The sequence below is a fragment of the Arachis hypogaea genome, chromosome 1 (genome assembly GCF_003086295.3).
Source record: "Arachis hypogaea cultivar Tifrunner chromosome 1, arahy.Tifrunner.gnm2.J5K5, whole genome shotgun sequence".
NCBI classification, from domain to species: domain Eukaryota; kingdom Viridiplantae; phylum Streptophyta; class Magnoliopsida; order Fabales; family Fabaceae; genus Arachis; species Arachis hypogaea.
Genome location: NC_092036.1, coordinates 13702039 through 13774127, shown reverse-complemented (window position 1 = coordinate 13774127; position 72089 = coordinate 13702039). Strand labels below are relative to the sequence as shown.

Genomic DNA, 72089 nt, shown 5'->3' with positions numbered 1-72089 from the left:
CGTGACCTGCAAAATCAATGTAAAGGAGTGTTTGGGCAGAGAGTTGTGCTGGCTTGGGGCTGGAAGCGTGCTAGAGGCACAAGTTTACTCACGCGTACGCGTCCCTGACGCGAGCGCGTCATTTGCAAAAATGGTCGGACGCGCACGCCTCATATGAAATTTTTGGTTCCTAAGCCACGTGAACAGAAAGTTGTGCATGCGCGCGGCTGGCTTTGCGCGTATCGCACAAAACCCATGGCACGCGGACGCGTGCCTGACGCTAATACGTCATTAAGAAAATTCGTGATCCACGCGTACGCGTCGCCTTCGCCGCACAGTTTTCACTTTTCTTTCTCTCTCTCCCAATCCTAAATTCTCTCTTGTTCTTTTATCTTTATATTCTTCTTTCCTCTCACTATTTATTTTTATTTTCAGTTCTTCTTTACCTGAGGACAAACAAACTTTTAAGTTTGGTGTTGACGCTTCGCTTAAGGGTTTTCTGTTTATTCCCATGGCACTAAAACGGAGGCGAATCATCTTCACTGAGAAGGACAATCTGAAGAATAAAGCAACCACTAGGATAACTGAGGTGGTTGAGTTCTTTTCATTTTTTTATTCCTCCCCTCTTTTTCTATGTTATGTTCCGGCTTTCTGCTATTTTGCTTTGTTTGTTGCATGATCCTTTATTAGTTAGAATCCTAGGACTAGTTTAGTTTTCTTTTAATTGCTTTAATGTTGAAAAGATGTTTCATGTACCACTCACTGAACTTGAATCTAAAAAGAAAAGAAAAAGAAGTGATGTATTGCATGAGAAATTGAGTTAATTTTAAGAATAGTCTGATTTACTTAAATGTGGTGGTATTTTCTGTGATTTCTGAATGCATGATATGAACAATGCATATTTGAATTTGAATCAAGGGATGTTAATGTATAAGGAATAGGAATTTAGAGAATTATTATGACTTCTCTGAAATTTAGAAAAATTTAATCCTTGAAGCAAAAGAAACAGCAAAAGATTTATATTTCAAAAAAAATAAAAATAAAAAAATAATAAATAAATAAATAATAATAAAAGCAAGGTCCAAGGCTCTGAGCATCAATGACTAGGGAGGTCAGACATGATTAAAAGCTCAAAGAGTTGTTTCCCTAGTCATATGCTTGTGGTGTGATTGTGTCAAGTAATCCTTAATACAGAACACTTAGAGTCGAGACCAAGTGCGTTTAACAAAGTATGCCAAAGGCTTTGAGTACCACTATCTAGGAGTAACTAAAAAAAATCAGGACTCAAAGAGAGTCCCCCAATTAAGTGCTTGTGGTGTTTCTGTGTCAAGTAATCCTTGAGACAAAACATTTAAAGTCACGGCTAGGCTCAAGGTGCAAAACACCAAAGAAAATAAATAAATAAATAAATAAATAAATTAAAGTTAATTTTGCTGTGTTCAAGGATTAAACTGAAATGTAAAGATCAGAGAATTCATAATATTATCCGGATTCTAATTCCGAATGACAATGACATCCTCCTGATTCAAAAGAGAGTGAGATGCCAAACCTATCCATGATTACAGTTATAAACCCCACTATAAGAAGAGACATGGGCTTAACCGAACTCTCATTCTCATGCAAATTCACATCCTAAGCTTATATTAGTTTTGGTTGCTTGAGGACAAGCAACAGTTTAAGTTTGGTGTTGTGATGCGTGAGCATCTTTTCTATCTTTTTCTAGTAAATTTGCACTTAAATTGTTGAGTTTGATCAAGAATTAATTATATTTTAGCCACTATGGATGCTATTTTGAGTTTTGTGCAATACTGTTTATTTTAGGTAGCATTCGGCGGAATTTGATGGAGTTTCTACAGCACAAGAATCAAAGGAGATGGCTGCGAGGAGCGACGTGCACGCATGCCTGACGCGTGCGCGTGATCTGGAAGTATTCATGGCGACGCGTATGCGTGACTGACGCGTACGCGTGAATTGAAGATTTGCTCAGGGCTTGACATGCCGCGAATCCTCTTGAAAGAGAGGGGTGCCTTCGGGAACGCGGACACAGGTGGTGCATGGCTGTCGTCAGCTCATGCCGTAAGGTGTTGGGTTAAGTCCCGCAACAAGCGCACAACACATACAAAGAGACCTGCCAATATAAAAAAAAAAGATTAGTGAACTTTTGAGAGATTTTTATATTGAGTTTCTTTCTATTCTATCTCCCATTCATCCTGGTCATAGATAGATCACCCAGGTTCGGGTCCATAAGCAGTGACAATTGCCCTATGAAGACTCGCTTTCGCTACTGCTCCGGTGGTTTCCACGTGACCGATGCGTCCGCGTGACTTGTGAAAAAGACCGTCGGCGCGTACGCGTGACATGCGCCACGTGCAGAAAAACGCAGAAAAACGCTAGGGGCGATTTTTGGAACTGTTTTGGCCCAGTTTCTAGCCCAGAAAACACAGATTAGAAGCTGCAGAATGGACAAATCAAGTGGTCCCCATCCACCAGCTGAAGACTTGTTAATTAATTCGAATTTAAATTCAAATCTTATTTTTAGGAAAAGATATTATTTTTAATTTTAGATAATTAGATTTTTAATTTATTAGGATTAGTTATAAAAAGGGATCTGATGCCATCAGATTGGAAGACAGTACATTTTTACTAGAACCCTTATTTTTTTTCTCTGAACCATGAGCAACTAATCCTCCATTGTTAAGATTAGGAGTTCTGTCTATTTGTATGGATTTATTTGTTTGATCTTTCTAATTTAATCCATGTTTAGATTTATAATTCAATAATTGTTTTCGCTCTTTATTTTATGAATATGGGTGGAACGGAAGTATGACCCATGTTCTAATTGAGTTCTTGTAAAATTTGAAAAAGCTCTTTACTTGAACAACAGCTTGAAAACATATTATACTTAATTTCTAATTGTTTGTATTTAACGAGATACGTGACATATAATCCCCTTATTTTTGGATAATTATGATTCTTTTGGCATATAAGCTAGAAATTGATCATCACCCTCTAATTAGAATTAATTGACCAATGAATTGGCAATTGATGAATTTTAGAGGAGATTAAGAAGGTTTAAGGAATTAGGGTCTAGTCACATATAATTTGCCATGAATTAAATCTTGCATGATTAAATTAGTTAGTAATAAAAATCAATCCGGAAAAATAGATAACTCTGAAACCTTAACTATCTTCTCCATATTTTATTCCCAACTTATTTATCTGCCTGTCTTTAATATTCTTAATTTACTATTTAATGCTCTTTGAACTTCCAAACACTATTTTCTGCTTGCCTAACTAATCCTATCAAACGCTATTGTTGCTTGATCCATCAATTCTCGTGGGATCGACCCTTACTCACGTAAGATATTACTTTGTACGACCCGGTGCACTTGCCGGTAAATTTGTGGGTTGTAAAATACCGCACCAGGAGGTATTGGGATGAGCTCTATAAATAGACTTATTCTACAACATATCTTGATGCAGAGACATCTACACCATAATACGCATATCCTGGGTGCTAAAACCCTAATTATATCCTTAACTACATCTCGAATGCTGAGGGGATATTAAAAAGCTGCGTTTATCTCGGATGCTGAGACCTCATTAAATGCGCATATCTCAGATGCTCAGTATCCAATATCAGCGCATGTTCGTATTCCGGGTGCACCCTAAATGTGACTCACGGTCACTCTATTATAAAACAGGGTCTATGTATTCGAAATACGCCCATTTTTAAAAAATCCTCTCAACGTCCAAGATGTGACCGAGCATGCATTGTTTGTAATTACCTCACCGTTTATTCATTTTCAAAAATACTATATTTATTTAATTTAAATAAAAAAAATCCTCATGAGTGACATGTTGTTTTGGACTTCTTTTTCTTCGGGCCCAAAAGCCCGTGACTACCTTAATGAAGCCCAAATGGCTAAACCCTAGAGCCCAACATCCAACCGCGGCTGCTACCTATGCTCCTTCCCGTCGCGTTTGCCGTCTGGTGGTGCTCCGCCATTCGCCTCTTCTCCTACTCGTCTTTCACCGTCGTTCTGCTTTTCCCGTATCTCCTCCATTAGTCGTCGGTGGTGCTTCGTCTTCGCCTCTACTTCTTCTCCGCCGTGCCTTCTCCTTCCTCTCTCCCCTTCAGATTCAGGTACATCTTCATTCTCCATCTCCATCACATCTATTTCAAAATTAGAAACAGAATTTCTTTAATTGTTAGTGTGTTACCTGTTAGTTTGTTATTCTGTTAGTGTTAGAAATTTGATCATTGATACTCTGTTATTTTATTATGGCAGTTACTTATTCTGTTGATTAGGGAGGGTTGTGGCTGTTCAATGATTCTGATTTTGTTGGAGTGTTATACATTTTTTTCAGGAATCAAGCTGTCTGAGAATGTTGATTAGGAATCATGCTATGCTTTGTTTGTATGTTTGTGTGTGTTAAATTGTTATATTAGAATCAGAACGTAGAGTGCTTAAGCATGAATTGTTATTGCATAATTGTGAAGGATCTTCATGCACTATAGCACTAGAAAACTTTTATTTTTGATTTACCATGTGCTTTATGGTGGAATTGTGAACTTAGAATGCTCATATTTGAGCAAATTTTCTGTAAGATATATATTTTTTGTATTATGATGATTTTGTTTATATGGAACAAAAAAAAAAAATCGCAGTAGGTAAACTCTTACGAGTTGAGTCTAGGTAAGCTGCATGGTGTCTTGCTCTTCTGTTGTGTCTCAACTATGCAGTCTCGGGTCTGCTCTGCTGTCATGTCTCCGGCATGGTGTCTCATCACTGTTCCGCCTTTGTCGTGAGTTTGAGTCTGTTTTCTTGCTTTCTTTTGCCATTGTTCTGCCATTGAAGAGAATAACCCAAATTAGGCATTGGTTTTTGAATTTGTTTTCATGCTTCGTGATTGTTCTGCCATTGTTGTTTGTTATGCTCTTTGTGTAATGTCAGTGTGTTGTTAACTTGTTTTAAGCTAGATGATTAGGGATACAGTTTATTTAGTTACAATACATAGTTGAAAACCAACTTTGCCTGCAGAAGGTATTTAGTTCAAGGCATGCATGTAACATGTATTTGTTATGATAACTATAACTTGTAAAATCATGATAACATTAACATAACAACCTCATACAAAGCTTTTCTTTTTTCACGCATTTCCGTCTTCCAAATTCTGAATGGAAATGGCTGATTATTTAAACAAAAGGTTAAAGAGAATGAATCTAACCATTATATCTCTTTTGTTTGAACAGCTGCATAACTACGATAACTGCTTCGGTACTGATTTCTCTAAAATATGACATGATCCAATCAACAAATTCTCCAAACAGGGTGCATTAATAGAACATTTAAGTAGTGTAATCATCAAAATGCAAACTTTGTAGAATTTTCGGAAGTAGTTTTCTATTGTTGCAACTTCTCAAACACGGTCAACACAGACCTTGAAGTTCCATCCAAGCTTGCTAGCACTGACAACAATAAGTGCACCATGGTTGAGAGCTATATTAAAAGAATAGAATCGATATATTTCAAAGTAAGAAGCTTAGTATGCAAGACTTAAATGGAATGGATCTAGCCTAGTCAAAAATGAAATGAATGGCAACATAGACATGCATATAGCTCCACAGGATAACAAAAAGTACACTCTTCATTGATGGTGTAGTCATATTCCTTGTGGCCAAGGAATCATAACATTCTTCTTTCTCTTGTGTTGCAGAGGAGAACGCATATGAATTGAAGCCATTTGGAAGACAAAAAGGGGGTCAAATGTCAGCCAATGAAACTGGCCAAGTGTTCACTCCTGTTCTGTTTGTGTTAGACCTTAGGCGTGTTAGGAAGAGAAATAGAAGATTCAAATGAGAATTTAGAACCTATTTCAACAGCAACGCTCCATATTAATGAGGGTATGGCCACTACGCTCACAAAGAGCATTTTCATTCTTACCATCTCCACCAACACAAACCTCAATCACATTACAAGCATGCTCATCTTCCAAATCTCTCACCAAAGCAAAACAGATTCACCAGCAAATCATCATCAATGGCACACACCGCAACCCTTTCTTTGCGACGAAACTAATCCAGCTTTACATTGATTGCGATGACATATCTTCTGCATTGTTCTTGCTCCATCACCTGCACCCACCTAATGTGTTCGCCTTCACCTCCATCTTGCGGTTCTACTCCAGACATGGGCAAATGCGCCAATGCATAAGAACCTATGTTGATTTGAGGGTAATGGGTGTTGTCCCAGATGGTTACGTGTTTCCCAAGGTTTTAAAGGCATGTGCTCAATCTCAGTGGTTTGAAACCGGTGTTGCGGTGCACAAGGATGTCATCACTTTTGGGTCGGAGTCCAACTTGCAAGCTTGCAATGCTGTGCTGGATATGTACTCAAAATGCGCAGATGTTCAGAGTGCTCAAAAGGTGTTCAATGAAATGTCTGAACGAGATGTTTTTTCATGGAATTCAATGATGTCTGGGTATGTGTCTAATGGGTTGTTCGAGGAGGCTGTGCGACTGTTGGGATTGATGAGAGCAAGTGGGGATTGCGAACCGGATGTTGTGACATGGAACACTATGATGGATGCTTATTGTAAGATGGGGCGTTGCAGTGAGGCCTTAAGGGTCTTTCATCAAATTAAGGATCCTAATGTTATTTCATGGACAACATTAATTTCAGGTTATGCTGGTGTTAGGAGACATGATCTTGCTTTGGGAACTTTTAGGGATATGGTTAATTTTGGGATGGTTTTGCCTGATGTGGATTCTCTTTCTGGTATCCTTGTATCATGCAGGTTTTTGGGGTCCTTAACTAGTGGGAATGAAGTGCACTGTTATGGTGTCAAAGTCATTTCCGGGGATGCGTTTTACAAGTCTGCTGGTGCTGCTTTATTGACTTTATATGCCAATTGTGGAAGGCTAAATGATGCTGAAAATGTATTTGATAGAATGGACAAATCTGATGTTGTTACTTGGAATGCCATGATTTATGGGCTCATTGATATGGGGCTAGCAAACGAGGCAGTTCAATGTTTCAAGGAAATGCAAGCAAGCAATGTAAAAGTTGATCAGACAACTGTATCTACTCTATTGCTTGCGTGTGACTTGAGACGTGGAAAAGAGATGCACGCATATGTCTTAAAACACCGTTACAATTGGGTAATTCCTGTTTGTAATGCACTAATTCATACATACTCGAAATGTGGATGCATTGCATATGCATATTCTGTGTTTTCCACCATGGCTGTGAGGGACTTGGTTTCATGGAACACAATTATCAGCGGATTTGGAATGCATGGCCTTGGCCAAACTGTTCTAAAGCTTTTGCAAGAAATGAGGGATGCAGGCATTAGCCCGGATTCGGTAACATTTTCATCTGCCCTCTCGGCTTGCAGTCATTCAGGACTTGTGAATGAAGGGATTGAACTCTTCTACAGAATGATAGAGGAATTCAGCTTAAACCCAGCAAAGGAACACTTCTCTTGTGTTGTTGACATGCTAGCTCGCGCTGGCAGGCTTGAAGATGCTTTTCATTTCATTAACAAGATGCCACTGGAACCAGATAAACATGTTTGGGGAGCTTTACTTGCAGCATGCCAAGAGCACCAAAATGTTAGCGTCGGCAAACTGGCTGCTGAAAAATTGATCGATTTAGAACCTCAAGAAGCTGGTCATTATGTGACATTGTCCAATATATATTCAAAAGCTGGAAGATGGAATGATGCTGCAAGAATAAGGAGGATGATGGAATGCCGAGGATCGTTGAAGCTATCAGGACATAGTTTAGTTGGCACTCAAAGTTAGTGATGAAGACAACTCAATCAAATCAAAATTTTGATCTTTCATCAGAAAAGCATTACAAAGCATTACAACGTAGTTTTCAGTTGTTCGCTAAGAAAATGTTGTAAGGAGCATTTAGGTGTTAGATGATGAAAATTACACCCCTAATTTTTTCATTGCCACTTTGGAGTAAAACAACACAGAATTGGACAAGTGCAGGATCTAGAACATTGTGGAGGTCCAGACAGTTTGATTGATGGTAGCTGAGTTGCGTTTAAATTGATCAAATAATTATTTATGCTGACAAATGCTGTTGATATCTCATGCCTTTTGTATGTATCATTCTTGTAGTAGGAATTTTGGAATTACCTGTATAACAACCCCTTTTTGATTTATAGAAGTCACCAGCTGCTAGGAGCTTATGGACTTGCATTCAAACAAATTGTAGCTTCTTATTTTCTTTTATTCTAATAGAAAGTTTAGCCTATGGCCGCTAAAGCTTTACTTCTGCTTCTAAACACACAGCTCTTAATTTATTTGTGTATAAATGTTTTTTGAATCCCTTTTCTTGTTTACATCCAACTTTTTTTTTCCTCCTTCAGTTTTTTTTTTTCAGTTATTTATTTTCACTTCAGACATTTCTCTTTATTGGCTGTCTACACCAAAATGGGATTCAAATATTATCTAATCTTCCTAACATATCTTAGGTCTCATGTTGCTGCACCCCTGATTAACACTTTTATTAGTTTGGGGCTATCAGTTTGTTATCTTGATGATCATTACCAAACCAATTGAATGCCAGTAATGGTGTTAATATATATATGATATATCCATTAATTTGAATTTCATTCATGCTGATATATGAAATTGTTATTCAATTACATTGCCTATATATTCACATTATGTGCGCATTAATTCCTTTCTCAACATAATCTCTACCGCTTCTTTGTGGTTTTCTCTTTCTCCATTTCTCCCTTTGAAATTGATATGTCTATTTTGTCCTACACTCTTATCCTGTTGGTTGATATATCTGTTCTGATTTATTCTACCTCTTTGTTGAAATGGCTCCCAAGTTTGAAATGCTTAGTGAGTTTCTCCTCCTCCTATTCATGGATCTTTTTCTGTTCATGTTAGCTTTTTCTATCATCCTATAGTTTTGTTCATCAAATGTAGCTAACTAAATGAGTTCATAGTCATGATTTCTTTTTCTATTTTTTCAAAGGCTATACCTTTATACTATTAAGTTTTCAGTTTTAGTTATGCCTCCAAATTATTTGATAAAATGTCATATCTATGCTGACAAGGGAACAAAAACTTCACATGACTGACATTTGTTCTCTTTTGTAGTTGTGTCTGATATCATATTCCCTGATAATTGAATGAGTGGGTAATTGAATGGATTTTATTCACCTATAATTTGGAAATGAATAAGTGGGTTTTCAGCAGTTGAATCCTTACAAGATGCCTTGAAGCAATTATTTCTTATTGATGATACCATAGATGAAAATGGTGCAATTACAATTTCTAAAAAAAATGGCCAGTAGTTATTTTCTTATTTTTTTGCATTCTATTATAATTCGGATATTTTATTTAAATAAATTAAATAAATGTAATAATTACTGAATTAAATAATTTTAAAAGTTATTACCGAAATCCGTCAGCCTCTCTTATCTCCTTTACACTGTAAACGAGATAATTTTACACGTGACACATGTATATCTTGTTTATAGTGTAAACAAGATAAGACTGGGGGACGGCTATAAATATATGTCGTTGACAATGTTTGACTGGCTCCAATTTAAACTTTTCAACCACTTTCTCCTCTCTTTTATGTCTTTCTAACCATATTATCAATAAATACGATGATGCCATGCGCAGCTGGTAACGATGGAGACATCAACAGGTTGAACGAGACTTCGCATTACATCGGAACAGCCGACTTTGCGGTTAGTTCTGTTGTGTTGAATTTTATACAATCCCGTAGAGATATATATGTGTATATGTAGCCATCGTTAGAGTAGTTGCCAAGAACTAGAATATAGTTTGTATCGTTAAGAATAGGTCACTGGTAGAAATTTGGAACTCTATTTTGTTTCACTTGTGTTAGGTTGTTACTACATAATTATTAGTTTGGAACTCTATTTTATTTCTTATAGTTGCGTCAAATTTATAATTATATTTTTATATTTTTTTAATTTAGTTATTATACTACTTTTAATTTTATAATTAGATTTTTTTATATCAAATATATTAAAATTAACAGAATAATATTTTTTTTCAAAAATATGTAATTAAAGATCTAATTATGTTATTAATTATACATATCTTTAATTTACAAAAAATATTTATTTAACTTTAATATTTTTTATACTAAAAATATCTAATTACAAAACTAAAAATAATGTAAGAAATTAATAAAAAAATATAGAAACCTAATTAAAAATTTAGTGATATTATAAGGACCACTAAACTTCAAAGAACCAATAAAAAATTTAAAATTATTTCTTGATAATTGTGAATATATATTTTTCCTTCAAAGGCCTCGCGTTCTACTGCCCCGACGAGTGAGTCGTACCCTTTCTCCACCCGACGCCATCGTTCCGTATCTGAGGGAGGCTGGATTTGGAGATACGGTGCCTTTCAAGGATTTCACATTCGACAATTCCCTAATTACGACATTCGTGGAGCGATGGCGTCCGGAGACCCACACATTCCATCTCCCGTGGAGTAAGGCCACTATCACCCTGCAGGACATGGCGTACCACCTAAAACTACGCACACACCGGAACCCAGTTGGGGTACTTTTGTGACTTCAGTAGGTGGTATCACACGGAGACGTGGGAGTTGGTGGAGCGGTTGCTGGGTGCCAGGCCTCTGGTGGCTCCACAGCAAGCGGCTCAGAGGAAGGAGTCATTCACGCTGAATCTCGTATGGTTGCGGGATCGTGTCTGCCAGATGCCCCTGACGGACGATCCAGAGACTCTCTGATAGTACGCTAGGTGCTACATCATGTTACTAATCGGAGGCTATATGATGACGGAAATTTCGAACAACTTGGTCTACCTGCGTTAGCTCCCACTTCTTTGTTCTTCTCAATGGCTGCTATCAGCCTCTGGGAGAAGCGGTTTCCAGCAGCCAGCTGTGACTGCGCCTCCCTACTCTTTGTGACGAACAACTTCTGTAACCGTTCGTACGTGATGCGCACGATGGTAGAAATTGGCAAGTATCGTGTACCGTTGAGAACTGCATTGATGCATTCCAACAGATTTGTTGTCATGTGACTAAATCGCCGACCACTGTCGCAGTGTTGCAGTCATATCTCTTTGTTGAAATGAGCAGCCCAGTCTGCCATTCCTAGGGACACTCCTCTCAAGGCATCCATGTACCACTCATACCCAGCCTTGCTTGGATTGTAAGCGACATTTATAAGATATCTCTTGCCCTTGGCTGACTTAAAATGAGTCATGAAGTTGGTGGTCATGTGTCTAATACAGTAAGCGTGGAACGCTATAAGAGAATGCCAACTACTATCATTGATACTTATTACAGCCTTAATCGCATGCGATCTATTGGAGATAACCAGCAGGTCTTTTTGTGGGTTGACATAGCGTCTCAGATTAGTAAGAAAGAACGACCATGATTCGATACTCTCAGACTCCACAATGGCAAAAGCAATAGGCTGGATATTGCTGTTGCCGTCTTGTGTCACCGCAATAAGTAACACCCCACCGTATCTGCCATGCAGATGCGTGCCATCGACGGAAACAAATGACTTGCAATGCTTGAAAGCCTCAACACAGAATGGAAAAGGACAAAATACTTTATCGAACATGCTACAGTCGTGGACCAGAAGGTGTCCGTCGTAGTACGGTACAACCTGTAGCTCACAAATAGTTCCTAGGAAATAACTCTGCAGCACCTGAAGTTGTTTCAGCACCTTGTTGTATGACCCCTCCCAATCTTTGTAGATCTGAGCAATTGTCTTCTACTTCGCCATCCACACCTTTCTGTAGGAGGGTTTGAAGTGATAGCTCTGTCAGACTGCACCTTGCAGGACAGAGATGCTGACGGAGGGGTTGGACTGTATCAACGGCAAGATGACCTTTCAGATGAGACTACTATCCAACTGTTGATGGTTCTGGACATGGTGGGTGTTAAACAAGTGTACGCTCCGCCAACCCTCTGGACCTCCCTGCCGAAATAAAATAGCCATGGTTCAAAACTACTTAATATATGGCAACCATAACTAAGTAAGTATAGTTCAATTAAACTTAACTCACCAGTATCCGTGGTTCTATCGAAGAGCAACATGAAGACTCCATGAACATTCCGTTTACAGCTTGACGGTATTGCACATGGTACTTTAATCGGTCCGATTAGATCACCCGGTACTCAGTACTCCTACGAATACTGTAATTCTTCACACCCTGCATCACTGCATCTCAGTATTTGAATCTGTGACCGACCCGAAACTCTATCCCACCGTCTAGGTTGTAATCCTCTTCGCCCGTGATGGAAAACAGAGTTCTCTCATGCATGGCGTCCAAATCCAATGTATGATAGTGACTTGGTACATTTGATAGCGTCGGAATTGGGTTAGGAGGGAGGCAAAACATAGCATACCACTGTCTCGGCGGGGGTCTCTGATACAAACTCCTCCTCATCACCCCCTTCAGAATAATCACTATCGGCACTATTGGCAACGTACTCTTCGTCCGAGTTTTTCTCACCCACCTCTATGTCCTCCACTGGAATAGCGACATGAATGGGTGGTGGTGTGAGATGTCAATCGTCCTGTACATAGGTTGAGTATACAGAACCACCACCACCAACATCTCCAACCTCGGCAGAAAGCTCCATCACTTGTTTCGCCATGATTCTCCCATGGATGTCGAACATGAGTCGCACATGCTCGTCCCCTATAAGTCGAAATAGTTGAAACCAAAAAACACCATTACCCAACGGTGCCAGCAACCTATACCACATCCTCCCAACCTCCCTCATTTCTGTGCCACCAATGTTACTCAATATCAAACTCTTCAACTCAGACAACGAATTCACACGCTGAGTGCGTAACAGTATTGAATTCTCGCACTCAAATATCACTCCATTGTCACTATTTCTCATACGACAATTGGGGTAAACACACACAACTATGTATACGCTATTACTGGCCATTGTTGCCTTTTTTTGTGAGAAAAACGGGACAGAAAAAGATATAAAATGTATGTAAAGAATGTCAAGGGTTATACATCTTTTATAGCTGCTAAAAAATTGTCTCACTGTATCTCGTTTATACTGTAAACAAGATACATTTGTACGTATCTCGTTTACACTATAAACGAGATAAGAGAGGTTGACGAATTTCGATAATAACTTTTAAAATTATTTAATTCAGTAAATTATACTTATTTAATTTATTTAAATAGAAAATCCATTATAATTCAGAGGATGTGTTTTGAATTGATTAGAAAAGATCTCTATCTCAGTATATCCTATGTAATGCTACTTAGTCATTTTCTTATATCTTATCCTATGTAAACATCTAAGGATGTCAATATTTCCTAAAGACGGAGAATAGTGCTTGCAGGGACGGGATAGGATAGGAAGCAAAGTTCTCCTAAGGCATGTTCAAAGAAACGAGCCGGAATCCCCATCCAATTTTCAAAAATTCCTGAAATAAATTAAATAGGGTAAAAGTTGGCTGATTTTTTTTTTATATGGAAGAGATATTGGTGTTTTTTTGGGAAATGGGATTATTTGGTGTAATTACAGATAGGTGGATTTTGTAGGTAAAAAGTCAACACGTGGGGGGCGTGGTGCAACACGTGGGGGGCGTGGTGGACACGTGGCAGCATTCTGACCAACACGTGGGGGGCGTGGTGGACACGTGGCAGCGTATTGTGCAACACGTGGGGGGCGTGGTGCAACACATGGGGGGCGTGTTGGACGAGTTCCACAATACTGTAATACACTTCAAATATCAATATTCAACCAAAACACCATCTTCCTTTCCATATTAAAAATAATTTCTAGTAAAAATTCAATCCAAACTCTTCCATTTTAATGAAGGACAACGCGATACTTTACACCAAAAAAAAAATACTTTGGCTCCTAATATTATTATTTTAGAACAATAAAATTTTTCTGTTAAAAAATTTATTAAATAGTAACAAAAATTAATTTTACAACTGTATTAATATTTACCCCATGCAGGGCACGCACTAGTTTCTCTTATGCATATTATGTACATCCTTTCGCTTAATATATGGATGAATGTAGCTTCAAAGACGACTAATAATTTCTCCTCAATGTTACGGCTTCATAACCAAACAGTTTGATGATTTATGATTACTGTTTGTGAGCGTAGAAGTGGGGGAAGGGAGCAACTATATATTAAGATTTGAGGCATACAATGTTCATTCTCAAGTGATGAGAAAATTAAAAGCACACTAAACTTGATTACAGGTGCATTATGCAGGAATGGTTGTTCATTTTTCTTGTTTTACAAGGCACCCGTATTCTTAAGACCAAGAACAATCCCAACACCAATGATGTGGCCAACAGTTCCACAAGCCAAGGTATCAGCAAGGGTGAAACCAGCTGGGTCACCAGTCTGTAAGCCTGAGTCCCTCACCTCGAGCTTCAGCCCTGCAGTCGCTTTCCTGTTTGCGGACGGAGCCAATCCAAACCTTCCGGCAAACAGCATCAGTGTTGTAGAAGCCACCATAATCTGCAATAACATTCCAAACTCAATCATATCTTACATAAAAATTGCTATGTAGACACAAAATTAATAATAGCTAGAAGTGACTTGGTTAGTGTTACAAGAAAGTGCAAGCACATATAACAAGCTTACATACTAAATAATGATAGTTCAAATTATTTATTAATAAATACATGCGTTGTTTTACTAAATATTACCTATATTTTTGGTATATAGGTAATATGGTTGATGATAGTTATGCGAAATTGTGAATCATTAGTATGAGATGTTCATTTTCCAATATGCACTCACCAATTCACAGGATTGCTGTGCTTTTAAAGTAGTATAATTGTGTAAACTAAAATATTCCATTAAAACTCATTATTTACTGCTTTCATGAATTTATTTCTTATGTTTATTAAAATCAGATGAAACAAACAACAACAAAAAAAAAAAAAAAGGGAAGAATGGAATTAGATATAACTCCTAAGATCCTACCAGATTGGTTTCTGAACCAATGAAATCACAGCGAGTTCCTAGAGCACCCTTCGCCTTACGCCTCATGGGTTGGACAGCAACCTACACAATGAAGCATACAGCAACGTTAAGCAAAACTCAATAATAATAATAATAATAATAATAATAATAATAATAAACAAGTGGTGCTGACCAAGTTCTGCACAGGGGATGCTGAGAATTTGGGTCTAAGACCATTGAACTGAGGGAGAGTGGTCATCATTGTGGTTGCCATTACTTGAATCTCTAAGCTCTCCCTATTTTTTTTTTTTTTTCTTTGAAAGAATTCTGGTGTGGTTGATTTCGTTCGTTTGTTAAGGGGTCTATGAAATGATGTAACATGAAAGTGTGTGTGATGATAGCCACATAAGCAATTTGTGGCTTCAGAAGACCAATTTCAGATTCGCATAATACTTGGTTTCTGACGTGGCATTATCTCATTTGATTTGCTTTTGGAGTAATGGATAATGTCTTAGCTGCCTGCATTGTTGCTACTTGCTAGATATCGGATATCTCATGTCTTGGTGGATAAAGTACTCTGGAATTATGAGTTTTGTTTAGTTATTTTGTCTAAAATTTTGAATGGCTTAACATTTTCATTTGGTAATAATTTATGAGTTTAATTTTAATATATAAATAATGTAAAATATTTTGCACCAAATGTCTAATCACGTCTAATTTGTTGATTAATTATTCACATAGTCAATATAAAATATAATTATTTTTACTAGTATAAGATTAATTAGATACATGTATAAAATTATGTTATATTAATAGTACACCAAAATTAAATTTGTAAATTATTACAATTTATTATAGCTTTAAATTTAGTTTCAGCTATGCTAATCCTAAGTGAATCTTATTGTGAAAGGAAGATAAATAAAAAGTAAAAAAAAAATCAGCATTGATTCCAATAAGATGATCACAGCCAAACCGCTGTTACTCTAGGAACACCGAGTTTGAATGTTTGATGCTTAAGCAGTCTTACAGTTTGATTTTTCTTTTCAAGTGGAAAAATTTGTAAAATGATAATATAGAAAGTAATCTATATTTAATGAAACCTATTTATTTAATAACAATTAATATCTTATTCTATCACTTTATAAGTTTCTTTATTTTAATGTAAAATTCATTATATATGAAACTTAGCTTTTATTCTATACGGAGAGCACTATAATTTCATAAAAAAATATAAAAATCGCACATTTGAAATATCTTATATATAGAAAAGCAAAAAGATAGAGTCTAATATCACAATGTTTAATATAAGAACAGGATTAAGTCTCAAAAAGTGGTTCTTAAAATTTTAATGAGACTTAAAGTGATTTTTGAAGTTAATAATTATCCATTTTTATTTTTAAAGTTGTACGCCAAAATTCAAAGTCGTCCTTCTAGCACTTTCTGTCTACAAAGCGCCACTAAAAAGTTGATTTGGACTAACTTCTAACACGCCAGCAAAGATTAAACGATGTAGTATTTCTTGTGGCGCGTAAATAATGTAAAACGTCGCCATTTCATTTGAAAAGTGTTTTTGAAGAATCCTCCTCAATGTTAAACGAACGTATTCTCTCTCCCTCTCAAAATATAATAGAGATCTTTTCTTCTCCCCTTAACTCTTTAATGGTGTTGGTGTGATTGTTGTAACTGAAGCGATCTCCTTTGAAAACGACTGCTGTCGAGGGTCGAAATCATCATCTTTATCAGACAGAGAGTATACTAAAGACTGATTTCTCTTAAAGAGATAAGCAAAAAAAAATTAAATGATAATAAGAGAACTCTATTTTTTGTTAATGTTGTTAATTTAATATTTTCAATAGTTAAATAGAATTACTTCTAGTGTAATGTGTGGTGTTCTGCACTAATGTTAGGGTTTGATCAAAATTAGATTTCTTAGTGGTTAAGGTAAAAATTTTGACTGATTCAGGATTATTTGTTATGGTTGAGACCTGTTTTTTAGTGGTTAAGGTTTACTGCATTCATAGTTGAAACCAGGGTTTTATGTTTTAGTTGTGGATTTGCCGATTTGGTAATGTGGTTGAAGATAATGAGTCTTATCATTCAATTTTTTTTATAATAACAAATGAATGGTCCTTTTATTACCATCATATATCACCATGGAGGATATTTATCACAGAGCATGATGGAAGTGTGTCTTACAAAGGTGGACAAATTTTTGAGTTGTCGAAAATTGATGTAGACACACTAGATATCTTCTCCGTCCGAGACTATCCCAAGCATATTGGGTATGACAAGGTGACTCAATGTTGGTGGCTAGTGCCTAATAGACCTCTAAAAACTGGTCTCTGAATTATCACACATGATAAGGAGCTCATAGAGCTGTGTTACCATGCTCAGAGGAACAAGAAAATTGTCTATGTGTACTATGAGCATGGAGTCTTTGAATCTGTATTTAATGAAGCAGAACCAAATATCCAAAGGCAAGGAATTGATGGTGGTAGAAGGCCTTATTCCCAACCCAAACCTTACTACGAATGTCAGAACCAAAATAATTCCCACCACATTACCATTAACTCCAATTTTCAGAACTAAGTCACACCACTAGCCCCACCCCAAACTTAGTTAATTCTGAAGATGCTATTCCTACTCCAAAACAATCCCCACAACAAAAGCCTTCTAGTAAATTCAGTTCAGGACCAACATCAAAGACCCAACCCACTGCAATTTCTATTAGTAAGCCTAATCCACTGCAATTTCTAATACTAAGTCCAACCCATCACAAAAAATAATGGTCCAACCCACTGCAAAACTTATAACTAGGTCCAAATTAAAAGAAACCAAGAAGTTAGATCTACTAAAGAGAGACTCTTAAAGACTAAAAAAGGTAACACCATATGCAAGGAGGCCTTTAATAAAAACAACTACTACTAGAACTGTGAAAAGATCATCTGCTAATGAAAAAGAGCTCCAAACTGTGTTTGTGACATTGTCTAGTTTTGATGAATTTTGAGATAGTCATGACAATTGTGATAGTGTAGAGGATAAACCATAAAGGCCGGTGGTGATAAGGTCTCTAATAAGGAAGAAGAAGTGGTTGTAAAGAGATCACTAAAAAATAAGAGTGATGTTAAACTGAAGACCACAACAGATAAAAAACTAGTTAAATAAAAGATAGCTATCATAGTTGAGGATGATGGTCTTATGTGTGTAGATTCAGGGTCTGAAGATGACGAACTATTTTTTGGACCTATTCCTAAGGTTGGTAATATAGAACCATATTATGATGCTCAAGATGGAGCTTATGATGAATCTGATGGTGGAGAGTCACGACACTCAAAAGAAATGAAGACTCCTCTGAACACTGAGGATGAGTTGGAGAAGGTTGATTCAGACGAGGTCTTCCCTGTGTTCAAAGAAGGGGGAAGGTTTGGAGAGTTTAAACTTGAGGTTGAAATTAAATTTAATACAAAGATGGAGTTCAAAAAGACTGTGCATGAGTACGGTATTCAGGAGAAAAGGCAAATCTAGTTTAAGAAGAATGACAGTGTAAGGAGGAGAGATGTGTGTAAGAGCGAGGATTGTGGTTGGCTTGTATATGCTTCCTGAGATAGTGAAAAAAATTGTTGGCAGATCAAGACCTTTATGGATGATCACACTTGTCCAAGAGAGACTAAGAATAGACTGGCTAACTGTTGAGTTAAGAAATTAACTAAATTAATTAGTGATGACAAACATTATTTTTGGACAAAATGAATAATTAGTGTTGATTAATTATAATTTCATATTACTAATTATTTATAAAATATTACAGGCCAAAATGTGAATTACAGCCCAAATAGAATGAGAAATAAAACAAGGCTGACGGGCCAACAATGTAAACGAAGCCCATAAGGAAACAAAAATGAAGAAATTAGAACGGGCCAAGCATATCATTACCCGATCCAAGACCGATTTTACTTCAGCAAGCAATTCCCTCCATCTTACTCTTACCAAAGCAACGTTCCTCTCTTTTTTGTCTCAGTCAAATCAAAGTTTCAGAAAAGTAAGAAAGAGAAAGAGAAAGAGCTTCTTCCACACGCCATTCACAAAAGAAGAAAGAAAGAGAAAGATCAAGCTTGAGAGGTCGAAGTCTAATCATCCAGTTCAAACCAAATCAAGTTTAGGTCAAGATTAAAGGTAAACTGTTTCCTCTTCCATGTCAGATCTTCTTCTCTTCTTCCCAACTCTCTGCAAGTCCGAAAATGGCATACAAGGGAAAGTTGCCTTCAGCCCCAATCTGCTGTGTATCCACGGTCTCAAACTTGTCTTGGGGACCAAGTTGGTTTTCAAGGGTCCAGATTAAGTTGACCACTAGAAGGCTTTTGTGATTGCTGCTTTATGGCTTTTGGCCAAGATAAAGGAGTCAGAAGAAAAAAGTTTCTACTCTAAGGTTTAATGAGAAAAAGTGAATCTGTGGGTTGGTGAAGCTCAAGGCTCAAGGTGTTGACCTTGGAAGAAGAACCAAGTAACATGCAAGGAGATAAAAGAAGTTTGGTGTTCAATTCAGAAACCAATGAGAGAAAACCAGAGTTTGTGAGTTGTGTTCTGAAGAAAAGTTCCTCTACTTGGATAATGCTTTCTTTCAAAGAAGCATTTGACCAATACTGAAGAACTTAATCTGAGGTTTGCGAATCTAGTTATGCACATAGCTAAGAGGCTGTTGATGAAGTCAATCTCCTTCATGTTTTACAGATTGTGATGTACTTTTCTATGTTTATCTTTCTGTAATTTCCTGTGAGAAAAGGCATTGTGAGAAAGCTCAAGTAAAAGCCATGAGTGAAAAAAGGTTGAGTGATTGGTATGTGAAATTGTGATCACTACTTTTCACAACTCAATTAATCCCCGGTGATGAACCCAAAAACTTGGTGTTCAATACCATGGCATAAACACAACTTCGCACAACTAACCAGCAAGTGTACTGGGTCGTCCAAGTAATAAACCTTACGCGAGTAAGGGTCGATCCCACAGAGATTGTTGGTATGAAGCAAGCTATGGTCACCTTGTAAATCTTAGTCAGGCAAACTCAAATGGATATGGGTGATATACGAATAAAACATAAAGATAAAGATAGAGATACTTATGTAATTCATTGGTGGGAATTTCAGATAAGCGTATGAAGATGCTTGGTCCCTTCCGTCTCTCTGCTTTCCTACTGTCTTCATCCAATCCTTCTTACTCCTTTCCATGGCAAGCTTATGCAAGGGTTTCACCGTTGTCAGTGGCTACCTCCCATCCTCTCAGTGGAAATGTTCAACGCACCCTGTCACGGCACGGCTATCCATCTGTCGGTTCTCAATCAGGCTGGAATAGAATCCAGTGATTCTTTTGCGTCTGTCACTAACGCCCCGCCCTCAGGAGTTTGAAGCTCGTCACAGTCATTCAATCATTGAATCCTACTCAGAATACCACAGACAAGGTTAGACCTTCCGGATTCTCTTGAATGCCGCCATCAGTTCTAGCCTATACCACGAAGACTCTGATCTCACGGAATGGCTGGCTCAGTTGTCAGGCGAGCGCTCGGTTGTCAGTCGATCAACCATGCATCGTGTATCAGGAATCCAAGAGATATTCACCCAATCGAAGGTAGAACGGAGGTGGTTGTCAGTCACACGTTCATAGGTGAGAATGAAGATGAGTATCACGGATCATCACATTCATCAAGTTGAAGAACAAGTGATATCTTAGAACAAGAACAAGCGGAATTGAATAGAAGAACAATAGTAATTGCATTAATACTCGAGGTACAGCAAAGCTCCACACCTTAATCTATGGTGTGTAGAAACTCCACCGTTGAAAATACATAAGAACAAGGTCTAAGCATGGCCGAATGGCCAGCCTCCCAATGATCTAAGATAGCATCAGAACAAAGATAACTACCCCGATGTCTTAATACAATAGTAAAAGGTCCTACTTATAGAGAACTAGTAGCCTAGGGTTTACAGAGATGAGTAAATGACATAAAAATCCACTTCCGGGCCCACTTGGTGTGTGCTTGGGCTGAGCATTGAAGCATTTTCGTGTAGAGACTCTTCTTGGAGTTAAACGCCAGCTTTTATGCCAGTTTGAGCGTTTAACTCCCATCCTTGTGCCAGTTCCGGCGTTTAATGCTGGGTATTCTGAGGGTGACTTTGAACGCCGGTTTGGGCCATCAAATCTTGGGAAAAGTATGGACTATCATATATTTCTGGAAAGCCCAGGATGTCTACTTTCCAACGCCGTTGAGATCGCGCCAATTGGGTTTCTGTAGCTCCAGAAAATCCACTTCGAGTGCAGGGAGGTCAGAATCCAACAGCATCTGCAGTCCTTTTTAGTCTCTGAATCAGATTTTTGCTCAGGTCTCTCAATTTCAGCCAGAAAATACCTGAAATCACAGAAAAACACACAAACTCATAGTAAAGTCCAGAAAAGTGAATTTTAACTAAAAACTAATAAAAATATACTAAAAACTAACTAGATCATACTAAAAACATACTAAAAACAATGCCAAAAAGCGTACAAATTATCCGCTCATCACAACACCAAACTTAAATTGTTGCTTGTCCTCAAGCAACTGAAAATCAAATAAGATAAAAAGAAGAGAATATGCAATGAATTCCAAAAACATCTATGAAGATCAGTATTAATTAGATGAGCGGGGCTTTTAGCTTTTTGCCTCTGAATAGTTTTGGCATCTCACTCTATCCTTTGAAATTCAGAATGATTGGCTTCTTTAGGAACTCAGAATCCAGATAGTGTCATTGATTCTCCTAGTTAAGTATGATGATTCTTGAACACAGCTACTTATTGAGTCTTGGCCGTGGCCCAAAGCACTATGTCTTCCAGTATTACCACCGGATACATACATGCCACAGACACATAATTGGGTGAACCTTTTCAGATTGTGACTCAGCTTTGCTAGAGTCCCCAATTAGAGGTGTCCAGGGTTCTTAAGCACACTCTTTTTTGCCTTGGATCACAACTTTATTTCTTTCTTTTTCTCTCTCTTTTTTTTTCGTTTTTTTTTACTCACTGCTTTTTCTTGCTTCAAGAATCATTTTTTTATGATTTTTTAGATCCTCAATAACATGTCTCCTTTTTCATCATTCTTTCAAGAGCCAACATTCATGAACCACAAATTCAAAAAACATATGCACTGTTCAAGCATACATTCAGAAAACAAAAGTATTGCCACCACATCAAAATAATTAAACTGTTATAAAATTCAAAATTCATGCAATTCTTCTCTTTTTCAATTAAGAACATTTTTCATTCAAGAAAGGTGATGGATTCATAGGACATTCATAACTTTAAGGCATAGACACTAAGACACTAATGATCACAAGACACAAACATAGATAAACATAAGTACTAAAATTCGAAAAACAGGAAATTAATGAACAAGGAAATTAAAGAACGGGTCCACCTTAGTGATGGCGGCTTGTTCTTCCTCTTGAAGATCCTATGGAGTGCTTGAGCTCCTCAATGTCTCTTCCTTGTCTTTGTTGCTCCTCTCTCATGATTCTTTGATCTTCTCTAATTTCATGGAGGAGGATAGAATGTTCTTGGTGCTCCACCCTTAGTTGTCCCATGTTGGAACTCAATTCTCCTAGGGAGGTGTTTAGTTGCTCCCAATAGTTTTGTGGAGGAAAGTGCATCCCTTGAGGAATCTCATGGATCTCATGATGAGTGGGATCTCTTGTGTGCTCCATCCTTTTCTTAGTGATGGGCTTGTCCTCATCAAGGGGGATGTCTCCCTCTATGTCAACTCCAACTGAATAACAGAGGTGACAAATGAGATGAGGGAAGGCTAACCTTGCCAAGGTAGAGGACTTGTCCGCCACCTTATAAAGTTCTTGGGATATAACCTCATGAACTTCTATTTCTTCTCCAATCATGATTCTATGAATCATGATAGCCCGGTCTATAGTAACTTCAGACCGGTTGCTAGTGGGAATGATTGAGCGTTGGATAAACTCTAACCATCCTCTAGCCACGGGTTTGAGGTCATGCCTTCTCAATTGAACCGGCTTTCCTCTTGAATCTCTCTTCCATTGGGCGCCCTCTTCACAAATGTCTGTGAGGACTTGGTCCAACCTTTGATCAAAGTTGACCCTTCTAGTGTAAGGATGTTCATCTCCTTGCATCATGGGCAAGTTGAATGCCAACCTTACATTTTCCGGACTAGAATCCAAGTATTTCCCCCGAACCATAGTAAGCCAATTCTTTGGGTCCGGGTTCACACTTTGGTCATGGTTCTTGGTGATCCATGCATTGGCATAGAACTCTTGAACCATTAAGATTCCGACTTGTTGAATGGGGTTGGTAAGAACTTCCCAACCTCTTCTTCGGATCTCATGTCAGATCTCCGGATATTCACCCTTTTTGAGTTTGAAAGGGACCTCGGGGATCACCTTCTTCAAGGCCACAACTTCATAGAAGTGGTCTTGATGCACCCTTGAGATGAATCTCTCCATCTCCCATGACTCGGAGGTGGAAGCTCTTGCCTTCCCTTTCCTCTTTCTAGAGGTTTCTCCGGCCTTGGATGCCATAAATGGTTATGAAAAAACAAAAAGCAATGCTTTTACCACACCAAACTTAAAAGGTTTGCTCGTCCTCGAGCAAAAGAAGAAAGATGAGAGTAGAAGAAGAAGAAATGAGAAAGAAGGGAATGGCTTTGTGTTCGGCCAAAAAGGGAAGAAGAGGTATTTAGGTTGTGTGAAAATGAAGGAGTGAAGGTGGGTTTGGGTGGGAAAGTGGTTTGAATTTGAATGGTGGGGTAGGTGGGGTTTTATGAAGGATGGATGTTAGTGGTGAAGAGAAAGATGGGATTTGATAGGTGAAGGGTTTTTTGGGGAAGAGGTGTTGAGGTGATTGGTGAATGGGTGAAGAAGAGAGAGAGTGTAGGGTAAGTGGGGATCCTGTGGGGTCCACAGATCCTGAGGTGTCAAGGAAAAGTCATCCCTGCACCAAATGGCACGCAAAAATGCGTTTTTAGCCAATTCTGGCGTTAAACGCCGGGCTGGTGCCCATTTCTGGCGTTTAACGCCAAGTGCTTGCCCTTTTCTGGCGTTTAACGCCAGTCTGGTGCCCTTTTCTGGCGTTAAACACCCAGAATGGTGCCAGACTGGGCGTTAAACGCCCATCTGCTAGCCTTACTGGCGTTTAAACGCCAGCAGGATCTTCCTCCAGGGTGTGCTATTTTTCTTTCTGTTTTTTCTTTTTCAATTGATTTTGTGACTTCTCATGATCATCAACCTACAGAAAACATAAAATAACAAAGGAAAAATAGATAAAATATAACATTGGGTTGCCTCCCAATAATCGCTTCTTTAATGTCAGTAGCTTGACACTGGGCTCTCATGGAGCCTCAGAAATGCTCAGAGCAATGTTGGAACCTCCCAACACCAAACTTAGAGTTTGAATGTGGGGGTTCAACACCAAACTTAGAAGTTGGTTGTGGCCTCCCAACACCAAACTTAGAGTTTGACTGTGGGGGCTCTGTTTGGCTCTGTTTTGAGAGAAGCTCTTCATGCTTCCTCTCCATGGTGACAGAGGGATATCCTTGAGCCTTAAACACAAAGGATTCTTCATTCACTTGAATGATCAATTCTCCTCTATCAACATCAATCACAGCCTTTGCTGTGGCTAGGAAGGGTCTGCCAAGGATGATGGATTCATCCATGCACTTCCCAGTCTCTAGGACTATGAAATCAGCAGGGATGTAATGGTCTTCAACCTTTACCAGAACATCCTCTACAAGTCCATAAGCTTGTTTTCTTGAGTTGTCTGCCATCTCTAGTGAGATTTTTGCAGCTTGCACCTCAAAGATCCCTAGCTTCTCCATTACAGAGAGAGGCATGAGGTTTACACTTGACCCTAGGTCACACAAGGCCTTCTTGAAGGTCATGGTGCCTATGGTACAAGGTATTGAAAACTTCCCAGGATCTTGTCTCTTTTGAGGTAATTTCTGCCTAGACAAGTCATCCAGTTCTTTGGTGAGCAAAGGGGGTTCATCCTCCCAAGTCTCATTTCCAAATAACTTGTCATTTAGCTTCATGATTGCTCCAAGGTATTTAGCAACTTGCTCTTCAGTGACATACTCATCCTCTTCAGAGGAAGAATACTCATCAGAGCTCATGAATGACAGAAGTAAGTCCAATAGAATCTCTATGGTCTCATTTTAAGCCTCAGATTCCCATGGTTCCTCATTGGGGAACTCATTGGAGGCCAGTGGATGTCCATTGAGGTCTTCCTCAGTGGCGTTCACTGCCTCTTCCTCCTCTCCAAATTCGGCCATGTTGATGGCCTTGCACTCTCCTTTTGGATTTTCTTCTGTATTGCTTGGGAGAGTACTAGGAGGGAGTTCAGTAATTTTCTTGCTCAGCTGACCCACTTGTGCCTCCAAGTTTCTAATGGAGGACCTTGTTTCAGTCATGAAACTTTGAGTGGTTTTGATTAGATCAGAGGCCATGGTTGCTAAGTCAGAGGTGTTCTGCTTAGAACTCTCTGTCTGTTGCTGAGAAGATGATGGAAAAGGCTTGCCACTGCTAAACCTGTTTCTTCCACCATTATTATTGTTGAAACCTTGTTGAGGTCTCTGTTGATCCTTCCATGAGAGATTTGGATGATTTCTCCATGAAGGATTATAGGTGTTTCCATAGGGTTCTCCTATGTAATTCACCTCTTCCATTGAAGGGTTCTCAGGATCATAAGCTTCTTCTTCAGATGAAGCTTCCTTAGTACTGCTTGGTGCATTTCGCATTCCAGACAGACTTTGAGAAATCAAATTGACTTGCTGAGTCAATATTTTGTTCTGAGCCAATATGGCATTCAGAGTGTCAATCTCAAGAACTCCTTTCTTCTGATTTGTCCCATTGTTCACAGGATTCCTTTCAGAAATGTACATGAATTGGTTATTTGCAACCATTTCAATCAGCTCTTGAGCCTCTGTAGGCGTCTTCTTCAGATGAAGAGATCCTCCAGCAGAGCTATCCAAAGACATCTTGGACAGTTCAGACAGACCATCATAGAAAATACCTATGATGCTCCATTCAGAAAGCATGTCAGAGGGACACTTTCTGATTAATTGTTTGTATCTTTCCCAAGCTTCATAGAGGGATTCTCCTTCCTTCTGTCTGAAGGTTTGGACTTCCACTCTAAGCTTACTCAATTTTTGAGGTGGAAAGAACTTTGCCAAGAAGGCATTGGCTAGCTTTTCCCAAGAGTTCAGGCTTTCTTTAGGTTGTGAGTCCAACCATATTCTAGCTCTGTCTCTTACAGCAAAAGGGAATAGCATAAGTCTGTAGACCTCAGGGTCAACCCCATTAGTCTTGACAGTGTCACAGATTTGCAAGAATTCAGCTAAAAACTGATGAGGATCTTCCAATGGAAGTCCATGGAACTTGCAATTCTGTTGCATTAGAGAAACTAATTGAGACTTAAGCTCAAAGTTGTTTGCTCCAATGGCAGGGATAGAAATGCTTCTCCCATAGAAGTCGGGAGTAGGTGCAGTAAAGTCACCCAGCACCTTCCTTGCATTGTTGACATTGTTGTTGTTTTCGGCTGCCATGGGTTCTTCTTCTTTGAAGATTTCTGTTAGGTCCTCTACAGAGAGTTGTGCCTTGGCTTCTCTTAGCTTTCGCTTCAAGGTCCTTTCAGGTTCAGGATCGGCCTCAACAAGAATGCTCTTGTCCTTGCTCCTGCTCATAAGAAAGAGAAGAGAACAAGAAAATGTGGAATCCTCTATGTCACAGTATAGAGATTCCTTGAGGTGTCAGAGGAAAAGAAAAATAGAAGGCAGAGGTAGAAAATTCGAACTTATCAAGAGAGATGGAGTTTGAATTGTGCATTAAGGATAGTGTTAGTCCATAAATAGAAGGATGTGAGAAGAAGGGAAGTAGTATTCGAAAATTAAGTAAAGGATTTTGAAAACATTTTGAAAAACACTAATTGATTTTCGAAAATAAAAGTGGGAAAGAAATCAAGTGATTTTTGAAAAAGAATTTGAAATTAGAAATCAAAAAGATTTGATTGAAAGCTATTTTGAGAAAGATGTGGTTAAGAAGATATGATTAGTTTTTTTTAAAAAAAAGATGTGATTGAGAAGATATGATTTGAAAAACATTTTAAAAAGATTTGATTTTAAAAATTAATGACTTGGCTATCAAGAAAAGATATGATTCAAACATTAAACCTTTCTCAACAGAAAAGGCAACATACTTGAAATGTTGAATCAAATCATTAATTGATAGCAAGTATCCTTAAAAATAGAAAGAAATTGATTTTGAAAAAGATTTGATTGAAAAGATTGATTTGAAAAAGATTTGATTTTGAAAAATTTTGAAAACTTGAAAAAAAATTGAATTGAAAATAGAATTTTCCCTCTTGTGCCATCCTGGCGTTAAACGCCCAGAATGGTGCACATTCTGGTGTTGAACGCCCAAAACTCTACCCTTTTGGGCGTTAAACGCCCAGCCAGGCACCCTGGCTGGCGTTTAAACGCCAGTCTGTCTTCTTCACTGGGCATTTTGAACGCCCAGCTTTTTCTGTATAATTCCTCATTCTGAATCTTCAATTCTCTGAATCTTCAATTCTCTGTATTATTGACTTGAAAAGACACAATTTAAAAATATTTTTGGATTTTTAACAATGAGGAATAATCAAAATGCAACTAAAATCAAATAACAATGCATGCAAGACACCAAACTTAACAGTTTGTATACTATTAACAAAATGAGAATGCATATGAGAAACACAAACACTCAAGTCAAGAGAATTCAAAGGTCAGAGCAAGAAAATCATCAAGAATTACTTGAAGATCCTTAAGACACATGAATGAATGCATGTAATTGACACCAAACTTAAAATGAGACACTAGACTCAAACATGAAACATACAATATTTTTGGTTTTTATGATTTTGTAAATTTTTTTTTGTGCTTTTTCGAAAATTAAGTGGAAAAAGAAAATAAAGGTATCAAAATTCTTAATGAGAATTCCAGGAATCATGCAATGTTTAGTCTAAGACTCCGGTCCAGGAATTAGACATGGCTTCACAGCCAGCCAAGCTTTCAAAGAAAGCTTCGGTCCAAAACACTAGACATGGCCAATGGCCAGCCAAGCCTTAGCAGATCACTGCTCCAATAGCAAGATTGATAGAAATCAACATGCTCTTGTGATGATAAGTTGAAACCTCGGTCCAATAAAATTAGACATGGCTTCACAGCCAGCCAGATTTCAACAGATTATCTTGAAACTCTAGAATTCATTCTTAAGAACTCTGAAAAAAATACCTAATCTAAGCAACAAGATGAACCGTCAGTTGTCCATACTCGAACAATCCCCGGCAACGGCGCCAAAAACTTGGTATGCGAAATTGTGATCACTACTTTTCACAACTCAATTAATCCCCGGTGATGAACCCAAAAACTTGGTGTTCAATACCATGGCATAAACACAACTTCGCACAACTAACCAGCAAGTGTACTGGGTCGTCCAAGTAATAAACCTTACGCGAGTAAGGGTTGATCCCACAGAGATTGTTGGTATGAAGCAAGCTATGGTCACCTTGTAAATCTTAGTCAGGCAAACTCAAATGGATATGGGTGATATACGAATAAAACATAAAGATAAAGATAGAGATACTTATGTAATTCATTGGTGGGAATTTCAGATAAGTGTATGAAGATGCTTGGTCCCTTCCGTCTCTCTGCTTTCCTACTGTCTTCATCCAATTCTTCTTACTCCTTTCCATGGCAAGCTTATGCAAGGGTTTCACCGTTGTCAGTGGCTACCTCCCATCCTCTCAGTGGAAATGTTCAACGCACCCTGTCACGGCACGGCTATCCATATGTCGGTTCTCAATCAGGCCGGAATAGAATCTAGTGATTCTTTTGCGTCTGTCACTAACGCCCCGCCCTCAGGAGTTTGAAGCTCGTCACAGTCATTCAATCATTGAATCCTACTCAGAATACCACAGACAATGTTAGACCTTCCGGATTCTCTTGAATGCCGCCATCAGTTCTAGCCTATACCACGAAGACTCTGATCTCACGGAATGGCTGGCTCGGTTGTCAGGCGAGCGCTCAGTTGTCAGTCGATCAACCATGCATCGTGTATCAGGAATCCAAGAGATATTCACCCAATCGAATATAGAACGGAGGTGGTTGTCAGTCACACGTTCATAGGTGAGAATGAAGATGAGTGTCACGGATCATCACATTCATCAAGTTGAAGAACAAGTGATATCTTAGAACAAGAACAAGCGGAATTGAATAGAAGAACAATAGTAATTGCATTAATACTCGAGGTACAGCAGAGCTCCACACCTTAATCTATGGTGTGTAGAAACTCCACCGTTGAAAATACATAAGAACAAGGTCTAGGCATGGCCGAATGGCCAGCCTCCCAATGATCTAAGATAGCATCAGAACAAAGATAACTACCCCGATGTCTCAATACAATAGTAAAAGGTCCTACTTATAGAGAACTAGTAGCCTAGGGTTTACAGAGATGAGTAAATGACATAAAAATCCACTTCCGGGCCCACTTGGTGTGTGCTTGGGCTGAGCATTGAAGCATTTTCGTGTAGAGACTCTCTTGGAGTTAAACGCCAGCTTTTATGCCAGTTTGGGCGTTTAACTCCCATCCTTGTGCCAGTTCCGGCGTTTAACGCTGGGAATTCTGAGGGTGACTTTGAACGCCGGTTTGGGCCATCAAATATTGGGCAAAGTATGGACTATCATATATTGCTGGAAAGTCCAGGATGTCTACTTTCCAACGCCGTTGAGAGCGCGCCAATTGGGCTTCTATAGCTCCAGAAAATCCACTTCGAGTGCAGGGAGGTCAGAATCCAACAGCATCTGCAGTCCTTTTTAGTCTCTGAATCAGATTTTTGCTCAGGTCCCTCAATTTCAGCCAGAAAATACCTGAAATCACAGAAAAACACACAAACTCATAGTAAAGTCCAGAAAAGTGAATTTTAACTAAAAACTAATAAAAATATACTAAAAACTAACTAGATCATACTAAAAACATGCTAAAAACAATGCCAAAAAGCGTACAAATTATCCGCTCATCAGTGATACACTTGAGAGAAAAGTCTAGAGTTATTTTCTGATTTCTTTAGGTTGGTTAAGTGTCTTGTATCTTGTACCTGTTTGGTATCCCTTTCTTAGTTGGGTTAGCACTAAGAGTGAATAGTTAGGTGTTAGCATAACCAATGTCAAGTTAGGTTAGAACTTGAGTGTGAAATTAGTGTATGTAATACTTTTAACTATAGTGGAAATTCCTCCATTGTTGTGGAGGAGACTGGACGTAGGTTGCATAGCACAAGGCAACCGAACCAGGATATATGCTGGTGTTAGCTTTTCTCTTTTCTGCTGTGTTCTATTTTTCTGATATTCATGAGACAAAAATAAATTGTCTCATAAATTTCCACTGCTGAGTACAAACAGAATCAGATTTGAAAGTTTTGTTAAAAAAAGGGTTATAACAGCTACGAAAAGGAAAGCATAGATTCAACCCCCCTTCTCTAAGCCTACCACAACCTTCAATTGGTATCAAGAGCTAAGGTCTCAAGAATCAAGCTTAACCGCTTGGAGCAAAGATCCAATGGTGAACAACTTGGGCACAACTACTGTTGCCTACACTCTCACTAAAGGCCAATCAAACAACCGGCCACCTTTCTTCAACCGGAAGAACTACTCCTACTGGAAAGAAAGGATAAGGATCTTCATCCAATCCATTGACTACAACATATGGACGATTGTTGTGAGCGGTCTCAAGATCCCAACAAAAACAAGTACTGATGAAGTGGTGACTCCAAAAGAAGAAGCTGAGTGGAACGAAGATGACAAGAAGAAGATAGAGCTGAATGCTAAAGTAATCAACCTTCTTCACTGTGCTATCAGCTTTGAAGAGTACCGAAAGGTGACAGCCAAAGAAATATGGGAAAAACTCCAAGTTACACACGAAGGCACTAAACAAGTCAAAGAAACGAGGATTGATATGCTGCGAAAAGAGTACGAGATGTTCAGATGAAGGATGGAGAAAGCATTGATGAAGCGTTTGAGAGATTCTCAATCATAATCAACAACCTTGATACTATATGTACAAACTATGCAGAACAAACCTTGGTGAAAAAACTCCTTAGAAGCCTCACAAAAGAATGGGAAAACACTGCCACTGTCCTAACCGAGAGCAACAACATAAGTCCCATAACCTATGATGAGCTGAGAGGAAAACTCCTTGCTTTTGAAGCCACACACACAAACACAGACTCAAAGAAAAAGGGAATAGCCCTCAAGTCACAGATAGAACCGAAAGAGAGTGAGTCTAGTGATGGTATTTCAGATGATGAGCTTTTGTTTTTTGCTAGGAGATTTAGAAGGATGATGAAGAACAAGGGCAAATACAAGGGTTCAAGTTCAAATGACCACAAGTTCAACCTGAGCAAGGTGACGTACCATCACTGCAAGGAGGCTAGACACTTCAAGCTAAACTGTGCAAAGCTCAAGAAAGAGGACAAAGGAAAGAAGGAAAGGAAGAGAGTACTCATGGCAGTTTGGGAGGATCTTGAAAATGACTCAAATGAAGAAGAAGAATCTGAAGGTGAAGACAAAGATTGTTTCATGGCTGGAAACAACAACCTTGATGAGGTAAATTACTATGATTTAACCATAGATGATTTACATGCTATTATTGATGATCTCACCTTAAATACATCAAAACTGCTAGATAAATACAATGAGTGCAGATCTGAAAGAGATGTGTTAAGAGCTGAAAATGATTTTTTGAAAGAAAAAGTGAAGGAAACTGAATGTGCTCTGGACATTATTGAAGAAAACAGATTTTTAAAATCTGAACTTGAAAAATTAAAAGGAAAGCACATTAGAGATCCTTCTCATGAGTTAATTGCTGAAAATGAAAGATTAAATGATATGATTAAAAGGCTGAATGGTGACTTAGCAAAATTTGCTCAAGGTTCAAGTAACTTGGACAAATTACTTGCAAGTCAAATACCATTGTTTGAAAAATCTGGTTTAGGCTACATAGCCAAGGAAGATGCAGTTTCCAATATTTTCTCTATAAAGTTTGTGGCTTCTTCATCAAATACAAAAAACACATCTAACAAATCTGGTATTGGATATGTTTCAACTCTTGAAAAAAATGTGATGAAGTATACACAAGTGAAACTGAGCCTTCACCAAGAACTGATCCAAGCTCAAATCGGCCAGATTTGGGTTACATTTCGAAAAATGAGGCTGCTTTCAAGAAACCAATTTTCTACAACAAAACCTCATTTTCAAAAAATCCAAAGAGTTTCAAAAATTCTGGTGAAAATATTTTTGCAAAGAGGAATAATTATAACAAAAACCAGTTTGTCAAAAGAAATCCATCTCCTCAAAAAACCAGAAAATTTCAACCATTTAATCACTTCAAGCAATATAACTCACCTCAATTTTAGCAACACACATCAAAAAATTATTGTGTTAATTGCAAGAAATTTGGTCACTCATATGCACAATGCTTCATTGAAAAGAGAGTTGTAGGAAACAAAGTTTACAATGTTGTTTGTGATTTCAATGCACTTGGGCAACCAAGATGGATTAACTTCAAAGGATCTAAATTAATTTGGATACCTAAGGCTACTTAAAACTCTTCATGCAGATTTGCCTAGCATCCAAGAACAAAAAGGACATGTGGTACATGGATAGTGGATGTTCAAGACACATGACTCGAAGGTCAACCTACTTCATCAAACTAAACAAGTATGATGGAGGTTTTGTGACCTTTGGAGATAATGGTAAAGATAAAATCATTGTTGTTGGAAAAGTAGGTAATGAGCAATCAACTTTCATTGATGAGGTACTTTTAGTATGTGGTTTGAAGGACAATCTTTTGAGTATAAGTCAACTGTGTGATTTAGGATATTTAGTGACTTTCAAAAGATCTGAATGCTGTGTTGTGAATGAAAAGACAAATGAAGTGATGTTTGTTGCCAAGCATTTTAATAATATGTATGGACTTACTCTTGATGAACTAAAAGATCAAAATGTAGCTTGTCTTCACTCTAAAGAATCTGAAAAGTGGTTATGGCACAAGAGATTGGGCCATGCAAGTATGTTTCAAATAAACAAACTTGTAAAGAAAGAATTAGTAAGAGGTCTTCCGTTGATAAAAGTTTGACAAAGACATCACTTGTGATGCCTGCCAAATGAAAAAATAAACAAAAAGTTCTTTTAAACCAAAAGAAGACATCTCTACTAAAAGACCACTTGAGTTGCTACACATTGATTTATTTGGTCCAACAAGAACTCAAAACCTAGGTGGTAAACATTATGGTTTAGTAATTGTGGATGACTATACTAGGTTTGGTTGGGTTTTATTTCTTGCTCACAAAAATGAAGCCTTTTCGGCCTTTAAACCTTTTTGTAAGAAAATTCAAAATGAAAAGGATTTGAAAATCTCTTCTATAAGAAGTGATCATGGAACTGAATTTGAAAATAATTTATTTGAATCCTTTTGTGAGGAATTTGGAATATCTCACAACTTCTCTTGTCCAAGGACACCACAACAAAATGGTGTGGTGGAAAGGAGAAATAAAAGCATACAAGAGATGACAAGAGCTATGCTTTGTGAGAACAATGTTCCAAAATTCAGTTGGGCTAAAGCGGTCAACACGGCTTGCCACATTTTGAATAGAACAATCATAAGAAAATTTTTGAAGAAAACCCCTTATGAACTTTGGAAAGGTTACCCACCAAACTTAGACTACTTACACATCTTTGAATGCAAATGTTTTGTTTTAAATAACAAGGATAATTTGGGTAAATTTGATCCAAAGGCTTATGAGTGTTTGTTTGTAGGATATTCCACAACTAGTAAAGCATATAGGGTTTATCATCAAGATGCTAGGATTATCGAGGAGTCTATACATGTTACATTTTGTGATACTAACTTGGTGCAAAGTATTTTGGAAGATTGTGATGCAGAAAATCAAGCTCAAAAGAAAGTTGAAACTGGGCAAAATCAAGAAAATGAAAATTCTGTTCAACCTGACCCAGAAACTGCAGTTGCTAAAAATTTGAGAGACAATTCCATTTTGTCTCATGAATCTGAGGGAGATCCTGAAGACAACAACACTCAAAGTCCCTTGGTAACTGAATCTGCCTCTAAGTCCACCAGACCTTGTGAATGGAGATTCTTGAAGAATTATCCAGAGGAATTTGTCATTGGGGACGTCTCACAAGGGGTTAGAACTCGGTCATCCACTAGAAAGGCAAATGAAGGTTCAAACATTGCCCTTCTCTCACAAATAGAGCCTCAAAATGTCAAGGAAGCCCTTAGTGACCCTTCTTGGGTTAAAGCAATAGAGGATGAGCTTCTTGAGTTTAAGAAGAACTAAGTGTGGACTTTCGTTCCAAGACCGAGTGGAAAGAAAGTGACCGGCACCAAGTGGATATTTCGGAACAAGTTAGGAGAAGATGGCAGCATTGCAAGAAACAAGGCAAGGCTTGTGGCACAAAGATAGGACCAAGAAGAAGGAATAGACTTTGATGAATCTTTTGCCCCTGTTGCCCGAATGGTAGCCATAAGACTTCTCTTAGCCTATGCTGCATTTTGTGGTTTTAAATTATATCAAATGGATGTGAAATATGCATTTTTGAATGGTGTGATAGATAGAGAAGTGTATGTGGAGCAGCCACCTGGTTTTGAAAATAAAAAGCATTCTAATCATGTTTTTAAACTATCTAAAGCTCTCTATGGTTTAAGACAAGCTCTTAGAGCTTGGTATGAGAGATTTAGCTATTTTCTTTTGAAAAATAGTTTTCAAAGAGGCACCACAGATACAACTTTATTTATCAAGAATTCTAATGATTCTTTTATTCTAGTCCAAATATATGTTGATGATATTATTTTTGGATCAGCAAATGAATCCCTTTGTTCTGAATTTGAAAAACTCATGACAAGTGAATTTGACATGAGTATGATGGGTGAACTTAATTTTTTCCTTGGGCTGCAAATTAAACAAACTGAAAATGGTATTTTTATTCATCAAGAGAATTATGCCAAGGAATTAGTTAAGAAATTTGGTATGGAAAATGCCAAACCCATAGGAACTCCCATGCACCCAAATTCAAAATTAGATAAGGGAAAAACTGAGAAAGATGTAGATGAGACTAGGTATAGAGGAATGATTGGTTCTCTCATGTACTTAACATCCTCTAGACCGGACATTGTGCAAAGTGTTGGATTGTGTTCAAGGTTTCAATCCAAACCTAAAGAGTCACATCTTTCAGCAGTTAAAAGGATCATTAGATATGTTCATGGCACATCCAATTTTGGTCTTAGGTATCTTAAGATTGATGATTTTTCTGCAGTTGGTTATTGTGATGCAGATTTTGCTGGTGATAGAGTTGATAGAAGGAGCACTTTAGGCCTATGTTGTTTCCTTGGAAAGTTCTTAAATATTTGGTCAAGTAAGAAGCAACCAATAGTGGCCTTATCCACTGTAGAGGCTAAGTATATAGCTACTTCTTCTTGTTGTTCTCAGCTTTTATGGTTAAAAACACAGCTTGCTTATTACAAATTAAATGCTGAAAATATTCCCTTGATGTGTGATGATATGAGTGCCATCAATATTTCTAAAAATCCAGTTTTGCACTCTAGGACTAAGCATATTGAAATGAAATTTCACTCAGTAAGAGAACATGTCCAAAAGGGGGATATTAGTATTCAATTTTTTAAATCAGATGAGCAATTAGTAGATATTTTCACAAAATCATTAACTGAGGATAGATTCTGCATGCTTAGGACTTGTCTAGAAATTTTGAGTTATGACTCCTTATTTGAAAAATGCTGATGTATTTGTTGGAGTTTTTTTTTGTCTCATAAACAGGTATGAGACAATTCTGGGCAGGTGATGAACGTTCCTTCAAATCAGCGTGTTCTGGGCTTGTTTCAAGTGAAAGTTAATCTAGGTCAATCCCAAAACCAGATCTAGAGTGGTCCAATGTGTTTCCTTAAATCCAACCATCTCTGGGCCCATATATGAATGTTACATTTTTTGTTGTTGTTTTTGGTAGGCTGGGTACTTAATTTTTTTTGAAAGGGATTTTTCATTTAATGTTCTTGATCCAAAAAGATTTTCAGTTTGAGGTTTTTCAATATTTAAAATTAATTTCCTATTTTGTTTTTCAAATTAAATAAAATCTTTCTTTTATGAGGTCAAGTCTTTTCATGTCATTTCAAAAGGTGATGCAGTTGCATGGTTTTGGAAATCCACTTTTGGGTACGGTTACCAACACTCCCTCTCTTTCCTCCATAACTTCTCCTCAAACCCTTCAGTTTCTTTCCTCTCACTCCACTGCTTCTCTTCCATCAAAAGCCTAAATCTAACCAAATGGGGAAGAAAGTTATTGTTAAAAGAGCACCACGTGAAAAGATCCATAAACTTCGAGGATATCCTAGACCATCAACTCGCTCTCAAGACAACACTTTCACTCCCTCACCTTCTCCTCCTACTTCTCCTCCTCGCACTGCTCCCATGGAGCGAACCAAAACCACGCCACGTTTTCCAGCCCCTGCCAAGCCGATGCCACCGCCTAAGGCAGCGCAAACCAAACCAACTTCCTCGAAACCTAGTTCATCCAAGGGTAAGCGTCCTGCTGTTGAAGACCCTGTTCCTGAGACAGCAAAATCTAAGCCAAAGTCTATTCCTGTGCGTTCCCAGAGAGGTAACCCTCATCTCCCTCTCAAATCTGTTAGAGAACCCGACATTGATCATTTTGCTCACAAATCACACTTCATGACATCTCACTCAAACTATAACCCTCATCGTTTCAAATCAACCATGAACCACAACTTTTATGATGGAGTTATTAAGTATCGTACTCTGTATCCCTCTTTTCTTGTGGATTTACCTAGCTTGAAAAAGAAAGGTTTTCCTTTTGTTGAAAATTTGGAATTTTTAGACTGGAATCACTTTTTCAAAATAAAAAAACCTGTGTATCCTCTGTTAGTCAAAGAATTTTATGCAAACATGACTTACAATGAAAGAAGTGTGCACTCTTATGTTAAGGGCAGAGACATTATTTTAAATAATGAAACCATCAGTGATTCTTTGAAGTACACTGATGTTGGGCCGTGTGCTTATACGTCTGTAAAGTGGGATGAAGGAGTTGGTGTCTCTTATCATGATGCTTTGACTCACATCTGTGAACATGTTTCCTTAATTAACGGCATCACACCCACTCACAAAGCCCTAAGATATGAACGTGCTCAGTTGCACAGAATAGTCAACCACATCTTACTTCCTCAAAGTGGTTCATATCAAAGGGTTTCTTACACTGACACACTTGTTTTGTATGTCCTAATCACTAAAACAGAAATCTCTTTTGCCTATTTGATGGCTAGATACATGTTTGATTCTGTGAGAAGTGAGAAAGATAAAGCACTACCTTATGACATGTTTTTAACTTGCATATTTGAACATTTTGGTGTTGACATGTCAAATGAGGATTATGAAAACAGACATTCATACCTAAAAGGGGGTGGTTCAGTGAAACAGCAAAAAGTACCAACTCGATCTGAGAGAGTGGTTCTAGATGATGATGATGAAGAGTTCATTCCGGATGACTCTCCTCCTCCTTCCACCGAGGGTACTTCCATCTCTACTGGGAAATAATCCGCTCTGCTGAATGTTGTCAAGGATGTGGTCCAGGAGTTTGTCTCCCAATCAAATCATATGATTGTCATGAGCAAAGAACAAAGGAAGCTAGCTAGCAAGCATGAGAATTTCCTCTGAAAATCAAGGGATAGAGTGGCTGTATTTATGAAGTTCATTGGTAACCTGAACCAGGATGGAGATCAGGCTACTGAGGATGGGGAAGAAGCTGTTTTGGAGGGAAATGGTTCTGATGCCTAAGTTTTGTCTCATGAATACTACTGCTGCTATGATCTCATTTTGTCTCATGAATTCTGTTTAGTTTGCTACTATTGAACTGTTTTATCTTGGATTACTGTAATAACTCTAAATATTGCTGTTTTGTTATACTAGTTAGAACTTTGGACTGTGATCTAACCTTTTCTTACAGGGATTAAGGTGCTGTTTTTTGTTGAACTTACTTATTTTCCACCCTTGATGACAAAAGGGGGAGTAATAGGTGCAATAGCTGGAATACTGAATGCTAAATTGACTAATGTTGTTTTTTATTACTGTTTTTTTATTTAATTTGACTACTGCAGATTTTAATAATCTTGGTTTGCAAATGCTTGCAAATATTGAGAAATGTTGTGAATGAGGTTGGAAACTTGCTTTTTGATATATTGCTATCTTGAACCTGACCCTGATGTGTTAAAGCTCTTTTGGCAAATTAAAACTATCACTGTTTGTTGCATAGCATCTGTTTGGCTCCATATAAGCATATGTAAACAGGAACAAAGATGAAAGCATAAATCCAGGGGGAGCTAACCTTGAAAAGGAAAGCGGAAGCAACGCAAAATCAAATGACAAAAATCAAAGGGAGTTTCTAAACCTTACTCAAACTCAGTTCCTTTTGATTATTGCTTAAATCATGTTTGTCATCAAGGGGGAGAATGTTGAGTTAAGAAATTAACTAAATTAATTAGTGATGACAAACATTACTTTTGGACAAAATGAATAATTAGTGTTGATTAATTATAATTGCATATTACTAATTATTTATAAAATATTGCAGGCCAAAATGTGAATTACAGCCCAAATAGAATGAGAAATAAAACAAGGCTGACGGGCCAACAATGTAAACAAAGCCCATAAGGAAACAAAAATGAAGAAATCAGAATCGGCCAAGCATATCACTACCCAATCCAAACCTGATTTTACTTCAGCAAGCAATTCCCTCCATCTTGCTCTTACCAAAGCAACGTTCCTCACTCTTTTGTCTTAGTCAAATCAGAGTTTCAGAAAAGTAAAAAAGAGAAGGAGAAAGAGCTTCTTCCACACGCCATTCATAGAAGAAGAAAGAAAGAGAAAGATCAAGCTTGAGAGGCCGAAGTCTAATCATCCAGTTCAAACCAAATCAAGCTTAGGTCAAGATTAAAGGTAAACTATTTCCTCTTCCATGCATCAGATCTTCTTCTCTTCTTCCCAACTCTCTGTAAGTCCGAAAATGGCATACAAGGGAAAGTTGCCTTCAGCCCCAATCTGCTGTGTATCCACGATCTCAAACTTGTCTTGGGGACCAAGTTGGTTTTCAAGGGTCCAGATTAAGTTGACCACTAGAAGGCTTTTGTGGTTGCTGCTTTATAGCTTTCGGCCAAGATAAAGGAGTCAGAAGAAAAAGTTTCTACTCTAAGGTTTAATGAGAAAAAGTGAATCTGTGGGTTGGTAAAGCTCAAGGCTCAGGGTGTTGACCTTGGAAGAAGAACCAAGTAACATACAAGGAGATAAAAGAAGTTTGGTGTTCAATTCAAAAACCAATGAGAGAAAACCAGAGTTTGTGAGTTGTGTTCTGAAGAAAAGTTCCTCTACTTGGATAATACTTTCTTTCAAAGAAGCATTCGGTCAATACTGAAGAACTCAATATGAGGTTTGCGAATATGATTATGCACATAGCTAAGAGGCTGTTGATAAAGTCAATCTCCTTCATGTTTTACAGATTGTGATATACTTTTCTATGTTTATTTTTCTATAATTTCTTGTGAGAAAAGGTATTGTGAGAAAGTCAAGTAAAAGCCATGAGTGGAAAAAGGCTGAGTAATACACTTGAGAGAAAAGTCTAGAGTTATTTTCTGATTTCTTTAGGTTGGTTAAGTGTCTTGTATCTTGTACCTATTTGGTATCCCTTTCTTAGTTGGGTTAGCACTAAGAGTGAATAGTTAGGTGTTAGCATAGCCAATTTCAAGTTAGGTTAGAACTTGAGTGTGAAATTGGTGTATGTAATACTTTTAACTATAGTGGAAATTCCTCCATTGTTGTGGAGGAGACTGGACGTAGGTTGCATAGCACAAGGCAACCGAACCAGGATATATGCTGGTGTTAGCTTTTCTCTTCTCTGATGTGTTCTGTTTTTCTGATATTCATGAGACAAAAATAAATTGTCTCATAAATTTCTGCTGCTGAGTACAAACAGAATCAAATTTGAAAGTTTTGTTAAAAAAGGGGTTATAACAGCTACGAAAAGGAAGGCATAGATTCAACCCCCCTTCTCTAAGCCTACCACAACCTTCACTAACAGAAAGTGACTAGCTTGCAAACTAGTGAAAAAATTGAGAAAATATCCTAATCTTAAGCATTCTGAAGTTGCACAGTACTTTAAGAGCAAGTGTGACTTGGATATAAACAAATCCTCATTAACAAGGACTTTAGGGGGATGCAATGGCTATAGTGTATGGAGATGCTACTGCCCAATATGAAATGATTATGCTGAAAAGTAATCATGGTTTTACTGTTAATATGGATGTCATGCCCCAACCCAATCCTAACGAAGATCCAATTGAGATGTATGTTCATCTGGATGGATGTAAAAGAGGGTTTAAAGTTGGCTGCAAACTACTCATAAACTTGGATGAGACATTTCTAAAATCACAACATGGTGGTCAAATTCTCTCTGCTATTATCACACTATTAGAAGAGGTGAGGATATATGCCATGAGATCTATAACTAGAAACAAGATGAAGTTGAGGAACAATATTGGAATCCTACCTCCAATATAGCACGACAGGTTGGAAAAGATAAGAAAAGAATAAAAAAATTAGGTTCCATGTAATCTGGTGATATAAATTATGAGAAATTTGAAGTTTATGGTTGGCCAACCAATATAGCTGTGAACTTGGAAAATAGGTTATGCACATATAGTTTTTGACAACTAAGTGGCATATCTTTTATACATGTTTATTAGTCATTTTATTCGTGGTTTATTACTGGTATCATTTATTTATTGGTAATGAATTTTTGTACAAGAATGTCATGTGTGCATGCATGTTGATGAGCGGATAATTTATACGCTTTTTGGCATTGTTTTTAGGTAGTTTTTAGTAAGTTTGAGCTACTTTTAGGGATATTTTCATTAGTTTTTATGTTAAATTCACATTTCTAGACTTTACTATGAGTTTGTGTGTTTTTCTGTGATTTCAGGTAAATTCTGGCTGAAATTGAGGGACTTGAGCAAAACTCTGAAAAAGGCTAACAAAAGGACTGCTGATGCTGTCGGAATCTGACCTCCCTGTACTCGAAATGGATTTTCTGGAGCTACAGAACTCCAATTGGCGCGCTCTCAACGGCGTTGGAAAGTAGACATCCAGAGCTTTCCAGCAATATATAATAGTCCATACTTTATTCGGAAATTGACGACGTAACTTGGCGTTGAACGCCAAGTACATGTTGCTGTCTGGAGTTAAACGCCAGAAAAACGTCATGATCCGGAGTTGAACGCCCAAAACACGTCATAACTCGGAGTTCAACTCCAAGAGAAGCCTCAGCTCGTGGATTGATCAAGCTCAGCCCAAACATACACCAAGTGGGCCCCGGAAGTGGATTTATGCATCAATTACTTACTCATGTAAACCCTAGGAGCTAGTTTATTATAAATAGAACTTTTTACTATCATATTATCATCCTGGATTGTATTTTGAATCCTGTGATCACGTTTTGGGGGCTGGCCATTCGGCCATGCCTGAACCTTTTACTTATGTATTTTCAACGGTGGAGTTTCTGCACACCATAGATTAAGGGTGTGGAGCTCTGCTGTACCTCAAGTATTAATGAAATTCTATTGTCTTTTATTCAAATCCCTCTTATTCTTATTCCAAGATATTCATTCGTACCCAAGAACATGATGAATGTGATGATAAGTAACTCTCATTATCATTCTCACTTATGAACGCACGTGATTGACAACCACTTCCGTTCTACATGCAACAAGAGCTTGAATGTGTATCTCTTAGATTCCCCAACAGAATCTTCGTGGTATAAGTTAGATAGATGGCGGCATTCATGAGGATCCGGAAAGTCTAAACCTTGTCTGTGGTATTCCGAGTAGGATCCTGGGATTGAATGACTGTGACGAGCTTCAAACTCCTGAAGGCTGGGCGTGATGACAAACGCAAAAGAATCAAGGGATTCTATTCCAACCTGATTGAGAACCGACAGATGATTAGCCGTGCTGTGACAGAGCATAGGAACGTTTTCACTGAGAGGATGGGATGTAGCCATTGACAACGGTAATGCCCTACATACAGCTTGCCATGGAAAGGAGTAAGAAGGATTGAGTTGAAGCAGTGGGAGAGCAGGTGTCCTTGAGCCATACAGTGTCTTCATTCGCTTATCTGAAATTCCCACCAATGAATCTGCATGAGTACTCTATCCCTTTTATTATTTATTTTCTTATTTCTATTTTCGAAAACCCATAAACCAATTTAATCTGCCTAACTGAGATTTACAAGGTGACCATAGCTTGCTTCATACCAACAATCTCTGTGGGATCGACCCTTACTCACGTAAGGTTTATTACTTGGACGACCCAGTACACTTGCTGGTTAGTTGAACGGAGTTGTGACCACTCGTGCCAATTTCTAAATTCCATACGAGCACAAGGAGTATAATTATTCGATTTGTGTGAAAGTATAAATCACAATTTCGTCCACCGAGTTTTTGGCGCCGTTGCCGGGGATTGTTCGAGTATGGACAACTGACGGTTCATCTTATTGCTCAGATTAGGTAATTTTCTTTTCAAAAATCTTTTTCAAAAATTTTTCTTTTATTTTTCGTTTTTCCAAAAATATTTTCGAAAAAAAATTAATAAAAATACAAAAAAAATCATAAAATCATAAAAATAAAAAATATTTTGTGTTTCTTGTTTGAGTCTTGAGTCAAATTTTAAGTTTGGTGTCAATTGCATGCTTTCAAAATTTTTCTTGCATTTTTCGAAAAATCCATGCATTCATAGTGTTCTTCATGATCTTCAAGTTGTTCTTGACAAGTCTTCTTGTTTGATCTTGATGATTTCTTATTTTGTGTCTTTTGTTGTTTTTCATGTGCATTTTTGCATTCATATTTTTCATGCATTAAAGATTTCTAAGTTTGGTGTCTTGCATGTTTTCTTTGCATTAAAAAAAAATTTTCAAAAATATATTCTTGATGTTCATCATGATCTTCAAAGTGTTCTTGGTGTTCATCTTGACATTCATAGCATTCTTGCATGCATTCATTGTTTTGATCTAAAAATTTCATGCATTAAGTATTTTTGTTGTTTTTCTCTCTCATAATTAAAAATTCAAAAATAAAAAAATATATCTTTTCCTTATTTTCCTCCAAATTTTCGAAATTTTGGGTTGACTTGGTCAAAAATTTTCAAAATTAGTTGTTTCTTACAAGTCAAGTCAAAATTTCAATTTTAAAAATCTTATCTTTTCAAAATCTTTTTCAAAAATCATATCTTTTTCATTTTTTTATATAATTTTAAAAAATTTCAAAAATTATTTTTCAAAATATTTTCAAAATCTTTTTCTTATCTTTTATCAAATTTTCGAAAATTAAGCTAACAATTAATGTGATTGGTTCAAAAATTTGAAGTTTGTTACTTTCTTGTTAAGAAAGGTTCAATCTTTAAATTCTAGAATCCTATCTTGTAGTTTCTTGTTAGTTAAGTAATTTTTAAAATTAAATCTTTTTCAAATATCTTTTTTAAATATATCTTTTTATCTTTTATCTTATCTTTTTCAAAAATTTTATCTTTTTCAAAATTTGATTTCAAAATATCTTATCTAACTTCTTATCTTCTTATCTTTTTCAAAATTTAATTTCAAATCTTTTTCAATCAACTAACTAACTTTTTGTTTGTTTCTTATCTTTTTCAAAACCACCTAACTACTTTTCCCTCTCTAATTTTTGAAAATTCTCCCTCTCTTTTTCAAAAATTCTTTTTGTTTTAAATTTTAATTTTAATTATATTTTGTCTTTGATTTTCGAAAATTACTAACCTCTTTTTCAAAAATTATTTTCGAAATCTTCCTTCTCTTTTCTTCTTCTATTTAATTATTTAATTACTAACACTTCTCTTCACCTCTCTTCATCCAAAAATCCGAATCCTTCCTTCTTCTTTCTTATACCCCTTTCTTCTTCTACTAACATAAGGGAATCTCTATACTGTGACATAGAGGATTCCTCTTTCTTTTCTTGTTTTCTTCTCTTTCATATGAGCAGGAACAGGGAAAAGGGCACTCTTGTTGAAGTTGATCCAGAACCTGAAAGGACTCTGAAGAGAAAATTAAGAGAAGCTAAATTACAACAATCTAGAAATAACCTTTCAGAAATTTTCGAACAAGAGAAGGAGATGGCAGCCGAAAATAATAATAATAATGCAAGGAGAATGCTTGGTGACTTCACAAAGCCAACGTCCAAGTTTGATGGAAGAAGTATCTCCATTCCTGCCATTGGAGCCAATAACTTTGAGCTGAAACCTCAGCTAGTTGCCTTAATGCAACAAAACTGCAAGTTTTATGGACTTCCATCTGAAGATCCTTATCAGTTTTTAACTGAGTTCTTGCAGATCTGTGAGACTGTAAAGACGAATGGAGTTGATCCTGAAGTCTACAGACTCATGCTTTTCCCTTTTGCTGTAAGAGACAAAGCTAGAATATGGTTGGATTCACAACCTAAGGATAGCCTGGACTCCTGGGATAAGCTGGTCACTGCCTTCTTGGATAAATTCTTTCCTCCTCAAAATCTGAGCAAGCTGAGAGTGGATGTTCAAACCTTCAAATAAAAAGATGGTGAATCCCTCTATGAAGCTTGGGAAAGATACAAGCAGCTGACCAAAAGATGTCCATCTGACATGTTTTCAGAATGGACCTTATTAGATATATTCTATTATGGTCTCTCTGAATTTTCGAAAATGTCACTGGACCATTCTGTAGGTAGATCTATTCACCTGAAGAAAACGCCTGAAGAGGCTCAAGAACTCATTGACATGGTTGCAAACAACCAGTTCATGTACACCTCTGAGAAGAACTCCGTGAATAATGGGATACCTCAGAAGAAAGGAGTTCTTGAAATTGAAGCTCTGAATGCCATACTGGCTCAGAACAAAATGTTGACTCAACAGGTTAACATTATCTCTCAAAATCTGAATGGATTGCAACATGCATCCAACAGCACTAGAGAGGCAGCTTCTGAAGAAGCTTATGATCCTGTGAACCCTGCCATGGCAGAGGTTAATTATATGGGTGAACCTTATGGAAACACCTATAATCCATCATGGATAAATCATCCAAATTTCTCCTGGAAGGATCAACAAAAGCCTCAACAAGGCTTTAACAATGGTGGATGCAATAGGCTGAGCAATAGTAAGCCATATCCATCATCTTCTCAGCAACAAACAGAGAATTCAGAACAAAACACTTCTAATTTAGCCAATATTGTCTCTGATCTCTCAAAGGCCACTCTCAGTTTCATGAATGAAACAAGATCCTCCATTAGAAATTTGGAGGCACAAGTGGGCCAGCTGAGTAAGAAAGTCATTGAAACTCCTCCCAGTATTCTCCCAAGCAATACAGAAGAAAATCCAAAAGGAGAGTGCAAGGCCATTGATGTGATCAATGTGGCCGAATGCACAGGGGAGGAGGAGGACAAAAATCTTAGTGAGGAAGACCTCCTGGGACGTCCTTCAAGCAAGAAGGAGTTTCCTATTAAGGATCCAAAGGAATCTGAGGCTCATATAGAGACCATAGAGATTCCATTAAATCTTCTTCTGCCATTCATGAGCTCTGAAGACTATTCTTCCTCTGAAGAGGATGAAGATGTGACTGGAGAGCAAGTTGCTCAATATTTAAGAGCTATCATGAAGCTGAATGCCAAGCTGTTTGGTAATGAGACTTGGGAAAGTGAACCTCCCTTGCTCATTAGTGAACTAGATACTTGGATTCAGAGAACTCTACCTCAAAAGAAACAAGATCCTGGCAAGTTCTTAATACCTTGTACCATTAGCACCATGAGCTTTTAAAAAGCTCTATGTGATCTAGGGTCAGGGATAAATCTTATGCCACTCTCTGTAATGGAGAAGCTAGGGATCATTGAGGTACAACCTGCCTTGTTCTCATTACAATTGGCAGATAAGTCATTGAGACAAGCTTACGGGACAGTAGAGGACGTTTTAGTAAAGGTTGAAGGCCTTTACATCCCTGCTGATTTCATAATCCTAGACACTAGGAAGGAAGATGATGAATGCATCATCCTAGGAAGACCTTTCCTAGCCACAGCAGGAGCTGTGATAGATGTCAACAGAGGAGAATTAGTCCTTCAATTGAATGGGGACTACCTTGTGTTTAAGGCACATGGCCATCCCTCTGTGACAAAAGAGAGTAAGCAGGAAGAGCTTCTCTCAGTTCAGAGTCAAGAAGAGCCCACACAGTCAAACTCTAAGTTTGGTGTTGTGAGGTCACAACCAAACTCTAAGTTTGGTGTTAAAATCCCATATCCAAACTCTAAGTTTGGTGTTGGGACTACACACTAACATTGACCTGATCACCTTGTGGCTCCATGAGAGCCACTGTCAAGCTATTGACATTAAAGAAGCGCTTGTTGGGAGGCAACCCAATTTTATTTATCTAATTTTTATTATATTGTTATTTTGTGTTTTATTAGGTACATGATCATGAGGAGTCACGAAAAAATCAAAAAAATTAAAAACAGAGTCAAAAACAGAAGAAAAAAATTTTTCACCCTGGAGGACGCACGGGCTGGCGTTCAACGCCAGTAAGGTGCATCTGGCCGGCGTTCAACGCCAGAACAGAGCACCATTCTGGCGCTGAACGCCAGAAACAAGCAACATCCTGGCGCTGAACGCCAGGAATGTGCCCAGAGAGGAAAAACTGGCGCTGAACGCCAGTAACAAGCATGAAACTGGCGTTCAACGCCAGAAACATGCTTTACATGGGCGTTGAACGCCCAGAACGTGCACCAATGGGCGTTTAAACGCCAGAATGGTGTGCCAAGGCAATTTACATGCCTATTTGGTGCAGGGATGGAATTCCTTGACACCTCAGGACCTGTGGACCCCACAGGATCATCTCAGGATCTGTGGACCTCACAGGATCCCCACCTACCTCGCCCTCTCTCTTTCCATTCATGGTCATTCCTTCTATTTTTCATTCACCACCTACATCTATCCACTCTTCCCCATACACCCCACCTACCTTTACAATTCAACTTCTCTTTCCCACCCAATCCCACCCATATAGCCGAATCCATCTCCCCTCACTCACCTCCATTTTCTTCTTCTTCTTCTTCCTCTCTTCTTTCTTCTCTTGCTCAAGGGCGAGCAATATTTTAAGTTTGGTGTGGTAAAAGCATAGTTTTTTTTTGCTTTTCCATTACCATTAATGGCACCTAAGGCCATAGAAACCTCAAAGGGAAGACAAAAGCTTCCACCTCTGAGTCTTGGGAGATGAAAAGACTATAAGCCGTCAGAGATCAGTGGTAGAACATGTGGCTGCAAATCAAGAGATCCCTGAGATACCTCAGGGAATAAGTTATCCTCCACACAAATATTGGAAGCAACTAAGGGTAGAAACACCAAAATTACTAGGAATCATTCAACAGAAGCAAGGAAGAGACATAGAGGAGCTCAAAAAGCACCATTGGACCTTCAAGAAGGCGCCACCCTCACTCAGGTGGATTCATTCCTTGTTCTTTATTTCTTTCTGTTTTTGCTTTTTAATGTTGTGTTTATCTATGTTTTGTGTCTCTACTTCATGATCATTAGTATGTAACCATGCCTTAAAGCTATGAATAAAATCCATTAATCCTTCACCTCTCTTAAATGAAAAATGTTTTAATTCAAAAGAACAAGAAGTACATGAATTTCGAATTTATCCTTGAATTTAATTTAATTATATTGATGTGGTGGCAATACTTTTTGTTTTCTGAATGAATGCTTGAACAGTGCATATTTTTTATCTTGTTGTTTATGAGTGTTAAAATTGTTGGCTCTTGAAAGAATGATGAACAAAGAGAAATGTTATTGATGATCTGAAAAATCATGAAATTGATTCTTGAAGCAAGAAAAAGCAGTGAAAAAGGAAGCTTGCGAAAAAAAAAGTGGCGAAAAAAATAGAAAGAAAAAGAAGGAGCAGTAGAAAAAGCCAATAGCCCTTAAAACCAAAAGGCAAGGGTAAAAAGGATCCAAGGCTTTGAGCATCAATGGATAGGAGGGCCCAAGGAAATAAAATCCAGGCCTAAGCGGCTAAATCAAGCTGTCCCTAACCATGTGCTTGTGTCATGAAGGTCCAAGTGAAAAGCTTGAGACTGAGTGGTTAAAGTCGTGATCCAAGGCAAAAGAGTGTGCTTAAGAGCTCTGGACACCACTAACTAGGGACTCTAGCAAAGCTGAGTAGTCACAATCTGAAAAGGTTCACCCAGTCATGTGTCTGTGGCATTTGTGTATCCGGTGGTAATACTGGAAAACAAAATGCTTGGGGCCACGGACAAGACTCATAAGTAGCTGTGTTCAAGAATCAACATGCTTAACTAGGAAAGTCAATAACACTATCCAAAATTCTAAGTTCCCAGAGACGCCAATCACTCTAAACTACAAAGGAAAAAGTGAGAGGCCAAAACTATTCAGAAGCAAAAAGCTACAAGTCCCGCTCATCTAATTAAATTAATATTCATTGATATTCTGGAATTTATAGTATATTCTCTTCTTTCTATCCTAATTGATTTTCAGTTGCTTGGGGACAAGCAACAATTTAAGTTTGGTGTTGTGATGAGCGGATAATTTATACGCTTTTTGGCATTGTTTTTAGGTAGTTTTTAGTAAGTTTGAGCTACTTTTAGGGATGTTTTCATTAGTTTTTATGTTAAATTCACATTTCTGGACTTTACTATGAGTTTGTGTGTTTTTCTGTGATTTCAGGTAAATTCTGGCTGAAATTGAGGGACTTGAGCAAAACTCTGAAAAAGGCTGACAAAAGGACTGCTGATGCTGTCGGAATCTGACCTCCCTGTACTCGAAATGGATTTTCTGGAGCTACAGAACTCCAATTGGCGCGCTCTGAACGGCGTTGGAAAGTAGACATCCAGAGCTTTTCATCAATATATAATAGTCCATACTTTATTCGGAAATTGATGACGTAACTTGGCGTTGAACGCCAAGTACATGCTGCTGTCTGGAGTTAAACGCCAAAAAAACGTCATGATCCGGAGTTGAACGTCCAAAACACGTCATAACTCGGAGTTCAACTCCAAGAGAAGCCTCAGCTCGTGGATTGATCAAGCTCAGCCCAAACATACACCAAGTGGGCCCCGGAAGTGGATTTATGCGTCAATTACTTACTCATGTAAACCCTAGGAGCTAGTTTATTATAAATAGAACTTTTTACTATCATATTATCATCCTGGATTGTATTTTGAATCCTGTGATCACGTTTTGGGGGCTGGCCATTCGGCCATGCCTGAACCTTTTACTTATATATTTTCAACGGTGGAGTTTCTGCACACCATAGATTAAGGGTGTGGAGCTCTGTTGTACCTCAAGTATTAATGAAATTCTATTGTCTTTTATTCAAATCCCTCTTATTCTTATTCCAAGATATTCATTCGTACCCAAGAACATGATGAATGTGATGATAAGTAACCCTCATTATCATTCTCACTTATGAACGCACGTGATTGACAACCACTTCCGTTCTACATGCAACAAGAGCTTGAATGTGTATCTCTTAGATTCCCCAACAGAATCTTCGTGGTATAAGTTAGATAGATGGCGGCATTCATGAGGATCCGGAAAGTCTAAACCTTGTCTGTGGTATTCCGAGTAGGATCCTGGGATTGAATGACTGTGACGAGCTTCAAACTCCTGAAGGCTGGGCGTGATGACAAACGCAAAAGAATCAAGGGATTCTATTCCAACCTGATTGAGAACCGACAGATGATTAGCCGTGCTGTGACAGAGCATAGGAACGTTTTCACTGAGAGGATGGGATGTAGCCATTGACAACGGTGATGCCCTACATACAGCTTGCCATGGAAAGGAGTAAGAAGGATTGAGTTGAAGCAGTGGGAGAGCAGGTGTCCTTGAGCCATACAGTGTCTTCATTCGCTTATCTGAAATTCCCACCAATGAATCTGCATGAGTACTCTATCCCTTTTATTATTTATTTTCTTATTTCTATTTTCGAAAACCCATAAACCAATTTAATCTGCCTAACTGAGATTTACAAGGTGACCATAGCTTGCTTCATACCAACAATCTCTGTGGGATCGACCCTTACTCACGTAAGGTTTATTACTTGGACGACCCAGTACACTTGCTGGTTAGTTGAACGGAGTTGTGACCACTCGTGCCAATTTCTAAATTCCATACGAGCACAAGGAGTATAATTATTCGATTTGTGTGAAAGTATAAATCACAATTTCGTCCACCAAGTTTTTGGCGCCGTTGCCGGGGATTGTTCGAGTATGGACAACTGACGGTTCATCTTGTTGCTCAGATTAGGTAATTTTCTCTTCAGGTCAGATCAATCCGACCTCTTCTCAAAGAGCTCGGCCAAGTCACGAGAAAGCCCAAACAAAGGGCCCAAATAGAGGAGCACGCCCCAGATCCTAAAGCAGCCCAAGCCTACAAGAGAAGGACGGTTCCCTTGAAGATAAGATAAGATAAGATAACTAACTTATCTTATCTAAAAAGGTCGCTCTACACCATTATAAATACACTGGAGCACCCAGGTATAACTCATACTCTGATTCTACTCAATACCTGCTTAATACCCTTGCTAACTTAAGCATCGGAGTCCCTTGCAAGTACCCCCCCACCCTTCGGGGACGAAGGATCAGCAGCACTTTCAGTCCCACGAGTCGGATACGCCAGCTCCGGCCGCTATACGCCTGCCGGACACGTCGGCTCCGACCAACACAGAAGATCTCGACCGAGATCGACCTACAGTCTCAGGTAACCCTCGGAACAGATACATAGGTTTAACTCCCTCCTGTTCGGCTAACCAAGCTCCCTCCTAAAGAAAATTCTCCGAAATCAGAAGCACTCCATTAACAAGCATCACACCTGCCTCCACCCAACCAACCAGTGCATCGCCTATCAGCACCCCACCTGCAAGCACTCCACCTGCCAGCACATTGTCTGTCAGCACCCCATCAACAAGCACTAATCTACCTAACCCCATACAAGGTGCAACATAGGAAACTGTATCAAAGCTTGCCAACTTCATGAGATTTGTGTCTATTCATGGATTCAAGCCACCCAGAACCAAAAAATGATGACTTAGATTATTATGTTTAGGGATAACTGTGTCTTTGTCTATCTGTTTTGATTAAGTTATTTCATTTGTATACTTTCTTAATTAGAATCCTAATATTGGGGATATATGAGGTTTATATTTTGACAACTTTGATATACTTCATGACTATTGTTCTGGCTCTATATTGCCTTGTTTAGATGTGTCTTCGACATTATGAATATGAATTATAACTTTCTTGAATTGACTTGTATTTAATTTGGTTTTATTTTGTCCCCTAATATGCAAGACTAATCCCAAACACTGTTCATTTATATTTCTTTGCAAACCAGAAATATTTACAGTTACAGGAATATAATGTGTATATGTACCTCTCATTTGTTTTTAACAAGATACAATTGCCCAGATTGTCTATCCTACTTCACAAACAAAATAGCTACAATATCCGAAAACATGCATACAAACAACACAGCCCCATCTCATTCATCTTCCATTCTTCGTTGTCAAGACCTACTTTGCCTTTAATTGTTGTCACATCTTCTTCCTGAATTTTATCTGATCACAGAAACAATCTACACCACCTCTTACCCACAATCTATACCCAAAAAGAATTCGAAGTGAATGAGACAAGATTTTATCCAGAAACACAACAAATAAGAACAACTACTTACATTATAGTTTTGGCAACCAAAGAAGGGCTTCCCTGGATTAGTATCAGTCCTGACCATCGCAAAATCGGTCGCAACATGCATCCACACTAATCTGGCAAACGCGACTCCCTATTTCTGGTGGTTCTCCTAACAACACTTCCATTGAAGTAGGGGTGTTATCGGTTCGGTTTGGTTCGATTTTGGACCAAAAACCAACCGAACCGATATATTCGGTTCCTACAGACACACAACCATTCGGTTTGCTACTTTTACAACAACCGAACCGAACCGAACCAACGGCAGTTTGGTTCGGTCGGTTTTTTCGGTTTTTAATTTCTAATGAGCAAAATATGAATCATAATAATTAGAGGTTCAAAATAGTCAATAAACTAAAATAATAAGAGTAAAACATTAAAATGGTTAGGGATTGGAGATTTTTATTGTTAGGTTAAAGATTAAAATGGTTAAAACATTGAAATGGATGCATATGTTCGGTTTGGTTTGGTTCGGTTCGGTTTCTATCGAGCCAACCGAAAACCAAACCGAACCGATCGATTTTGTCAGAAAAAAAACAAAAAAAAAACCGATTTTTTCGGTTTTCAAATCGGTTATTGTAATTTTTGGTTCGGTTTGCAGTAATTTTCGGTTCGGATCGGTAACTTACACCCCTACATTGAAGTGTGGGTTGTTCGAGCTCCCAACCACGTTACTCGCGCTACCCATCATCATTTCAACTTGGAGATGAAGAAGACAATCCACGAGAACACATGACAAGAGAAATTTTGGATATAGTAACCCTAATTTGCGGATTAGGATTTTTAAATTTTGTTTAGGGACCAAATTGCCATCAAAAAGTTTTTATAGCCACATCAACTATCCATTACCTTTGTCAGCATATCAGAAACTAGTCCAAATCAACTTTTCAGAAACTAGTCCAAATCAACTTTTCAGTGACGCCTCATGAACAAAAGGTGTTAGAAGGATAACTTTGGTCCCAACGTATAACTTTAGGGATAAAAATAAATAACTATTAACTTCAAAATCAATTTGAGTCTTGAATACAACTTCAGAAACCACTTTGTGACTTTCCTCGTAAGAACATCAAGAAGATAAGATCTCTCGATCTTTTAATCAAGGGACCAAGTGATTTAAGCATTACATATCTTTAGTTGGCCAATAAGAACGAATCCTTCAAAGGCTAAACAAAATTGCTCAAATTATATTTATCAGCTACAATTAATGACACTATAAAGTGAATAACAGAATAAGTGTGAAAATATCTGTATTGTGTATGTATATGCTGCCAGGCATACCAATTCTTCAAGTAAAATTAAAAAAGCTCGAGAAATCTGAACAAATAAAACATAGTAACAAATCAATTAAATCATTAATCAAATATGAATTTCCCATTTGAAGTTTATAACCAATCTACCAATAAGGCAATACTTACATGAACAGAAACTTAACCTTTAGTTGCTAGAATTAATAGTAAAAAATTCACCCCCGCCCAGTATTAGTTGAAACAATTATCCAGTAGAAAGATCAATGTGGCTTGAACTTGAACAGCTCATCTTAGATAATTCGGTAATTTTCTCTCGGAACTCTGGATCTGCACTTCAATCTCTGCATAATGTGGTGGTTTTCGCTTTCGACAGCATCGCAACAGCACCATTTTGTCAACTAGAGCTATGCTCCAAATATATTCCAAAAATCATCAATTTAGTAAGGTTTCATCGAGACTCTCATGAACAAGGTCGAGAGATCTAGGACCTCCAAAGATGGTGGAATGCTATGATTTTTAAGTGTTATTAAGAGAAGATATGTCGCAACTCAAACTTCAATCGCGATCACATTCTGATTGACTGCGTCTCGCGCATCATAGAGCACTGTCAGCTGGAACTACCTTCACTACTTGAGCAAGCTCATAAGATTTGAAATCTTTTCCATAACATAAGCATAGATCCAGTGCTGTCTTTCCATTCTGAATCATAAGCAATGAAAAAATAAATGAATAAATAAAAGAACCACACACACACGAGCGTGCACATACATTAAGGGTTGATATATGCTTTCAGCACATTTGTCAGTATTAAAGAAATGCCAAATCAAGTGTCTCAATAACTTAATAAGAGAAGCAGCTAGCTTCACTAAATTCTACCCTGTAGCAGTAATATCTTGATACTAAAATCCTACAGTTTAAAACTGATATAAGTTAATAATTAATTCCAGTGTACTGCATATAGCCCAAAAGGATTAACACAAATAGTCAAAGTCTTGTACACATAGCTCCAATCAATAACTTATGGATATTGAATTTTATCAATTCAACCATTGAGTAAAGTGATATAATCTTCATAATCATGCATAACGAAAATTAAAAAAAAAAAAAAACTGAAATTCAGTATATTGGTATTCTAATAATTAACACATATTTTCAAAATGATATTATCTGTTAAAAATAAAATGAGATGAAGTATCAAATTATTACTAAATTTTATGAAATTTAATACACGATTTATGTATTGAAATTTTTCATTAATATGGTTGGATAGAATAACATTTACTGTTCATAGAAAGTTATCGAGTGGTGTAAGTATACAGCATACTAAAGCTTATTCATAGGATATATTCTGTTATAAGATAGAAATAGAGTGGAAATTTCATTGGACTTGGTGTGTAATTTTACATGTGAAACTAAACTGGACATCTAAGATTCTCCAATATCAAACAATGCAAATATATGCACCAAGTCTGGGACCAAATTTGATGTCCAAAAGACAAATTAACGGGCAAACTTGTAGTCCATCATTAACAATGAGGGACCAAATTGGAGTGCTTAATAAAACATTTTTCAGGTTCTAAGGCACATATGGCTATTCCCTAAAACCGTAAGGGTAGAATAGTTCTTATTGATTAGTTTTACTGGTTTTCGGAGAAGAAAAGAGGCCAAATTTTTGTGGCGTCATATATGCTACTGTTTGGAATATTTGGTTAGAGCAAAATTCTTGCACATTCAACAATAGCTTTTCAAAGAAGCTAGACATGCGGATAGGGTTAGACATTTGGCACGACCTCTGTTTTTTGGATAAAAGAAGAATAACATAAGACAGAGAACATGGGAGGATTAAAGATCTCGGTTATCCTCTATTTGGTGTAAGCCTCATTGTCCTTTTACCAAGCTTGTTGACTGACTGGAAAGCTATGCTTCATCTTAAGTTGCTTCTTTTGTTTGTGTTTGTTTTGGAAGGAGAATCTCCTCTCAAGTCCTGTTATATACTTGCTTACTTAACAAAGCCTTTCCCCATTAAATGGGGTCAGCTACATGGATCAAGGCGCGCCATTGTGTCGTGTCCATGCTTTGAGATACGACCTTGTTTTATGTTGGCTATTGCAAGCCTAACACAACCCAACATGGCTTCAACGACATCATTGCGTCGTGGCCATATTGGGATGCGACATTGTTTTACGTTGGCAGTCGCACACCAAACAACCCTCCTCGTCTTTCTAGGCTTGGGATCCAATCCTGTTCTATATTCATAATTTTTCTTTTATCCCTAAAAAGAAGGGATCAAACTGAAATTTAGAATCTTTGAAAACCAACTGAATTTTTCTGAGTATATTAGGAATCAAGTGAATTCGGTCGAGGAACAAAGTCATGAACAATAAAATCACCTTAGTCTTCCTTGTTTTATCTGCACCATTGACTAACAAAATTTTTGCTATATCTCTGTTTCTACTTTGAATGGCAACGTGCAATGGAGTCCAACCTTCCTGAAATTTTAGGATTGTAATTATTTTATAAATTAGTAAAATTGAGAAACGTCTTTTATGAATAAAAACAAGATTGGGAACAACAAAACCTTACATTATCTGCAACATTGACATCGACGTTATACTTGATTAATAATTTCACAGTTTGCTTGGCACCAACTTGAACTGCATAATGAAGTGGAGTAGCTCCAACCTAACATAAGATAACATACACGCACAAAAGCACACTTCAGAATGCAGTTTGCATGTGATGACGGCTGCATGAAGAAAGCTTCTTCCTCACCTTGTCCTTCACATGAGGACTTGCACCTTTCCTTAAAAGATGGCTTATCACAGCTTCTTTTTTGCCTATAATTGCCTTATGAAGTGCAGTGAGACCTTCCTGTTTGATCAAATTACCTGTTAAGGGGAATGTCATACAAAGATGGACATTCTCATACGATATATAAAACACTTGCCTTATTAATGAAATCAATATCAAAACCATCTTCAAGAAGCTTATCCATGCAACTCATCTGCATTGACAGAGCAAGGGTGTGCAAAGGGATCCATTTTTCCTGAAATTATGATAAGATGAACTTAAGGGTATAAAATAAAGAGCACAGTAGGATAGAAGGATGCAAAGTTACAGACTTACAGTTGATATTTTTTCCAAGTTAGGAGTCACATTCTGTTGCAATATTGCTCTTTCTTCTGGGTCCAAAAGCTGTTCAATCTCTACAATAATGAGAATATCTACTTGTAGGCACATTTTGTTGGACATTTTCCATGTTTAAGAACTTGTAGAAGCTCAACCATGTTAAAAGAAACAAGTAGATACACTAAAGAGGGAGAAAATATATAAAGCAATGTTTGAAACCAATTCAATCACATGATACATAAAACGGTAATTAATACATGCATGAAAATGAGCTACAAAAATAAATTTTTGTTTCTTGTCTTTTTTTATGGTTAAAAAAATGTATAACAACAACAAAACTTTGTTCCACTAGGCAGTGTCAACTACACTTACACTTAAAGTTCTTATGGTAACAATTTGTATAAAGGTAAATATATAAAAGGAGAGAAACAAGAAAATTGGCCCTTTAAGTTATAAACAAAGGCTAGAATCAAATATAGTTTTCAACTTTGTGGTGAACTGTTGAACTTTTAACATTACGCTAGGACCTAATTATCAAAAAAGGAGTACCTCTCTTAACATGTTCCTCGTTTGTGTCAGTTGATTTTATATTTGCAACAGTAGTAGCTGAAGTCTTTGTTTCTTCCTCCTCCCAATCGCTTTCAAATCCAAGGTTCTCATCCTCAGCTTCCTCATCTTCACCATCAGATTCACTGTCACTGTCAATATCTGGTTCCTCCCAAGTTCCTTCTTGTTCCCCAGTTTTCAAATTTGATACTCCTTTGCCTGCTTTGATTGCAAAGTTAACCCCAACTATGCGGTTGCCACCAGCAAAAGAGAAACTGAGTATTCCTTTTCCTGTACTTCTACAGATTTTATTGAAACTTGCACCCAATTTGGAGTTCCTGATGGTTTCCGTAATAGCAGCAGGAAATTGAATAGTCAGAAGTGGTGTAGCCACAGAGCCCATTTTGGTTTTTCCTGAAAAGAAGGAAAAAGCAGCAGAAACAAAAACAAATCAAACAAGTTGCATACATACATGTACATAAGAGAATTTCTAAGATGCTGTCAGAGGGGGAAAAAAAGGTCTTGCTCTCTCCCATCATTTTGTTCCACATCAGCATATGTGGACCAGCCTGTTTATCTGAATGTATAAGCATGTTTATCCCTTTTCATTATATCCATTTCTTTCCAGAAATTCAGCTCCTTCTGCTATGGCTACTCTTCCCAACAATGATGTCAGGCTCTTTGGGCCTTTACCTTCCTTCTCTTCCGGCAGCGCCGCAGCGGTGCACAGCCCTTCTCTGTTGCCTCTGATATTGCTTCTAGTCAAGTCACTAAGGCTGTGTTTGTTTGCAGAGACCGAGATTAAAACTGGGAGACTGGACTCAATATCATATTTGGTAGCCGAACACCGGAACTAAAATTTCATCGTAGGACACAAAATTTCAGTCCCTTCAGTAGCTCCAGAAACTAGGGACATAGAGAACTGAAATTTTTGGGGATGGGAACTAAAACTTTAATAACACCTTTTTTAAAAAAAATACTCATTTAATTTTTTAAATCCTAATTCTAGTATTCTACCCATTTTTGAAAACAAATTAGGACTTCTCTCTCCATATATATTTTAAGCCAAATAGGATACTAAAACATAACTCAGTCTTATACACTTTAAACCAAACACAATACAGAAACTTAAGTCTCTGTCTCTCAGTTTATGTCTCCCCGTCTCTGTCTCAGTCTCTCTTTCAAATGCAGCCCGAGTGATTTAGTGACTTTATCATTGAGCAGAACAAATGGAAATTCAAGTAGTGGTAGGAAACATAGCTTTCAAGGTTTGTTATGTGATTTTCTTGATGGGAATTATGCTTATCGATAACATAGCATCATGACCAGTTACAAAAGACTTTCTCCCTGATGCTCTGAGTTTGGGTTCAAGATTAATTATCAAATGAGAATAAAGGAAGCCCCAAGATTTATGCCCAGAAAGTTAGAGCTAAACTGAAAGACTAATGATATGCGGTCTATTGAAGGAGTTCTATTGGGGATATGTAGAAAAGAAAATTCATGTGCTTGTGAGTTGTGATAGTTGGTTGCTATTAAGAAATCTCATAGTAAAGTTTGATAAATTCATTCCACTTTAGAAATATGTTTTTCAGTAAATTTAGGATTTGGAGAAAGTTTCATATGCCTTTCACTTTATTTCTTTCACTCAACAGTTGTCACTGATCAATTATATAGTTCACTGACGATACAAACTTCAATTATCAAGAAATGCACAAGAAGCATATTTAAAATACCATATTAATTGGAAAATATTTTAAATTTTAGCATAAAAGAACTACTCTTCTATAGCTACACATGATTCAAGAAAGTACAGAGAACAAATCCTACCAACATCATAAACATGTTATGCATACACGTGTCTTCTTTTGAACCCATCCATAATATCTTTTAATTCATGTAAAATCCTGCTTAGCTTAGATATGCATTCTTGAACTCCAAGAATATCACGCAGCGTAGAATCCCACCAGTGCTTAATATTCTGCCTATATTGCCATTAGTTGCCATAGAAACTAGAAATGTGTATCATATAGAGGACTCAAGAATCAATTTGAAGGATTGCGCAAATGAAATTGAAACAGTTTAAACTTCAAGGGTAAAATTAAAACTTTAACAAAGGTTAAGAAGAAGAAGGAGCGATTCATCAATCAGAAGAAGAAAATACAATGAACACAGAAAAGAAAAAAAGATAAAACATTTATCGAACAAAATGATAAAAGTTGGAAGACGAACCAAGAGCGGAGGAAGAGGACCACCTCCGGCAATGCTGTGGCCGGAATCCGTTAGTGCTTCCTCAAGCAAAAGCTAGAAAGCAGAGAGAACAAGAGTGAGAGAGAATCAAGGTTGTGAGAACCGAACCCGTCAATGAACCGGTGAAGTGACTGGTTTAATGGTTTAGTAGTTCAACAGGAGTTCAACGGGTTTAATTAAATATAAAATAAAATTATTAAAAATTTTATATAATTTCAAATATTTAAATTCAATGAATTGTAAACTAATAAAATTCAAAATTTCACAATTTTACATAATAAATTATCTATAATTTATCATTAGAAGTTCACAAACAACTTCAAACATCAAAGTTTATAATTAAAAAAAATCAAAATGCACATATATGCTCCTGATCACAAATCATAATCATCATAAAGTAAACTAACACAGTGTTCAATATTAGCTAAGATCAATTATTTGGTATTCTTCAGACTAATTAAGGCATTACCATATAAAGTACACTATTAAGGAAACTAACATTAAGTCATATATGCTACTAAGCAAACTTAACACTGGTTCATATAACTTAGAATGCCACATCCCCAAGAAATTAACAGAGTGAAATTTCAGGGCTTTTCAACAATTTTCTGGTTGGCTTTAGATGAGGCTATGTATTTTGCAACATTGGCGCAGCAAACAAGCTTATCAGTTTTCTCATCCGGGATTTCAACTGAAAACTCTTCTTCCCGCATCAATCAGAGCCGGATCCAATTGAAGAGCACAAGTATCTCAATTACATATGGACACACTCATTCCAAGCAAAGCACCATCAACAAGTCAGAATCAGAAAATTCAGTAACCAACTCAGAAATCAGAATCAATATAACAAAACTTAACAATGCAGTGAAGCACATAAAGGATAACACTTATCCGCCACCAGAAGAAACAACAATAACAAACAAGTTTTTAAGTTTAACTAATTTTACTCACGAACAAGCCAACAACTAATAAATTAACTCAGAATTAGAACAATAGCACAAAAATAACTCAGAAAATTATCAATAATTAACAAAATAACAACAATCCAGCCCTGTTAATAACAATGAACAACGAAGAAAATTAACTCTGAAAACAACAATTAACCTAGAAAGACAGCAATTAACTCCCAAAAATGAAACTGAAGAAGCAGTGGAGGGATGGAGGCTTACAAACTCAGAAATTCAGTAACTCAAAATAAGCCAAAATTAACAAACTCAATCAGAAATCGGAAAACCAAACAAAATACAAAACAAGCAAAAATAAATTGAAGCAGCAGTGCTTACTGGCGGTGAAGGAGGAAGGCAAGTGACAGCGATGGAGGAATGGGAAGTGACGGCAACGGAGAAGGGGAAGTGAGCTCGGACAGAGAGCAACAGAATGCTCGAGGAGGGATGCTGGCCTCAGACACACAGAGAGAGAGCGCTCGAAAAGACGATGACTGACCAATCAACCTTCGCGACGGCGACGCCACCGGATAACGCGTCCTCGTGCGACGGCGACGAGAAGAGGAGCGATGAGAACTACGAAGAGTTCTGCGATGAGAAGAGTGAGACGGCACCCACGCTTTGTCCCGCCAGCACCCTATACTGGAGGAGAAGAGTTCGGCGATGAGGGACGGTGACGGTGGCTGGCTGGGCTTAGGATTAGGTTTCAGAGAGTGAGAGAAAGGGGATGGGTATTTCTTCGTTCTTCTTCCGTCGTTTTCCATTGATGCACCGAACCGGAGACCATGAAAAAACCCGGCCGATCCCGACGGTCAGTTCTCTGACCGGTTTTTACAAGGCGCTTTTATACCTTAATCAAATTGGTTAAGTGACCAATTTTTAATTAGTCCGATCGAACCGGTTGGTCTGACTCGGTTTCCAAGACATTAGAGAGAATAGCGTTCTTATCTATGAAGTACGGACACTTTGCTGTGTTATCGTGTCTGTGTGTCGGACACATTTCAAATAAAAAATTCTTTCTCGGACACACTTAGACATGTCTAAATACCATCACATATCAGCGTGTCTAACCTTATTCTTAACATGTCTTCTTGAAATGAGTTTAGAAATAATATTTATTATTATTTATTAAAATAAAAAATATTTTTAATATTTTTAATAATTGAAAAAGATATTTAAAATAATTAAAAAATTATTTTATATTTTAATATCAAAATATCATTATAATTTATCTAAAAAATACTTTATATTTTATATATATGTCGTGTCTCCGTGACTTATAAAATTTTAAAATTCATGTTTTCGCGCGTGTCCGTAACAGTGCTCGTGCATCATAGGTACAAAAGCAATTTGGCATCCCAATTTTCTTGCAACCATAGATCTGTGTTCCTAAGTTGGACTGGGCCAAATCGAGTAGATTTGGACCCGGTCCTAAAAGCTACTAGATCTATTTTGACTCGATATGAAAGTGATCCGAAATAAATCAAGTTAAATCGAAATCTACCCGATATTAAATTAGTATATAAATTTATAAATTTCATATAATAAAGTAATAAAATTTATTTTTAAAATTAAATTTAAAATAAATTATTTTAAAAAAATAATACCGTATAATATAAAAAGTATAAATTAAAATATAAAAGTATAATATGACATTACTATCTTAATATCTTTACTCTAAAATATATTTTTATTGTAAAAAATAACTTCAGACCAGGCGACTCAAAACATAATTCCGAACCCGACCCGAAAATAACATTAAGTATGAACAGCAAAATATGCCTTAGATCTGGGTCGGATTTTGGACTAACCCGGGTCTTGAACACCCCTACATAGAAGTTTAATCGCTTTGTTGCCCAATTAATACATGAAAAGCTATTTGTGAAAATAATATTCCGCTAGGTAGACAACAGGAATTGTAAACAACGTGAATAATGAGATACATCCTACACCCACTAAACACGAAAATAACATCCAATGTAATTACCCCATCGTGTTTCCAATTTCACTTTTCTATTTTACCTTCTTTCCTAACCTAAACCCTATTTTAACTTGCCCCTAATATCAATCCAATTTTTTCACCGCCACCTTCCCTATAGCCAAAAACGAAGCTTCTCAATGCTGCTATCATCCGTTGTCACTAGCCCGCCGAGGAGAATCCCAGTTCTCCTATTGCTCGGTCGCCGCACCATTGCTAATGTGTCACCTCCGTGTAGTCGTGTCTTCTCTCCATCCTTTGTGTACCGCTGCTCTGCCCATTTCGAAGCCCTACCGCTACTCCAACGATGCACCTCTACCCTTACTTCCACGCCACTACGTCGTGTCTTCGCCACTTCCATTGCATGCCGCTTTGCTTTGTTCACCAAAATGGTATGCTTCAAATAAACATCTATATCTTAGTGAAAAGAACCATCCGTATACATAGTAAAATGAACATCCACCTTAGTTGATAAGAAATAACTAACAAGTTGACCAAAATGCCATCCGTGCTCCATGTCTAAATGGTGTAACGCAAACCCAACTTGAATTCAAGCAAAATTAAATTAAATCTAATCCAAACCACATAACAAAAGAAACCTGCAGAGCATGTGTATGCAGAATCAAATAAATCAAGAAAAATATCAATGGTATACTCAAATAAACATCCACTTTAGAATGAAAAGAACCATCCGCATACATAGTAAAATGAAAGGTTAAGTACAATTTTGGTCCCTAAAGTAGGAGCTGAAAATTTTTTTCGTTCCCAGCCTTTTTTGCCTATAAAATAGTCTCGAAGGTTTAACTTAGTTTTAAAATCTTCTTTTTTATCAAATTTTTTATTTTTATTCCGAAAATACCCCTAACTTAAAAAAATAAAAATAATAAAAAGAAAAAGAAAACGGGTTAATGGGGAAGGGTATCACGCTTTGGGGGGTGGGTTTGGGTTCAGGAAGAAGAGGGGGAAGGGAAGGGGAAGGGCCACCTCCGCTGCCCCTTGCCGCCACCACTCCTGCACCTCATCATTCGGTCCTCGCCTCGCTGTTGCCTTCGTCTCACCACAACCCACCCTCACCTCGCCGTGACGCGTTTGGCCCGCGCCCTCGTGTTCCTCACGTCCTCCAGCAACGTCCTCTAGAGAAATTTTTGGTAATTATATTTATGGATTTTTGGTTCTTGTAATTGAAGATGAATTTGGAGATTTTTTATTATTGTAATTGCATCTGAGTTTTGTTAATGAAAAAGGAAGAATTTTAGTTCTGAGTTTTGTTAATGTTTCTTAGTTTCGATGAAGATGAGGATGATTTTCTTATTTTTCTGAGTTCTGAGTTCTGCTTTCTGAGTTTTGATGATAATGATGATGATTTTCTGAATTCTGGGTAGGGTGATGCAGATAGTGATAGAGTGGTAGTGGGTGGGAGGTGGTGGTTTTCTGAGTTCTGGGGGTGATGCAAGTTCTGGCGGGTGATGCAGATGCAGATGATGATGTTTTGAGTTCTCGTGGACGGACGGGCACCTTGCGACGGCTCTCCTTCCGGTGGCGGAGGAGATCTGTGTAGGTGGGTCGGCGGCACATCGTGGATATCTAGCAGCGGAGGTATGAATAGCAAGCGGTTAGAGGAAACGGGAGGACGATGCGAAGAGACGGAAGGTGACATCATTTGAAGAAAAATCAAAAATTAAAATTATGATTAAATCTAATTAACTTAAAAAATAATTTTAAAAATTAAAATTAATTTGTCTCTTTTTAACTATTATTTACGTTATTTAGAAGAAACGTTATTCCCTATACTTTCTCTTCTAAAAATTTTGATGTAGTCTATGTAAAGTTGTTAATTAAAAATTGTTAAAATAATTTGAGATATTTGATTAAGAGCTTATTTGGATGAGTTTTTTAAAAAAGATAATTTTTCGAGTTATCTTTTTTTAAAAAGTCTTTTAGAAAAGTAAAAATATTTTTTATATTTGAATATCTCATATAAAAATATTTTTTATTTATTAATTATGTTTGGGTATAACTATATAAAATTATTTTTTATTTATTATGTTAAAAAAATTTCAAATTAAATCTTTTTAAAAAAAGATGTAAATGATGATTTCTAAAAAAGATTTTTTTATTTTTCTAGTACTTTTATTTTTACTATTAAAATTTTGTTAAACACGCTAAAAAAAACTTTTTTCAATAACTTAATGACACCTAAATAAACTCTTAATTGTTATCTAATGGCACTCAATTATCAATAACTAATATAAAAAATTGAAAGACTTCTTGTTGTCTTTGATTAACAATTAATATAAAAAATATCTTTAGAAGAATTAAATTTTAATTATTTTTTTACCCAAAATAAGATTTTATTCATTAAAGGTAAAATTTTATATTCGTTGATTTTTTTTAAAATAAAAGTTAGGAGTATAAGTATGCTTTTCGAAAAAAGAAATATCCAAAGTCCAAACTGAAGAAGAAGAATGTAAATTAGTTATATGAACAAATTTTTGTAATAAAATCCAACCTAAATTTCTTTTCTTATACTTCTCCTCTTTTTATTTTTTCTTCGACTAAATTTTTTTGTTGTTAATCCTTAAGTTATTTGTTACTGTGGATAACCGGAGATTAATAGAATGGATGGCGTTGGCTGGCCCAAACGTGTGAAGGAGGAGGTTTCCGAGTGGATCCGTAACTTCAGGAGGCTCCGTCCGACTTGTTTGTGCGAGAAAAGGGGGTGGTACCTGCAAAGACACTCCGATGCCTAAGTTAGCAAGAGTGTGAGCAGGTCTAGAGAGAATTGGGCTTAGAGATACCTGAGGGGTGTCAGTGTATTTATAGTGGTGAAACAATAACCACCGTTGGAGTAGTGCCATATTTTTAGGGTGTTAACCGTCCCATTATCTTAGGGAGGTTAAGATATGGCTTGATGAAGTGGTTACAGAGATTTTAGGGGCAGTTACTCATTTGAATGAGTATTTATCTGCCAGCTAATCTCGTGCCCGACTTCTTTAGGACAAATCGTAGTCAACACCGACTTCTTAGTACGAAGGTCGGTGCTCAGCAAGGCTCAATCCTCTGGACTAGGCCTTTCTTTTGGACCTGGGCCTTTATTATTGGGCCAGGGTATGAACAGTGCCCCTACTTGAGCCCAAGATCTCTTTAAGACTTGGGTTCGAGTATTTAACTTGGGTTCGTAGCCGACTTTCTTGGAGGAGACGCAGGTTTTTAAACCGACGTGATTTTCGCGACCTTTTGTTTCTGACAGTTACGTCTATTCAAGCGTCGTGTCCGTTAGGGATGCACTTAGGGATTGATGGCTTTGGTAACGGTGCACTCTCATTAATGACTGCTCCGTTTTTACCATTATGCCCCTAGAGTATTTATAAATACTTTCCCTCTCTTTCATTCTTTTGTTTCTGCAATTTTTCAAATTTCTTCTTTCTTCGTTCGTGCTGTGTTCTTGCGTTTGGAGACTTATGCTTCTTCCAACCTTCCCTTTTGGATAAAGGTTAACTTTTCTTCTTTCATGACATGCTTTGTGTTTGCATGCTTTCATTTTCTTTGGAGAGGGAGAAGTGACGTTGTAGGCTTCTGTTAAGCTTCGTAACCCCTTAGGGACTCTCATTTTTTATTCTTTTTCTTTTTCTTTTGTAGGTTTTCATCGTATTTTTAGAAAAAATGTCTTCTGTAGAAGCTCTTTCTCAATGGGTTGATGTCACGGTCCTAGGGGAGGAACCCTTGGTCGATGCTGAGTTTATTACTCATCTTCGTACTCACCACAGGATTTGTACTTCTGAGGAGGACGAACCAAAGTATGAGTTGGTAGTCCCGGGTCCAGAAGACCGGGTTTGTTTTGGGAGGGCCAATGAGGCGGCCCCTCATTTTTTCTTTATGTATGAATGTATGATCACCCGTTTGGGTGTTTTTCTTCCTTTTTCGGATTTTGAGATGTCTGTTTTGCACCACTGTCGAGTTGCCCCTACCCAACTTCACCCCAATTCTTGGGGTTTTCTGAAAATTTATCATTTTATTAGTCACGCTTTGGACTTTCCGACCTCTTTGAGGATTTTCTTCTTTCTTTTTCACATGACTAAGCCCTTTAGTGGGCTAAATAACAAGCAGCAATGGGTGTCTTTCCGAGCCATACAAGGTCGGAGAATTTTCACCCTTTTTGACGAATCTTTCCACGACTTCAAAAATTATTTTTTCAAAGTGCAAGCCGTAGAGGGTCACCACCCCTTTTTCCTGGATGAGAATTCTTCCCCTCGCTTTCCCCTCTATTGGTTGGAGGCCTCCCCTTGTGAGAAGTACGGTCTGGACGACCTGGACGAGGTGGAAGCGGCCATTGTGGGGTTTTTCCGAGAAGTGTGGGGGAGGGCCCCATACTTGGACACTAGGAAATTCCTCCAGGGATCGCCGACCTTTGTTCGGTCGCAACTAGGTAGTATATGAATTTCTTATTTTCAACTTGTATCTGCCGACTTGGGTTTTGCCGACTTGTAATTTTTGCTAATTGTTTCTTTTGCAGACATGGCAAGGAAGAATGCTCAGGAATCTTACCAGAGAGTTCAGGAGGCTAAAGCAAAGTCGCGGGCCAGGGCTGGTGGCGCCAGGGCAATCATCTCTCCTCCTCCTCCTCCTCCACCTCCTCAGAACGTGGGGACTCCCTCTCAACCCATTGTGATTTCTTCTTCAGCCTTATCTCGGCCGCTCCCCTCCGCCCGACTTCTTTCTGAGCCAGAGAAGAAAAAGCGCAAGACTTTAGAGTCTGGCTCTTCTTTTGATGGTGGGGTTAAGGCGGATGCTCTTGCATTCGTCCGAAAGAACATCTATCCTCATATAAGTATGGATGATGTTTCTGTTCGAAACCACCTCACCACTCTGGCTGAGGAGAGTTTTAGGGCGGCAGGTGTTTGTGGCAAGCTTTTGGATATTTTTGAGAAGACTCCTCTCAGCTCTTTGGGGTTAACCTCGAAGGTTGAAGAGTTGGAGGGGAGGCTTCTTTCTTATCAGGAGCATGAGAGGGAGTTGAAGGAGGAGGTCGCCAAGCTGAGGGCGGAGAAAGATAGCCTTTGGAAAAAGGAGAGTAAGCTGCGGGCCCAATGCAACATGGAGGCAAGTTTGAGGAAAACAGCACAGGAGAGTTATCAGAGTTTATTTCAAGATCTTGTGTCTGTGAAGAAGGATTTGCTGAACTCTCGAAATGTGTATGCCGAGTTGGAGGACTCTATCACTGATGGTGCCAAGGAGTCTTGGAGGATCTTCCTGGAGCAATTCAGAGTTATTGCTCCCGACTTGGATCTTTCTCCTTTACATCCTGACAAAGTTATTATTGATGGTGCTATTGTGGATCCTCCTGCCCCCGTAATCGTTTCCAAGTCAGAATTGAAGACTCGGGGGCAGAGGATTATTGAGTCTCCTCCTCGTTCTAAAGACGCTCCGAGTTCTTCTGTTGTTCCTCTGGCTTCCTTTTCATCTCCCGTGGTTGCCTCTCTTCCGGTCCTGATGGCGCTCTTCCTGACTCTGGTGGTGGTGATCCGTCTACTCCTCTGCAAAAATAACTTTTTTATGGCTATATGGGGGCTCGGCCTGTGAGTCCCCCCCTTTTTTAAACTCTTTATATGTCGTTTGTTGGTTGAACAATTTTTTTTGGCCTTTTAAGGCCGTAAACAAAATATTTTATAAGTACCCTTTTTTAATAAGGGTTAACTTAGCAAAATAAATGCCTTTTTTGGATAAAGGTTTAAGTTACTTTATGCGTGTATGCTTTTCTGATTTTGATTTTTCGAAGTCCCTTGATCTTTTCTGAAAACCTTTCCCTTTGGCTTTTCTGTTTTTCTGAGCCTTTTGTTTAAGGACTTTAGGAAAGCCTTTAAACTTTTCCCTAGGTTTTTCGATCTCTTTTTTATTATTCTTTATACTCAACTTTGCTTTAGTGAGTTCTTATGACTTAGGTTATTTTTGCGATGCGTTTTTCTTCTACTCGGTTCTTCACTCCGACTCACAGGTCGAAGTATTTCCGAGCTTTTCCACTCGGATTTTCATTTCGACTTATGAGTCGGGTTGTTTCCGAGTTTTTTATGATCAACTCATATAACCTCTTTACACCGACTTGTACCTCGTCGTTTTATCCTGACGACCATCTAGATCGGTTCATGGGATTTTCACGTTTTGTCGAGCTTAAGTCGGCGCGTTTCATGGAAAGACTTAGAAAATAGAAAGGAGCTTATAAGAGATATTGTAGATGAAAAAGATCTTTATTAATTGGGGAGGTACCTTCTTGCTACTAAGGGTTTTAATAGCTTATTTTCCCTTAGCCTCTACTATGATGCCTCGTTAAAAACCCTCCTCCAGAAAAAATCCTTTAATTTTGGGAAAAAATCATGAAGTTGGGAAAAGAGTACATCAGGGAGTAGAGTTCGCTTTTAACTATAGTACCTTTTCATATTACAAGCATGCCACGACCTTGGGAACTCATGCCGTTCAGGTCGGTTACTTTATAATAACCTTTTCCTAAAACTTCATTGACTTTGTATGGTCCCTTCCAATTTGCGGCGAGCTTTCCTTCTCCTGATTTGTTGACTCCAATGTCGTTTCTGATTAAGACCAAGTCATCCGGGGCAAATGTTCTTTGAATGACTTTTTTGTTGTACCTTGTAGTCATCCTTTGTTTCAATGCTGCTTCTCTTATCTGGGCATCTTCTCGGACTTCGGGGAGCAAGTCGAGCTCCTCTTTGTGCCCCTGTATGTTTCCGATCTCGTCATGGAGAATTACCCTTGGGCTTTGCTCATTGATTTCTATTGGTATCATTGCTTCCACGCCATAGACTAGTCGGAAGGGCGTTTCTCCAGTGGCGTATTGGGGCGTTGTCCTGTAAGCCCATAGCACTTGAGGGAGCTCTTCAGCCCAAGCTCCTTTTGCTTCTTGCAATCTCTTCTTTAGCCCTGCCAGTATGACTTTGTTGGCTGCCTCGGCTTGCCCATTGGCTTGTGGGTGCTCCACCGAGGTGAACTGATGTTTGATTTTCATACTGGCTACTAAGCTTCTGACGGTAGCATCGGTGAATTGGGTTCCATTATCTGTAGTAATGGAATATGGTATCCCATATCTTGTGATGATATTTTTGTAGAGGAACCTCCGACTTCTTTGAGCGGTGATGGTGGCCAATGGTTCTGCTTCTATCCACTTTGTGAAGTAATCTATTCCCACGATCAGGTATTTGACTTGTCCTGGCGCTTGGGGAAAAGGACCTAACAAATCCATTCCCCATTTTGCAAAAGGCCATGGAGAAGTGATACTGATGAGCTCTTCTGGTGGAGCCACGTGGAAATTTGCATGCATCTGACATGGTTGACACTTTTTCACAAATTCTGTGGCATCTTTCTGCAAGGTCGGCCAGTAGAATCCAGCTCGGATTACTTTCCTGACTAGTGACCTTGCTCCGAGATGGTTTCCGCAGATCCCACTATGTACTTCCTCCAATACCTCGGCGGTTCTTGAGGTCGGTACACACTTTAACAATGGTGTCGATATCCCCCTTCTGTAGAGGATATTTCTCACCAAGGTGTAGTGTTGTGCTTCTCTTCGGATCTTTTTAGCTTCTTTCTCCTCTTTAGGGAGGATGTCGAATTTCATGTATTCGACTAAGAGGTTCATCCATCCGAGGTTTAAACCGACTACCTCAAGTACTTCTTGTTTGTCTTCTGTTTTTACTACTGAGGGTTCCTGGAGGGTTTCTTGGATCAGGCTTCTGTTGTTCCCTCCTGGTTTGGTACTTGCTAACTTGGACAGGGCGTCTGCTCTGCTGTTTAAATCCCGAGTTATGTGTTTAACCTCGGTTTCTGCAAAATGCCCAAGGTGCTCCAGAGTTTTCTCTAAGTACCTCTTCATATTTGGGTCCTTTGCCTGATACTCTCCGCTTATCTGGGAGGTCACTACTTGTGAGTCGCTGTATATCATCACCTTTGTAGCACCGACTTCTTTTGCCAGCTTTAATCCAGCGATCAAGGCTTCATATTCTGCCTGATTATTTGAAGCTGGAAATTCAAATTTTAGGGAAACCTCTATCTGGGTTCCTCTTTCATCTACCAATATTATGCCTGCGCTGCTTCCTGTTTTGTTGGAGGATCTGTCTACATAGAGTTCCCATGTAGTTGGTTTTTTCTCCTGATCCCCTGCGTATTCTGCAACGAAGTCGGCGAGGCATTGGGCTTTGATCGCCGTCCGAGTTTCATATCTTAAGTCGAACTCGGATAGCTCTATTGCCCATTGGACCATTCTCCCAGCAACATCCGTCTTTTGGAGGATTTGCTTCATGGGTTGGTTCGTACGGACTCCTATTGTGTGAGCCTGAAAGTAAGGTCGTAGCCTTCGTGAGGCTATTACTAAGGAGTAGGCAAACTTCTCTAGTTTGTGGTATCTTAGCTCAGGGCCTTGTAGAACTTTACTGATGAAATTAACTGGATGTTGTCCGACCTCATCTTCTCTTATCAGGGCTAATGAGACAGCCTTGTCTGCTACGGATAAGTACAGGACGAGGTCTTTTCCAGATACTGGTCGGGTCAGAATAGGAGGTTGGCTTAAAAACTTTTTGAACTCCTGGAACGCCTCCTCGCATTCAGGAGTCCATTCGAACTGGCATCCCTTTCTTAATAAGGAGAATAGTGGAAGGGACTTTAGTGCCGATCCTGCCAAAAATCTGGAGAGGGCTGCAAGTCGGCCATTCAGCTGCTGGACTTCTCTCACACAAGTCGGACTTTTCATTTCTAGGATGGCTCTACACTTATCGGGATTGGCTTCGATCCCTCTTTGTGTTAGCATAAATCCTAGAAATTTCCCTGCCTCCACCGCGAAGGCGCACTTTGCGGGATTTAGTCTCATCCCGTGCAGCCTTATGGTGTCAAAGACTTGTAAGAGGTCTGACAAGAGGTCGACTTCCTTCTTGGTTTTTACCAGCATGTCGTCGACGTATACTTCCATTAGGCTCCCCAGGTGAGGGGAAAACACTTTATTCATCAACCTTTGATATGTGGCTCCTGCATTCTTCAATCCGAATGGCATGACCACGTAGCAGAAATTAGCTCTGGGTGTGATAAATGATGTTTTCTCCTGGTCTGGCTCGTACATCGGGATTTGATTATATCCCGAGTAGGCGTCCATAAATGATAAGTATTGGTACCCCGAGCTGGAGTCCACTAGGGTATCAATACTTGGTAGGGGATAAGGGTCCTTGGGACATGCCTTATTTAAGTCGGTATAGTCGACACACATTCTCCATTTGCCATTCTGTTTTTTGACTAGTACTACATTGGCTAGCCATGTTGGGTACTTGACTTCTCTGATGAAGCCAGCTTCCAGGAGCGCCTGCACTTGATCTTCTACTATTAGGGCTCGTTCTGGACCGAGCTTGCATCTTCTTTGTTGTACAGGTCGGCATCCTGGATAAACCGAGAGCTTGTGGGACATGAGCTCCGGGTCTATCCCAGGCATGTCAAAGGCCTTCCAGGCGAAGAGGTCGGAATTATCTCTTAGGAGCTTAGTCAATTCTTGTTTTAGGGTTTCCCCTAGGTTGGCTCCTATATGAGTATTTTTCCCTTCCTCTTTGCCGACCTGTATCTCCTCGGTTTTTCCTCCCGGTTGTGGTCGCAGCTCTTCTCTGGCCCTTGCGCCACCGAGCTCTATTGTGTGAACTTCTTTGCCCCTTCCTCTCAGATTTAGGCTTTCATTGTAGCATTTCCTCGCCAACTTTTGGTCTCCCTTTACCGTTGCTATTCCCGCTGAGGTCGGAAATTTCATGCAGAGGTGGGGAGTGGATACCACTGCTCCGAGTCGATTAAGGGTAGCTCTGCCGATTAAAGCATTATATGCTGACCCCACATCAATGACTATGAGTCTATACTCAGAGTCTTTGATTTTTCCCCTTTTCCAAAAGTGGTGTGAAGGGGCAAAAATCCTAGTGGTTTTATTGGCGTGTCCCCTAATCCGTATAGGGTGTCGGGGTAGGCTCTTAATTCTTTCTCATCTAACCCTAGCTTGTCAAAAGCGGGCTTAAAAAGAATGTCCGCCGAGCTTCCTTGGTCTACTAGGGTTCTGTGGAGATGGGCATTTGCTAGGATCATAGTTGTTACTAC

At 38.2% G+C, this 72089-nt stretch overlaps 3 protein-coding genes across 12 annotated transcripts; 1 reads left to right on the top strand and 2 right to left on the bottom strand.

Annotated features, from left to right (window-relative positions):
* The first annotated feature begins 3828 nt into the window (after window positions 1-3828).
* LOC112798278 (pentatricopeptide repeat-containing protein At5g39350) lies at window positions 3829-8283 on the top strand. 2 transcript variants are annotated; one of them, XM_025841543.3, is made up of 3 exons: window positions 3840-4126; window positions 5237-5261; window positions 5701-8283. In XM_025841543.3, the coding sequence occupies exon 3, from the start codon at window positions 5882-5884 to the stop codon at window positions 7787-7789; it is 1908 nt and encodes a 635-aa protein (XP_025697328.1). In that variant the 5' UTR covers window positions 3840-4126; window positions 5237-5261; window positions 5701-5881; the 3' UTR covers window positions 7790-8283. The 2 variants fall into 2 exon arrangements, with proteins under 2 accessions (XP_025697319.1, XP_025697328.1); XM_025841534.3 differs by lacking the exon at window positions 5237-5261 and having other exon boundaries at window positions 3829-4126.
* A 5855-nt stretch (window positions 8284-14138) lies between these two features.
* LOC112798269 (photosystem I reaction center subunit psaK, chloroplastic) lies at window positions 14139-15585 on the bottom strand. Its single transcript, XM_025841522.2, has 3 exons — window positions 15142-15585; window positions 14970-15050; window positions 14139-14498 (listed from the first exon to the last, which is right to left on the bottom strand). The coding sequence occupies exons 1-3, from the start codon at window positions 15220-15222 to the stop codon at window positions 14271-14273; spliced, it is 390 nt and encodes a 129-aa protein (XP_025697307.1). The 5' UTR covers window positions 15223-15585; the 3' UTR covers window positions 14139-14270.
* Window positions 15586-53212: 37627 nt separating this feature from the next.
* Window positions 53213-60750, bottom strand: LOC112798246 (ankyrin repeat domain-containing protein EMB506, chloroplastic). Of its 9 annotated transcripts, none has more exons than XM_072236117.1 (10): window positions 60335-60724; window positions 59034-59105; window positions 58632-58782; window positions 56808-57218; window positions 56256-56335; window positions 56073-56175; window positions 55902-55996; window positions 55713-55811; window positions 55520-55618; window positions 53213-53828 (listed from the first exon to the last, which is right to left on the bottom strand). In XM_072236117.1, the coding sequence occupies exons 4-10, from the start codon at window positions 57205-57207 to the stop codon at window positions 53724-53726; spliced, it is 981 nt and encodes a 326-aa protein (XP_072092218.1). In that variant the 5' UTR covers window positions 57208-57218; window positions 58632-58782; window positions 59034-59105; window positions 60335-60724; the 3' UTR covers window positions 53213-53723. The 9 variants fall into 9 exon arrangements, with proteins under 9 accessions (XP_072092218.1, XP_072092266.1, XP_072092193.1 ...); XM_072236165.1 differs by having other exon boundaries at window positions 55902-56000; window positions 56077-56175; XM_072236092.1 differs by having other exon boundaries at window positions 58632-58786; window positions 60335-60704.
* Between the last annotated feature and the right edge of the window lie 11339 nt (window positions 60751-72089).

Bases quoted from the DNA above. Each gene is read 5' to 3' on its own strand.
- LOC112798278 (XM_025841534.3), top strand. From the start codon at position 5,882: ATGAGGGTATGGCCACTACGCTCACAAAGAGCATTTTCATTCTTACCA.
- LOC112798269 (XM_025841522.2), bottom strand. From the start codon at position 15,222: ATGGCAACCACAATGATGACCACTCTCCCTCAGTTCAATGGTCTTAGA. The intron at 15,051-15,141 runs GTCAGCACCACT...TTCATTGTGTAG, and splicing joins CATCCCCTGTGCAGAACTTG to GTTGCTGTCCAACCCATGAG. The intron at 14,499-14,969 runs GTAGGATCTTAG...ATGTTATTGCAG, and splicing joins TTGGTTCAGAAACCAATCTG to ATTATGGTGGCTTCTACAAC.
- LOC112798246 (XM_025841501.3), bottom strand. From the start codon at position 57,207: ATGGGCTCTGTGGCTACACCACTTCTGACTATTCAATTTCCTGCTGCT. The intron at 55,812-55,901 runs GTGAGGAAGAAG...ATCTTATGTTAG, and splicing joins GTCCTCATGTGAAGGACAAG to GTTGGAGCTACTCCACTTCA. The intron at 53,829-55,519 runs GTGATTTTATTG...CTTATGATTCAG, and splicing joins ATAAAACAAGGAAGACTAAG to AATGGAAAGACAGCACTGGA.